We start from the raw sequence: 72,089 nt of genomic DNA, 5'->3' as shown, positions 1-72,089 counted from the left end.
CTTGTTTACCTCCCGAAGATCAATTACAAAACGATAAACAGGAGGCTGAGAAGGATCAGTGCGATTAAGAACCGGAAGAACAGGACTGTTACATGCATTTCCTCTCGTTTCCTCAACCACACCCTTCTGAATCAAATCATGGACAATTTCCAGAAGTGCTTTCTCACCTTCAGTAGAGATTCTGTATTGCGGAATACGTGGCATTTCAGCATTGGGTTTAAGAGTAACAACATAAGGTGGGATCTCAAGACAACCAACGTCATTCGGACCCGTAGCCCAAAGCGTTTCGGGAAGAGAAAGCAATTCAGGTGGGAATTGATCTTTTGATAAGTACATTGGACTAGTCATTTTCTGTCCTAGAGTGAGGTATACACCAGAAGGTGAACAATATATCGTAGCATGCATTCTTTTTAATAGATCTAAACTCAACAGATTTTCACCACAACCATTCGTCAGAAGAAGCGGAGCTTCTAAATCATAAGGGCCTATTGAAACAGGCAAAGGGCAAGAAACTGGATTACGAACAGGGGCGCCAGAAAATCCTACAGATACATTCGTTAAGCCAGACAAAGGTGCGCCAGGGAGTTTAGAATGAATGATAGAGCTTCTCATGGCACCAGTATCTAAAAGAAATGGCTCTGAAACACCCATTGTAGTGACATTAACATAAGGTCCATTCTGATCCACTGGAATTGACGTAACCCCCTTACTTTGTCCATGGCTGTCCTATTCAAAATGAAGACTTTCATTCCCTCCTTCAATATACTGATCCTCACTGTAATACTGTGTAGACCTAACATTTTGCTGGTCAAAGTAATTTCCGGAATTTGGAGGAACAAAAGAACGCTGCCCTTGGGTTAACACACCTCGACCTCTACCTCTATTTGCTGACTGAAGACCACCACGACCTCGTGAAGCAGATGTTGTTCCATTACGCTGCAACAATGCCAGACAACTGTTCTTAAAATGACCTTCCTCCCTACAATAAGCACATTGATTGGGACCTAGCAAAGGTCTTGGAATGAATGGTTCAGGCTTTTGATACAACCTCTGAAACTGCGGAGGCTGTTGAAACTGAGGCTGAACATAACGAGGAGGATAAGCCTGTTGCAAGAGAACTTTAGTTTTTAATTCTTTCGTCTTTTTCTCTTGTTTTTCCCTTTCTTCTTTGTCTCTATTTTCATAATATTGTGCAGTAGCCAATATCTGGGCGGAAGAAGAAACTGCCCATGAACTCTCGGAGTCTTTTAGCTTGTGTGATAGTTCAGGAAGCAAGTTATATACGAACTTATCCACAAATAATCGCTGTCCCCCTTCTGTAGCCATATCTTGACCACTGTGATCAATGAATGTCTCCTCAAATCGGGTAAAGAAATCGGAAACACTTTCATCTTTCTTTTGTTTACATGCTGCTAGCTTATCCCAATTAACTCTCAAAGCAGGCATCATTGTTTTCATTAATGTAATAATCCTACCAGGGAGTTCTGAGATCAAAGCGTCGGGCTTTGCACCACCTACTTGACCTCTATCTGCGGCAATAATAGCGTTCCAATCGCCGCCTAATTCTTGAGCGTGATCCTCTCTACGAATTTTAGCCCATATTGTCTGTGGAACTACATTTCCCATCAACATGTCAATATCTGCTAGATTCATAGTACATGCATCAACTGTTTGCGACAACTCTTTATAGTAACCAGCAGGATTTTTGCGTGAATCTGGTAGTGACTGTTTAAGTGCTAAAACTTCAGACCTTTTCCAGGGGACATGTATCCATATGCGCTGAAAATGCGCAGGAATAGCTGGATTAGCACCTGCTGCTACAACTTCTTCCTTCCATATTGGAGAAACCTCTCTCATGGGATAGTTTTTCAGTGCTGTCCTAACTGAAGGATCAGAATCAGGAAAAGTCTGTGAGAACAATAGGGATCTGAAAGAAATAAGTGTTCTGACAGCGTTTTCAACCTTAGGACCCACAATAAGTCCTTTGTCAAAGTCAGCCTGAACATCTAACAAATCCTGTGGGACCGAACCCAAATTCATATCCTCCCATTCTTTAGCGAGAGTATCGCACATAACTTTAAAAACATATCTCTGCGTAGGTGCATTCCATTGCAGAAAGGTGGACATAATATCAGACGTACTATATTGGGGACCCTTCTTGATCCATCTACAAGCAAGTGAGTCCAATTTTTCTCGCTCTTCGGAGTCTGGGAATTGACTACGAGACTGTCTTCGAGAAAAAGCTGGAGACACATTTAAAGCTTCAAAGAAAGGTGATAAGAGACCAGAGACAGTATCGGTAAATCGCTTACGCGTAGATGGAGAATTTGACATAAGGATAGGGGACAAGGTATTAGGTGAATTAACTAAAGGAGCATTAGGAATTGCCAAAGGAGCAGAAGGCAAAGGAGTTAAAGGCAAAGCTGGCATAGGCAATACTTGAGGAGGCAAATGTGGAAAAGCTGGAGCAGGCGGAAGCACAACTGGCGGCTGAACAGGCTGTAACATCGGGGGTGCATTAGCACCTTGTACATAGGGCGGAGGCAATTTCAATAAGTGGGACATTAAGGAATCTTCCTCAAAATCTTTTCTCTTATCAAGGGAAGAGATAGGCAACGTCGGATAGCATTTATCTATTGCCATTCGATGCTGTCTGTCTGAAATTTCCATTGCATTATCTATTTCATCATCTTTGAATTGCTGAGCAGCCTGTATAATCGTCATTCCCTGTGTTTTCCTATCTCGTTTCGCTTGTTTAATTTCTCTCTGTTTGGCTTCCTTACGCCAAAGGCGAAAAGAGTCAAACATTGCCGGCCGGGCTTTTCTTTTAAATAACGTTGCTTCTAAATTATCTAGCACATCAGTTTCGAAACTACCATTTTCTGGCCATTTTAAAACACCATCTTTCTTTGTATATCGGGTCCATGTCTTATTAAAGGCAATAGGACCAACACCATGTTTAGAATAGAGCTCATATGTGGGAGTTCCAACCGAAGGAATCGGACAGGAGTCCTCAAGCTGGGAGTCCCTATTACAACAAAAGCAACAAAGTTTTCCAAACTTAGTCAGACCAGACATCTCACGATTTTTACTGGCTGTTCACAAACATCAAGGGGGTAAAACTTTCAGTTTACACAGCACAAATGCACTTACCCCTCGGCTTTGGCCACTGCAATGGCCAAATCTAAGAACCTAAGGACAAAACAAAGACCAAAATTTGTGGGCGCGACCCACCAAATACTTAACTAAGGATGTCTTCTTACACCAACAGAGGCCCGTCTATCGTCTCGCTTTACCATACATCATCAAAGAAAGGGCCAAGGCAGGACGGCAGTCAGGGCAGCAGTCGTCAGTAGCCGTCAGGAAGGAGTAACCGCGCTGAAAAAGACCTTCGGACCACTTCGACATACAGGGGTCGCTTGACGTGGCTCGCGATTCCTCCAGAATTTTCTTGCGGGGTTCCTCACGACCTTCAGGCAGAACCGGTACCGCTGAAGCCGCCCCACGTTGGGCGCCAGTTGAAGAACCAGAACCTTTTGGGCCTGGCGGCGCAGGGTACGCCTTAAATCTCCTTGGATTCACCTGCCTCAACTAACAGAGACACGGGACACTCTGTCAGGCGTAAAAGATCAGATTTTATTAGCTGCAGCTAGTACAGTTGTCCAAGAAGTACACAAGGTATGTTCTCAGGAGACTGCCACTTTACTTTGTGGCGCACAATCTTATATACCGTATAAAAACATTTATTAACTACATACACTCCCAGAACACATAGAAAGGAGCCAGTAAGAATGACGTAAAGATAGAACAGAGTCAATAGAAATGTCGGAAAACAAGACAGAACAAAGTATCAAGTGACTTAAGGTTGCCTCCCCTCCAGCTGTGTTTGTCACCCCTCCCTTGAACTAATTCATTAACCGATCCACAACGAAGTTGCATGTGGTGTGATAAGTTTGTGTGCGTTTGGAGGACAGTTGTGAAATGAGAGAATACTAGCAAAGGACAGCGAAGGCCAGACGATAAGATAAGATCGGCGGAGAATAGTGTGAGCCTACAGATAGTTGAAACAAGGATTAGAAAACCAGACAGGGATTAGTGTACTCGGTCAGACCTTAATACCAGCCTTGTAAAGATAGAGGCAGAAGACTGTTTTGAACACCATGTTGCAGAATAAGCAGAAAAGGCAGAATGGACTTCGTTCGCTGTGCTGCCTGAGTGAAGGCAACATAAAATGGCGGCGGGCCACAAAATGGCGGGTCGATACGATCGTATTAAAAATCGAATTTCCTCAGGGCTCCGGAGATATAAACGTCTGAGTTTTGGGGTATCAAGCGCTGCGGAAGTATTCCAAAACGTTATCCAGGAGCTGTTGGTAGGATTGCCTGGAACCATAAATGTCAGTGACGATATTCTTGTCCATGCCCCTACCATTGCAGGACACAACGCCCGACTACAGAAGGTCCTACAACGCATTCAGGATTCCGGACACACATTGCATCGCCAAAAGTGTGAATTTCTAAGAGACAGAATAAAATTTTTCGGCTACACGTTCTCGGCGAGTGGGGTTGCCCCGGACCCAGCAAAGGTAAACGACATCAAGGAGGCTCCCCCGCCCACCACCGTCACGGAGGTCAGAAGTTTACGAGGAATGGTAAACTACTGTGGTCGATTTATCAAAGATTTATCCAACCTGACCCAGCCTCTAAGGAATCTCATCAAAGCCTCTGAGCCGTGGAAGTGGGGGTCTACTGAACAAACAGCGTTCGACAAGATCAAAGAAGCTTTGTCCAGCAAGACTGTGCTGAGATATTTCGATCCAAAGAAAAATACCAAGGTCGCTGTTGACGCTGGGCCAAAAGGTTTAGGTGCTGTGTTGCTGCAGGAACAGGGAGAAGGTATGTGGGCTCCTGTTGCCTACGCCAGCCGTTCACTCACTGACACAGAACAGCGTTATTCACAAATTGAAAAAGAAGCTATTGCTGTCCACTGGGGTTGCAAGCATTTCCATATTTACGTGTATGGCCGCCCGTTTATTGTGACCACCGACCATAAGCCGTTGCTTCCTCTGTTCAATGGAACCGCTTCCAAGCCACCGCAGAGAATTGAGAAATGGATGCTACAATTGCAAGATTATCGGTGCCAGTTAGAATATCGCCCGGGATCTGAAAACCCGGCTGACTATCTGTTGAGACATCCAAGAAGTGCCTCAGAGGTGGAGGTTGAAGAAGCGAAAGAGACTGAAGAGCGTGTTAGATATGTAACCGATCGATCCCGGCCTTTGCCCATGACTATGAGTGAGATCATACAAGCAACTAAGTCGGATGAGTGCCTGCAGAAAGTCATGACAGCCATCCAGAATAATCAGCGGCACCGTATCAAAGGTCAATTGCCTTTGTTGAACATTGAGTCTGAACGCGTCATTGGAAGTTTGTATAGCGTGAAGTAGGCGCTCACCACTGATTCTCAAGGGTGTCTGTTGAGGGGAAGTCGATTGGTTATTCCATCATCTCTCACTACCAAAGCCGTTGAATTGGCACACAATGGCCACCAAGGGATGGTCAAAACGAAGAGCCGCCTCCGGTCTAAGGTGTGGTTTCCCCTGAAGGACGAAAAGGTTGAGCGTTTGGTTAGGACGTGCCGTTGGTGTCAGGCTACTGGTGAGTCGAGCAGGCCTGTTCCCATCGAGACTGAGCCGACCCCAACAGGTCCCTGGGTCTCAGCGAGTCTGGATTTTGGCAGTTTACCCGATGGTCGCCATAACATGGTCATCATTGATGATTTCTCAAAGTATCCTGAGGTCGAAATTATTCCTGCCCTCACGGCGGAGGTGGTGATTTCTGGGTTAGAAAAAACGATGGCCACTCATGGTCTTATCCCTGAGATTAAGACGGACAATGGGCCACCTTTTCAAAGCAAGGAACTGTCGGAGTATCTGAAGATTACTGGCACCCGTCATCGCCAGATCACCCCGCGTTGGCCTCAAGACAACGGGGAGGTAGAGCGGTTCATGCGGACTCTGAATAAGGTCATTAGAATTGCAGTGGCCAGTGGCCAAGCTGTTGAATACGCCATTTTCTTGTTTCTACAGAACTATCGACAGACGCATCATTCCACCATTACCCGAGCACCGAGTCATGTCGCCTTTGGGAGGGCGTCTATTGATGCTATTCCTCATCATTCTTCCTGGGTGCCTCCTGAGATAGCCAGAGATTTGGTTCAGGAGAAACAGCGGATGTCTAATCTACGGGTCAGCCGTGCTCGACGAGCAACAGCATCTGACCTGAAAGTGGGTGATCAAGTATTGCTAAAGCAGACCCTGCCTGGTAGTAAGTTTCGTACGCCGTTTTCTCTGGTCCCGTGGAGAATTGTTCAACGGAATGGATCTGCTGTGGTTGCCCAGCGTGGTAGTGATACAATGACCCGCAACGTGTCGCTGTTTAAGAGGTTTCATGATTTGAGAGATACTCGAGAAGAAGGTGTTGGTGATGCTGACGATGTTGGTCTGGTGTTTTTAGGGCCTGAAGAGGGCGTTTCACCGGGTGGGTCTGAGAGTCGCACTGTTGGTGTTCCTTTGTCTACCCTGATTGAACAAGTGACTGGTGGTCCGGCCACTGAGGTGGCGTCTCAACGATCCGTATCCACCAGATATGGTTTGCGGAATAATCCCCGTCCCTCAATCCGTCTACGTGATCATTTGTGTGATTAATGACTATTATTCTGGGTGGTGTGTTTGTTGTTGTTTTTGCATTTTGTGGAGGAATGTAGTGTCGCTGGCCAGTGATGTAACTGGCCAGTCGACACTCTGTGTCAAGAAGGGGTGTTTCGTGTTGCGTAACACCCCAGGTGAAATCCCCGGATGTTTCCGACGGATTTCACCTCTCTGTTGAGAGTTACTGGTTTGCTCTGTGGCCTCCGGCCCGGAGCTATAAAAATAAAAAGAGGCGTGGCTCAGGGATTCGGAGCCGCGATGCCGAGACGGAGACCCGTGCTGCCGGGCTCCTCTTGCGGAAAGGCCGCACCCAGCCACGCCGACCCGAGCAAACAAACACGGAGTCATGTGAGTTATTGGTGCTGCATAGCGTAACGCTCATCACGTGTCTAAGCCCTTTTCAGGGCTTAGACACCACAGACTGCACGTATTTACCACCAGTGACCACATTTAAAGATAAGGCTGCTGTGACGCAGCTAGAATAAGGGCCGCTTGGCTGTTGCACGTGAACACATGGCACATGTGTGAGCTGCGCATAGGAGACTACTGTCGCACAGCCCAATAACTATACGCAGGTAGCCTGGCACACAGGGGACTATGTAGGATTAGATATTGACCTGGGGTAGGCCTGTGTGTTGTCGCAATAAGGATTCATTATTTTTTTCAAGGGAGGTGGTGTCCTTGGGACCCCGCCTCCCCATACTCTGTTAGCCCGTAGGCCACATCCCGTGGGCTGTATATACTGTAAAGGGGGCCAGGACACCATCCAAACCCTCAAAGCCGAGGAGACGGGGGCGCATTAGCGACCACTGCCAGAGATGTGCTCACCCCCGTCCCCTATGCTTGTGTCTGGGAGGAGCAGGGCAGCCACCAGGAGACGCCCTGCCTGCTTAACAGAGCTGCTGGCTGCAGCAACTGCAGGAGGATAGGCTGTCGCATGGTAGTTAGCCAGGGGTGGGGTCCCTGGACCGCACCTAACGTGGAAGCCATGTCTCGGGTGCCCCGGGTGGTACTGGGCACCCCGCTCCAATAAATGAAAAAAAACAAGTAAAAGCTTGCGGCATTCCCCAGCACAGTGGGGGGGGGCTGTTCATAAATATTCACTGCAGTAGGCTGGAGCGACCCATAATGCTAGTGGGGCTGACTAAGTTGCAATTTCCCTTGCCATGTGGCGGTCACAGAAGAACAGGGCACCAACTAGAGGAGAGTGGTAAAAGGGTCCTACACTCACACTGCGATTGAGCAACTGGCTGGCGTCCACATAGACTATTGTTAATATGCCAAGTGAAGGCAATAATTGTAATTCTGTAACTGAGTATGTAACAGGTTTCTGCACATATTAAGTCTGGTACTATGACCCACTAATAGTCATACACTGTACAGCCTGGGAGATTCAGCCTGGTAACATCTGTTTTCATGTGTGTACCACATTACTCAGTTGAGAGTTTATTGGATGGGGAAAGGGAAGGGTTGGGGGTATTTAAATGCTGTTCAGGATGGGAAATTCACATCGTGGGTGGAGGGGAGGATATTATTTTCTGCAGTGGAATACAAGGTATGGGCTCCCCCAGCGTTTGCGTACCACTGTAAGGTGGAATATTCTTGAAAAAGTGGAGCAGGTTGATGGCAGTTGACGACGAGGAAACCAGAGCAGCGGGCAAGGAGGGCACTGCGCTGCTTAGATGTGTAACATGTAATGTAAGAGAGTTGAATGATCGCAGAAAGTTGCGCAAGGTGGTGGTATATCTTCAAAGGCACATGGTTGATGTCGCCATGTTGCAGGAAACACATCAGGTGACAGATAGTGGCATGCTCATGGGTGGGAGAGTGAAAGGGATTTACTGCATAGCCAGTTTTACTTCCCATGCCCGCAGTGTACCAAGGATGATTCTGCGTTCCTGCTGGTAGGGGTGTATGGACCTAATCATGATGATTCACAGTTTTATAAAGCACTGTATGCAAGACTGGATCAATGGGGCGATCTGTTTGCGGTGACCTTTGGCAGTGGCATGCGCCATAGCAGAGTTAGTGGATTGCAGCAGACTGCTTGATCTCTGGTGAAACAGTGCTCCCACGACACCAGGGTATACTCTCTACTCATCGGCATATGATACACCTGAATGGAATTTTGTTTGATATCCCAGAGGCTAGTCTCCCAAGTTCAGAGATGCGAGCCACTACCTCGCATGTACGCAGACCATTCACCAGTCCTATTTGATCTGGGATTACATACCCCACAGCCACCTGCATTCACATGGCGCTTTCCTCTGTATTCCTTTCATGATGCAGCCTTTCGGATTGAGCTGGCGAGGTAATCAAATAATTTTTTTGCATAAATGTAGGCTCAGTGACAGTTAGTGACGGTATGTGAAACCTTTCAGTATACATACGAGGTGTCACGCAGTCCAAGCATGTCAGGGTTCTGAGGTCGCTGCAGAGGCGCTTAGTACAGTTAGAGAAGGAAAGAGTGGATCTGGAATGGCACCACAGGGAGATGAGAGTGGGGCCACCTGGGCACTAGCAGTACTAAATTGGATGAATGTCAGGAATTAGCACAAAGTGAGGTGAATCATTTGGGCAGTCGCACACACATATGGCGAAGGTGAGCACCCAGGAGTGACAAAGACAGCATTGACACATCCTTGTCATGATGACAATCCAAGTTTAGAAGCACTAGATGAACAGGGGCACTCCATGAATACAACCAATCAGATAATGGATCGCTTTTATAAGTGCTATACTACCATATACGAATCGTGACAAACTCATGACGAAATGCCCCATGGAACCCCTGCGTCCTCAGGAAATCTGTGCAGCCCTTAAGGGCATGCCATCCAGCAAAGCTCCAGATGCAGACGGCCTAACTGTCGCCTTTATCTGATAGAGACTTCCAGTTGCAGATTCCTTACCTTTGAATTTTCCACAAGTGTCAGCTTGATCCAGAGAATTTTCTGAGCAGTACTCCTGAGCACCATTAGGTGGCATCGATCGGCTCAGTGTTGACATCGCGGTCCTATATAGGCGCCACCCAGCACGCTGTCAGTTCTTTTCTTTCCATGTCAGCTAGCACCAATCCGAAAAGAGCTACCCTTTTTTTCAACTTTTGTCAGATTTCTTTTTAGCTTTCTACTCCTGGTGCATCGAGGATGTCAATGAGTAAGGCCAGATTTAAGCCCTGTGGGTGCAGTCATCATGCCGTGTTGGTGACGGATCCGCACCTCATGTGTCTTTGGTTCCTGGAGCGCAACCACAACCCAAAGTTGTGCTCCGAGTTTCAAGCCATGCATCTGAAGGCTTTGAGGGAGTGGTTCCTGAAGATGATGGTAGTCTGACGCTCAACTCTGTTCTAGTCCTGGTCCAGGGAGCTGTTGTGGAGTCCTCCATTGTCGTCGTCGGACTCCAAGTCTTTGGGACAATCAGGTGAGTTGCTTCGACCTCGATGCTGAGGGGCACCAATGGATCCGATTCCAGATCCAGACCGGCTTTGGTTATACCACCCTGACCTTCCCCGATGCCAATCCCAACGCCAATGCTCCCGGCACCGCCCATGGGCAGCACCACCCCATTCTCATTGCTGACATGGAGCTGAATGGGCATTGTATGATGATGACGCCAGGAGGAGCCTTGCCCCCTATGTCGGATCCTGAGCCCCTTTCTTATGGGCTATGTTATGGTGAGGAATGGGAGGGGGTCGCTGGACCCTCTAGAATATTAGTTCCAAGAAAACCTTTTGGTCTGGCATACAGACTTGAGTGAGGCCAGCAGATGGATACTTCCCCAGATACTGGCATGCTTTCTCCTCCTACTGTGGCTATGGAGGAGGGGGCCTCCTACTCAGTGGTGGTGAGAGCAGCTGAGGTCCTGGATCTTGAGTTGCCTTCGGTGGCAGTTAGGCCTAACCTCCTAACAGAGGTGCTTCAGCCTGGTGTTTCCTCCCTGAACCCATGCCCCCTTTCAATAAAGCCCTTGTGGATGTCCTATTGGATACCTAGTCCAAACCCAGCCCGGGCCTCCTGGACTATTGCCTACTGCCACTGCCTGCTCAGCTCCACTCCGGGGGACCCAAGCTTTCTGATGCAATACCCCACCACTAAGAGCTTGGTCATCCACGCCTCCACTTCCCAGGGTGCGTTCCCATCCACAACCCTGGATAAGGAATACAAAAGGTTGGATACACTTGGAAAGACGATTATTTCTTCCTCCAGCCTAGTATTGTGGTCTGTGAACACTGCATGCCTTTTGGGCTATTATTCTCACATGCTGTGGGATACAGTTGCACAAGTGCTGCCAAGGGTCCCTGAGGAGGCCCGCGCTGTAGTCTTTCAGGCAGTTGCCAGTAGGAGAGAACCAGCAAAGATCACTATCTGTTGTGGACTGGACCCGACCAACTTAGTGGGCAGAGTGGTTTCCTCGACAGTGGCCCTGAGGCACCACACCTGGTTGAGGACATCAGGCTTTTCAGGGGTTGTCCAGGCCACTTTGATGGACATGCCCTTTGATGGCACCCATCTCTTTAGAGACAAGGCATACTCAGCGCTTCAATGATTCTCGTGCTACAACCAGGTCCTTGTGCCTCATGCAGCCCCTTGTCCCCCACAGTCTGCCTTTTGCACCTTTCATGGCTACAGAAGGGACCTCCAACCATGTCCATTTCCGACCAGCTACTGTGCTGCGCGTGCTGCCCAGCCTCTGCATGGCCGAGGAAGTGGGATCCACCTACCTCATGGATCTGGCCAGTCCACTGCCCCCTCTACAGCAGCCTCTAGGCCTTCCTAGTCTGACTCTCCACTAAGGGTCAGTCGGAGGCAGGATTTGTCATCAACGGCTCCACTTGCAGTCCATATTGTCAGACAGGTTGGTTTTGCAGATAGTCAGAAGGAGCTACTCCCTCCTCCTTGAGACTACCCCTTCATCCATGCCACCATCATACGATTGGATGACGGAGGATCACCTGTCACTTCTCCACCAGGAAGTTACAGCTCTCTTGGCCAAGGGATTCATTAAGAGGGTTTCCATGCCAGAAGTAGGTCATGGTTGCTATTCACGCTACTTTATGGTGCCCAAAAAAGACAAGGGCCTCCGCCCTATCCTAGACCTTCGATCCCTCAATCTCTTTCTCAAGAAGAAGTTCAAAATGCTCACTCTGGCTCAGGTTTTATCTGCCCTAGACCCAGGAGACTGGATGGTAGAGCTGGACTTGCAGGCCGCTTATTTTCATATTCCCGTCCGGCCTGCCCACAAACGTTACTTGCGGTTCATGGTAGGCCACAAGCACTTTCAGTTCACTGTGCTCCCCTTTGGCCTTACTAGCACACCTCTGGTGTTTACCAAGGTGATGACGACTGGATGTTAAAGGTGGGCTCACCCCAGGCTGTCATGTCCCCCCTCCAGTCTACGGTGGACCTCCTGCATTCACGGGAGTTCACTATAAATGTGCTGAAGTCACACTTGACTCCCTCTCCGATGCTCCCTTTCATCTGACAGTTCTGGACACAGTGCAGTTTCGGACTTATCCTCCCAAGCTCTGAGTTGAGGTGTAGGAAAGCACCCTTTTTGGCATGGTTAGCCCACACTTTCTGCCTGATATCTGATGTGATTTCGACTGAGAGTACACTGTTTTCCTGCTAACCAGGTCCCTAGTGCCAGATTTATTTCCCTAAATTGAACAGTTGTTTCTCCCAATTGGCACAGCCTTTAGCGCTCTCTATAAGTCTCTAATAAATGGTCCCCTTGGTATCTAGGGCTTGGGATAATAAAGAAGGTCCCTAAGGGCTGCAGCATGAGTTGTGCCACACCCAATGACCTCTCACCAAACACGCACAGCACTGCCATTGCAGGCTGCGTGTCTTAGTGCAGACAAGAGTGAAAACACAACCTGTCACACATCCCTGTGTGTTGGGCCCCTACCATTGCATGGGATATTTGTAAGTAACCCCTTCAGAACGCCTACAGCCTTAAGGCAGGGTGTATTATATCACATATGTGGAGATATCGTCTTGAGCAGGTATGTCCCTGCTTTGTCTTTGTCAATTCTTAGACATAATAAGTGGACAGAAAAGCCATTTTAGCTACACGTGCTGGACACTAGTCAATACTAGTTCCCCAGCTACATGATGGCTCCTCTGAGCATAGGAATGTTTGGTATCAAACATCTCATATTAATAAACCCTCGCTGAATCCAGTGATGGGTTTATTCATACATGCACCCAGTGGGGAACCTTAGAGGTGCCCCCTGAAAACCTACCCAAGTGCTAGTGTGTTGACTGACTGGTCAAAACCAGCACATATTTAGACAGATTTCTGACCTCCTGAGGTGAGAGCCAGCGCTCTCAGAGTCCAGGAACAAAGCCTGCTCTCTGCACAGGTGTTATCACCTCTTCTAGGCAGGATGGACACTCCAGGGCGGGAAGCTTCAAAGGTCCACCCACCTTTGTTAATATGATTAGGAGGTGGACACCACTTTTCAAATTCCTCCATTTTGTTTTGGATGGAATTAGCATTCTAGGGTCAGGGTTATGCCCACTTCCCCGTGGAAGTGGTCATACAGGGGTTGTAGTCACCCTAAAGGTAGGCAACCGATTGTCTGCTACCTGGCATTCCCTTTAACACCCCTACATTGAGTATTTAGGTGGCAACATTGAACCCAAGAATTCAGATTCAATGGATCAAGAGAAGAAGGAAGAAGAAGGAAGAAGAAGAGTCACTGCCTGGCGGGAACAGCAGAAGAGCTGTGGACTTTTTGGCGCAGAACCCAGCCTGCCCGCACCTCTCTACCAAATCCTTGAGTAGCCTGCCAGAATCTTGCAAATTGCTACCACGCTTCCTTGAAGTAGAGGAGCTTCTTCCCTGCAGTCTGCAGGCACAGAAAAGCAGAGTCCAGTCCACCGCCTTACAGCTCCCCAGCCCCAGCTGATGCCGCAAACCACCATAAGGACGTACCAGTGCTCTGGAGGACCCAGACTGTTTCCTCAACATCAGGACCAACCGGAGCCATGCAATACCAGTCCCCAGGGTACCGGACGCCCTCCACCAAGAACCAGCAGTGAGAGTGCAGTCTGGATTTCCACTACACCAGGACCAAGCAGCCATTGAGGGACATCAGCACCACTAAGACCCACTTTGTGAGTGGCCCTGCAGTCTTGATTTTGCCACTGCCAGCTGTTGGCCCCTAACCGTGGGGAGTATCTTTGCGTACAGAGTCTAGCCGTCCTACCAACTCTGCATCCGAGCTGCCCCGATCCTGAAGAACTGTCTGTGCCCCCTTGCTCTAAGACCCCTTGAGACCTAAACCCCCATTTGGGGTATCTCGGACTTGTCACCCAGTCCCCTTTGGCAGCCTGTTTCCAGGTGGCTCCCCTTCACTGTAGCTCTCCCAGCTACAACTTCACCTGGTGGAATTTGGGGAGCTCCTGATGAACTGCTGGTAGTACTTTGGACCTTGGGCCCTTACATCTCTAAACCCAAAAGATAAATCCCTGAAACCGACTGTACTTACCTTTATGCATTATTGACTTTTCCTTCCATAGGATTGCATTATATGTAAAGGCACACAGCTTTGAACTCTTTACTTACCTGTAAGAAATAATAACAAAAGCAGTACTTACTCTTTTATGAAGTTCTTGGTTTCAAAACTACATAAAGAGAAGTGTTATTTTTTCAATTTGGTCTCTAATTTTTTCTTTGAGTGTGTGTCTCACTTCACTTATGGCCTCTGTGAGTACAACAAATGCTTTGCACTATCCTCTGATAAGCCTAACTTTTCGCCCACACTACCACAAAAGAGTGTGTTACTGTTATCCACTTTTGCTTCTGTCGACCAGTTGGGGATCCCCTGGACTCTCTCCATGGTGTTCTTCTTTTCAGTGCACTATATAGAGAGCCAGCATCCTACACCAGGATATTCAGGCTATGATACCTAATATTTTAGCCTCTATCCTGGATTTCAGTTAGAATGACTCTGAGGCTGCTGGGCCTCATGGCCTCCTGCATCCTGCTGATGACACATGCCAGGTGGCATATGTGGGCTCTGTAGTGGGATCTGAAGTTCCAGTGGGTGCAGCATCAGGGAAATCTCTCCAACTTGATCCAGATCTCAAAGGGAACTGAACGAGATCTGCAGTGGTGGCTAACAAACCAAGATTGGGTCAGAGGAAGATCCCTTTCCCTTCCCCAACCAGATCTGACAATAGTGACAGATGCGTCACTTCTGGGTTGGGACGGCCACCTCGGAGAGTCGGAGAACAGAGGCATCTGCTCTCCGACGGAGGTCAGGTTCCACAGCAACCTGTTGGCGCTTCGGGCGATCAGACTAGCATTGGAAGCATTTCTTTCCTCTCTCAAAGGGGGGAGGTAGTGCAGGTGCTCATGGACAACACCACCACAATGTGGTACTGCAACAAACAAGGCAGGTGGGGTTATGGACCCTTCAGCAGGAGGCTCTGCCCCTCTGGACGTGGCTGGAACAGCAGGGCATTTCCCTGGTGGTTCAACATCTGGTAGGTTCTCTGACCGTCAGAGTGGACAAAGTCAGGGGACAATGCTTAGTCAATCGCAAATGGTGTCTCCATCCAGAGGAGGCATAAGGTTTTTTTCAGCAGTGGGGAGAGCCTTGGTTAGATCTGTTTGACTCTGCAGAGTATGCGCAATATTAGCAGTTTTGCGCGTTAGAGTTACCAAGCAGGCAATCGTTTGGCAACGCTTTTTGTCTCAAGTGGAGCTCAGGCCTTCTGCACACCTTTCAATCCATACACTTCTGCCCAGAATTCTTAAGAACAAAAACTGACATCAGCGCAGTGGGGAAGCACCTTTATAGGACCTGTGATGTCATATCCGGTGTGGACGCCTCAGCCAACGTTTGTGGAGCTGATTGACCCTACCTTACGGCGCACAGGAATACTGCTTGAGAAAAAATTCTGGATTCAGACTGAATCCTGGGGGAAATTCTAAGGTAAGGAATCTGCAATAAGATATTGTCTCAAACAGATAAGGGGTTACCAAAGGTAAGTAACTAGTTCATTAGGGGAAGGCATACTTGAAGCCCCTGAGATGACAGCACTATCCTCCCTCTTACACAGTGCTTAATTTGTAAACAAAAGGGTGCCGGTGCCCAAAACCCTCCTCCTAAACTCACGGCTGCTGTAATTAAATGTGCGAACATGGAATACTGAGGCAGCGTAATCCTGAAGCCACCTCGGGCCTTTTCAATCCATAAAAAGCCACTCCCTGCCCCTTCAGCTCAATCTTGCAGATTTCTGCTTTCTCATTTTGTGATGCTTTTTCGTTTTTCTCTTCCTCCGTCCTTCCCATATTTGTCTTTTGCTCGCAGTAAATGCTTGAGGCAGAAGAATAAGCCCTGGCCTTCAGAAATAAGTGCTGGTGCTCAGCACGGGAAACAACAAGCACAAATTAAGCACTGCTCTTACAGACTAGAACACCCTGTCAGCTGGTGTCCAGTTTCTCTGCGTATGCGCATGAGGCACACAGGCTGGGAATCTTGCAGGTTAAACTTGACTGGCAGATGGAACTTGTGTTCAGAAATGGAAGTAGTGTTGCACTGCAGTTTAATTGAACAATAGGCATAGACTCTTACACTTTAAATACGTTGATAGGGTATTTTATACACAGGCGTAACTATTCTGCTACAACCTGCATGATATTGCCAACGCTGCAGGAAGCCTGGATTTGCCCCTTTTGCTTGGTTCTGTCCTAGAGAGGCAAGCTTCTGGCCAGCCTTGTTTAATTAACTTGAGGCTAATACTGGAGAGTCACTGGAATTTGAACCTCTGAGGGCCCTCCTGGGCTATGAATAAGGGGTGCATGCAGCTGTGTAACACCTGGTGGCTGTAGTCCTACTACTGGCTAGATGCTGAATATCGCTTTATTGGGCTCATGGTCCACTCCCCACTTTAAGTGAATGGCACAGAGTTATGGCATACTGTAACACACAGTCAGACACATACCATGAGCTACTGCCACTGTTTAGCACCCAAAAGATATCTGGATCCTGTACCAAGCATATATAGCTGCAGCGACTGTAATAGATGGCGAATCGGTATTGGATGAGTGAATGTGCCTTGGAGCTATATGGTCTAATTGAGGGAACTATCTGTAGGGGGACTCAAGCAAGCAAAGTGCCACCATAATATGCATGCTAAAGACTCTACAATTAATTTTAGCTATCATAGTAATATTGCAGATCAAACCTATACCCTTCAAGTATCACATTGTGTGTCTAAAGGTTGTAGACAGAACCCACTATGTCACCTCCTAGTGCTGAATCAACTGCCTGAAGAAACGATCAACATCATGTTAGCCCATAGTTGTGTATAGCCCTTTTGCATAGTGTGTATGTATACTTAGCTAAGTCAAAGAATAAGAAGTGTGGTTTGTTCGTTTGGCATAAAATTGAATTGAATAAAGATTATAAAAAAGAAAAAACATTGTAAGGTGCAGTTCAGTTGTTGGCTCTGGGTATCTCGGGTTCTTGGAGAATCAATAAACCCTACATATATTTCAACTAGAAGGGTCTAGCAGACATAATAGTATATTGCGTTTGTGTATCAGCCATTGTCACAAGAAGCTACAAATTAAAACATTGTCACAAATAGTTGTTTTTTTTCCTACTCATTTTCAATATTTTTTATTTCAACAGTTAGTTTATTTGGGAAAAGCTTGAGGGATCTACACAAATGACTCCTTGATGGATTCAGAATTGTATCTACTTTTTAGAAAGCTATAGCTTTCCAGGATCACCCATGGGTTTCACAGTTGTTTCCACCACAAACAGGAAGTAGGTTTTAAGCACAAAAATTAAGGAAAATGAGCTGCCTATTGACAAATCCTTAAACTGTGGTTTAAAATAGGTATTTTGATTCAGCTCTACATTTTCCAGACTGCTGGGAAGATGCTGACCTTATCACAGCTAATCTTTTGTTGATACCAATTTTATGAATAAACAGACATACTTTTATGGAGCCATTTGTCTTATTTTTTCTAAAAGAAAAACAAATTAGCTATATTTTGGCTACTTTCTCACTCCCCTCCAGGAGAATCCACAAACCCTGGGTACCTTTAGAATCTCCAGGATGCTGATAAAAAAAGGACGCAAAGTTGGTGTGGATACCTTATGTGGGAAAAAAGTTAAGGAGGCCTAAACACGAACTACCCCAAATAGCTTAGCCTTCTAACAGGGAAAGGCCTAGCAGCTAAAGGGTTAAAATATTTTATTGACACAATAATGTTTTATTGACACAATAATGTTGACAGTGATCATTGATCAAGGTGTATATGCATCATTAACATTAATACGTGCATTTACACATGGTTATTATTGAAAATTGTGTTTTTAATATGTGGATTGTTGATCTTGAATCTTTGACCAAGCCAATAGACTTACCTGACATGTTTGTATAACCCTTTCGGAAGTCAAAGGTGATTACGCAATCTCATCTATTTTCCATCTGCGTAACCAATATATTTGTATATTAATGAGCAGTATTTAGTAGTGTGTGTAATAAATCTACTTTTCCTTTTGTTAAAGATAAGCACTGACTGGACAATTGACGGGATGCTGTGAGCTGTTTGTTGGGGCCCAGGAAGGACTGCATAGCCCAGCCTGCTCTGCCCTAAAGGAGGATGGCTTGCCACTGGCCGCTTCCTGCGTTTTCGCTTCAAAAGTGCTTGGAGGTCTCCTTTAGTGCTGGACGTGGGCTGGCCAAATGGGTTGGCTCTCCAGTCGGGGTTCATAGCAGCCAGTCTCCTGTACCTGTGTTTCCCTGAGGACTCTAGATAATATTGCTTTTCCCGTTTTGACTTTGGTTCAGTGTGCTTGCAGACTCCATTTGAACATTTACAGCTTCTAGAAGGGCCGGATATCGTGATTGGTCATATTAACTGTACTCTCTGATGCCTGAAGGAGAGAACTTTTCCAGTGGAACCTGAGGGGTAGCGTGCTATGGATTTTGACTCTTGCTTTTGTCTATTGCTCAACTGCTACTGGCCTCATTATAGAATACTTGGAGTAGGCTTTTGGCCTCCGAGCTTCCATGTTCCCTTTGGTTTTGCGGCACTCCAGCATAAGCTGTCTTTTACTTGTTTTGTGTATTTGTGCTGCTTTTAGGGTAAGGGTAGCCAGTGACTCATCGTTGGATCAGGGTTCTTGAGCCTTTGTGCCTGCAAGCCAACTCATGGGCAAAAGAAAATCCCTGTGCTCCATAGAGGTAGTGTCCTTACGGGTGGTCCAGGACTGCCCATTGATTGTTATCTCTTATCTGACCTCGGCAGTGGGAGCTCTTAATGATAAGATTTTATCTGCTGAGAGAGAGTTAGGTTTGAGTGGTACTATTGCCACACCTTTGGCACCCTGTCTTGTTAATGATGCGCACAGTTGCAAGAGTGGGCTCATTCAGGAGGTTTCCCCCACCACTGACAGCAACAAGAAGGTCACTACAATTGACATCCATCTTTACCCTAGTTTGTGTCCCCCTGACCCTATCCAGTTGGTGAAGAAAAAGAAAAGGGACCTGGGCACAAACAAAGACCATTGTGGAGGGAAGAGGATTATGTCGGAAAAGGTTGTGCCCTCCAATAGTAGTCAGTCTGAGACTATTATACAGTATTTATCTACCCTGTCAGATGGCATCAGTTTCCAAAGTGGATGTATTTTTATCTAATGTTTGGGTAAAATGGAATCTCTGGTGGAGGACGCTGTAGTTTCCCTAACCAAGAAAATGTTCCTGATTGAGCTCAAACTGGCGAAGATCACTCCTGAGAGTCATATTGATCTACCTACCAGGGTAAGTTTGGAGTTGGGTAGAGAGACATAAATCCCTGTCCCCCCACTAGGGTCATTGACCCCCCCTTGTCCGAGTAAGGCGAGTACTACACTGCCATCATTGGAGACAAACCTTATCACTCAGGGCCCATTATTCATTGGAGGCACCAGTGTCAGTACAAACAGCAGGCAGGGCAGTGTTAATCACTTGAGACCTGCAGATGCCTCCAGTAGGTTGTTGTCCTTTAGATGCAGGCCACATTTGCCACCTGAATCAACACCACTAGCTGCAATTCTGACCCTTAAAGGAGGGTGTTAGTGAATCTGTATTTGATCCGAAAAATAAAGTAACTCTGTACTTGCTGCACCTACTAAGATGAAAAACTACAGTTTACTTTATGGATAAAAACGAAGTTTGGCTGCATTTACCATGATGCATTGGGGCTGACTGCATGCTGGAGTGTGAGGCAGGATGCTCTCTTTCTGGTTTTCCTGTTTGAGAAGGCTCCCTTGAGCCAACGAGCTGACGAGCTCTGGTTGAGCACCTGCGTGCCAGTGAGTGGTACATAAACCTTAGAGGACTTTTGGCAGCATTTCCAGCAACCCCACAGACAAAGTTGCTTTCTGCTGATAAAGGGCTGAACCCAGAAACACGTGTCCAGAGATTTACAGTACTTGCTGCACCTACTAAGGTGAAAAACTACAGTTTACTTTATGGATAAAAAACGAACTTTGCATTTACCATGATGCATTGGGGCGGACTGCATGCTGGAGTGTGAGGCAGGGTGCTCCCTTTCTGGTTTTCCTGTCATTTCCTAAGACAATCTATGGGTAAGCTAGGTGACACCACCACCTGCTTATTGCCAGTAACTCCACCCCAACTAAGTTGCACTACAGCTATGGGGAGAGACTGAGTGGAGTTGTTGACATCAGTAACTTGGTACTTCTGTCCAAGGAGGTGTTGTGCAGGTGACACCAAGTTTTCAGTCACTAAAGTGATACTGGTACCTGTGTCCCTGTAGGCTTGGACCTCAACACCATTTATTTGAATTGAATGCTTGTACTTATCCATGTTAAGTGGTCAAGAAGCCAAGGTGGCAAGGCCAATGCCACCAGGTTAGACAGAAACTGTCTTGGGGGTTTCTACACCTACTCCACTTTCTATGATGGACCCAAAAGTGAACCCAACCACACCTTTTCTTTGACTATTGCCAGTAGTCCCACCACTCTTACTACTACTATTAGGGGCACTAGAAGTGGAAGTTGATGTCGTAGTGGTGGTAGGCTCAGGGGCTTTACCTGGACATGATTTGTCCCCTGGCCTGTGTCCTTTACCTCTGCACACATAGCACCAAGACTTTTTATGGTGTGCAGAAGAAGAAGAGGAAGAGGTTTTATCCCCACCCCCAGAAGAGTATTGTGGACCTGATGAGGAGTCTTTACTTTTATGTTTGTCCCCACCCTTGTCCTGAGACTTTTCACTTTCTTTCTTCTTTTCTTTGTCACCCCCTGTATGAGCTTCCTTGCTCACCCTTGTTCTGACCCATTTGTCTGCCTTTTTTCCCAATTCTTGGGGAGAGGTCAGATCTGAGTCTACCAAGTATTGGTGTAACAAATCAGACACACAGTTATTCAAAATATGCTCTCTCAATAGAAGATTATATAGGTCCTCATAGTCATCACCTGGAGTGAAACCATGGGATCCCCCAGAAACTGAGGCAATATGGGAATGGGCAGAGGTAGATCTTTCCCTAACTTTCTTAACTCTAGTAACCTGACCTATAGGTGTGAAGGGGGCCCTCCCAGAGTGACTACCCCTCCCACTGCCAGCTACACTAGAAGGTTTGCTAGGGGAAAGATCTTTGGAAGAGCCCTCCCCTGAATATACAGGATGATTCCCTGACTCTAATGGTATAGAATCTTCCTCTTCATCCTTGCTACCAGTATGTTCCTAATCATCCCGAATAAGGAGGCTCAGAAGAAAAGTTTTGTTAGGGTTCTTCCCAACATCTAGGCTTCTCTCTGAGCAAAGCCCCTTCATTTCTTTGAAGGTCATGCCCTCATAGGGAGTACCCATGACCTTAGAGCTAGTTTCAGCAGTAGACATGATTTAGTGTGAGTGTTCGTGTAGTGTAAGGGAAAAAAATCTACCCCACCTAACTTCTAGTCTCTTAGAAAGGAAAGTTAGAGACTAGATTCCTGTAACTAGATATATATGTATAGCTATAGATACAGAGTATTCTTTCCTGTGGAAAGCACCAGTGACAGAGTGATAAGGCAATTGCAAGTACTTATCCCATTGCTCCTACCAATATAGGAGGCTGGCCTGGTTTGTAATGGGTACCAAAGGTACTTACACCTTATACCAGGTCCAGTTATCCCTTATTAGTGGAATGTAGTCAGTGTATAGAAGCCAGGCTTCTAGGGGTAGTGTGGATGAGCAGCCAACGCCTAACTAGGAGACAAGCAAAGGTCATGCAATACCACTGTAGTCACACAGTACTCACACACATGATAGAAAATACTCAGGCCCATATTTATACTTTTTTAGCACCACACTTGCCTCATTTTTTTACGCAAAAGCGGCGCAAACTTGCAAAATGCAATTGTATTTTGCATGTTTGCGCCGTTTTCGCGTCAAAAAGTGGCGCAAATGCGGCGCCAAAAAAGTATAAATATGGGCCTCAGTGTTACAAAAATAAAGGTACTTTATTTTGGTGACACAAATGCCAAAAATACCATATAGACCATACTCCCTTAGGTGGTAAGTAATATATGAATTATATACACTAGTATGCAGACATAGCTGTAAAACAGTTAGAAAACAGTTCAAATAGTGAAAATCACAATAGTTGGAAATGGGCCTAGGGGGATCACAAACCATATACTACGAAAGTGGAATGGGAAAGTCAGTTTCCCACCTAGGCAAGTGTAGTGTAGAGGGGGCGTTGGGAGTATTAGAAAGCACCAAAGGTAAGTAATAGAATCCACCCCAGAGCCCAGGAAAGCAGGAGTAAATCAGAGTAACTTTCCTAGAACACACAAGAACACAAGAAAGAAGATATTGCAAGAACCAAAAGAGACTGCAAGACACCAACAATGGATTCCTGGACCTGAAGACCTGTGAAAGAAGGTGACCAAGTCCAAGAAGCACTGAAGAGTCCATGGAGAACAGGAGCCCCTGCTAACCCGATGAAGGTGCAAAAGAAGAACCACCGGTGAAGAACAACAGTCAGTACTGCACCCAAGAAGACGGATGTGGGTTCCTGGTTGGTGCAGATGATAACCCACCTCAGATGGATGATTGCAGTCTGGTTTGCATTGCTGGATTCCGCCAACAAGCCTTGGCACACGCAAAGCTCACAGTTAGCGGAAAATGTCGCTACCCGGGACCAAGAGGGACCTGGTGCACTCTACCCAGGAGGGGGAGTCAGAGGAGGCTCTCAGAAACTCAGAGAGCCCTCAGAAGACCAGGCAGCATGCACAGGAGTCCCACAGCACGGGGACAAAGAAGGTGCAAAAGGAGGCCCATGCAGTACTACACAAATCGCAGGAAGGAGTGCTGTGGGCTGGAGCTGCACGGTGCACGAAGATGTTTGTGGGAAGATGCCAACAAACCTTGGCAACTGCAAAACGCGCAGTGCACGGGGATACTGTCTTGCGCGAGGAGGCAAGCTCTTACCACCACCAAAGTTCGACAGTTGGACGTCAGGACTGTCGAGACCACATCAGTCCACCACCCGTGATGCTGAATCCACTCACTTCGTAAGGAGAGGGGACCCAAGCCACCGGTCGTCACTGCAGAGGGAAGCAGGCTGAAGACTGGCTGTCCTTTGAGGATGCACGACCAGGAAACAGTTGCAGTTGCTGGCAGGAGCTGAAGATACAATGTTGCAGAAGTCATCTTTGCTTCTTTGTTGCAGTTGTAGAGTGTCTGGAGGGTCCAGATGCCGTTTCTTCAGTAAGAAGGTGAAGTAAAGGATGCAGAGGATTCCTTCTGGAGTCTTGCAATCTGAATCTGAAGAACCACCCAAGAGAGAGACCATAACTAACCCTGAAAGGGGGATTGGTCAGCTACACAGGTAAGCACCTATCAGGGGAGGGCTCTGACGTCACCTGCTGGCACTGGCCACTCAGATGCTCCTAGAGTTCCCTGCCACCTTGGAATCCAAGATGGCAAAACCCAGGGACCTTCTGGAGGAGCTCTGAGCACCACCCCTGGGGTGGTGATGGACAGGGGAGTGGTCACTCCCCTTTGCTTTGTCCAGTTTCACGCCAGAGCAGGGACTGGGGGTCCCTGAATCGGTGTAGACTGGATTATGCCAGGAGGGCAGCATCTGTGCCCTTCAAAGCATTTCCAGAGTCTCTAGGAGGCTACCCCTCCTATGCCTGTAACACCTATATCCAAGGGTCGAGGGTGTAACATCCCTCTCCCAAAGGAAATCCTTTGTTCTGCCTTCCTGGGTTTTAGGTTCTCAAGCAACAGGAGGGCAGAAACCTGTCTGTGAGGTGGCAGGAGCTGGGGCTGCCTGGAAATCTTGAGAAGACTGTAATGGCAATACTGGGGGGTCCTCTAAGGGGCCCCCCAGAGTGCATGGAATCATACAACCAATGCTTGCAGAAGCCTTGGGGTATGATTCCAACATGCTTGTTACTAAACCTGGCCATATTCGGAGTTATCATTGTGAAGCTGGATATAGGTGGTGACTTATGTCCAGTGCACATGTAAAATGGCATTCCTGCACTCATGAGGTCTGTGAAAATGGTCCTGGAGGTCGTGAGGGCACCTCTGCTAGTGCAGGGGTGCCCTCACACAAGATACTCTGCACCCTGCCTTCAGGGCTGGAAGGCCTGCAATAGGGGGGTGACCTATAAGTGACCTGGTGCAGTGTAAATGGCAGTGAAAGGGTGCATGCACCTTTTCACACACACTGCAATGGCAGTCCTGTAGAAGCATTTGCAAGGGCTCCCTATGAATGGCAAAAGAAATGCTGCAGCCCATAGGGATCCCCTGGAACCCCAATTCCCTGGGTACCTAAGTACCATATACTAGGAACTTATAAGTGGGCACCAGTATGCCAATTGTGGGTGAAATACTTCAGGATCCCAGTAGACACAGTTAAACACACTGACAAACAGGCCAAAAATGTGGGTAACCCTCCTAGAAAGAGTCTACTTTCCTACATTGACTGCATGGCAACAAAATCCTGAGTGACTTGCACTAGAGCAGGTAGAAGCACCCTGGATCGATGTTCAAACTTACAGCTGGTCACTGATAAATTCACCATTGCCAAACAGGGTTGCTTGTATCTGGCTTTCATGGTCCTATCATTGGCCTTTGACATGTTCATTAGAAGCAAACTGTGGTCAATCGTGTTAAATATGGGCCTAGATAAAGAGTATGTGAATTTATTGCACGATCTTCACTATGACCTGGAGGCAGTGATAAGATCTAACCAAGATGGAAAAACCACAGCTCCTTTTAAAGTCCATCGTGGAGTCAGGCAGGGTTGTATACTGGCTCCGGTAACATTTAGGGGCACATTTATACTCCGTCTGCGCCGAATGTGCATCAAAAGGTTTGACGCACATTCAGCGCAAACCTTGCCCCGTATTTAAACTTTGACGCCCGAGCCCGCAGACGACAAAATTCCACTGTGTGCGTCATTTTTTGGATGCGGCAACCTGCCTTGCGTTAATCATATGCAAGGTTGGCGTTCCCGTCCAAAAGATGACTTAAACGGCTGTGCGTCGTATTTATGCTTTCGGACAAAAATTACGCACGGCTGGGAGGCGGAGCCAGAAAATGACGCACAGCCCGATTTGCGTAAAAAGTTAACGCCTTGGTCAGGGCAGGCGTTAAAATGGGGCGAACACACCTGTATTTAATCAGAACACACAGAAACAACAGCTGAGCAGCAGAGGAGCAAAAGGGAGACATGGAGGTGCTTCTCATCCAGCGTACACGCAGATGCAGAGCCCCGCACCAACAACAGCAGCTACCACAACACCAGCAGGGACCCTAAAGGCAGCGCAGAAGGCAGGAGAGGATATTCCACCCCAGAACAACCCTTCATGGCCTCAGGGAACATGACATCATCCAGAGGTACAGGTTGAACTGGCAGGCCATTCAGCAGCTGCTGCGAAACATAGAGCCACAGTTGGCACCCACCTTGCTGACACCCCACGCCATCCCAACAGAAACCAAGCTGCTTGCCGTACTTCACATGCTGACAAGTGGCTCTTTCCAAACAACTGGTGCCCGGAATATCACAGCCGTCATTCTCTGCCTTTTTGCCCAAAGTACTGGATGCCATCATTGGACTCACACCCTGCCACATCTGCTTCCCTAACACACTGCAGAAGCAGCAGGAAACAAAACAGGGGTTCTACATCATTAGTGGCTTCCCACACGTCCTTGGTGCAATCGGCTGCACACATGTACGCCTTGTGCCACCTGCTGCAACTGAACACCTCTACCGCAACAGGAAGCACACACATTCCATCAGTTTGCAGGCCATTGTCGATCACCAAGGATTGATCACCAACATTGTGGCAAAATATCCTGGGAGTGTCCATGACACATTCATCTTCCGTCACAGCACCATCAATCAACACTTCCAGGATGGACGGTATGGCAATGGACTACTTGTTGGTAAGTACAAAAACATACTTATATACACACTGCACAGCAACCCTCTAGGACACACAACACATACACCACAACAGCAACATTTCGACAGGATCACACTGAGGTTGTGACATCGCTAGCCATGTTTCTTAGGTCACCATTGAACCTGTCACACATCTGAAATTACTGTACAGCCTAATGTTAAGAAGTCAATGATCACAACATTTGGAGTGTGTTGCCTAAATGTCACCTTGCAAATTGTAAGCGTCACAATTATGTTTACATCAATCCATTGGATAAGTCTAAAGGTATGTGATGTCCAGGGTACATTAATATGAAGGTATTAACAACACTGTCAATTTTAACTTGTGTGTGGAACTATCATCTCATCCCCAGTGAAGACACAGGAACACCTGTATCACAAGTCACAATGCTAGGGAGGGCACACTGTACTGCAAATCCCAAAACATACTGCTGACAACCGGTCAGCAGCCAAATACTCGTCCAGCCAAGGAAACAACCCAATGTAGATGGTACATCGTACAAGCCTAGGAGGCGACACAATAACACAAAAGAGTCACAGACAACACAAGACAACTACTGCCATGCAAGGTGATTTCAATGGGGCTAGCTACATCAACATGATCCCATTCATTTTCTCTTGCAGCTGATCAGGGGTATGGCATCCAGCCATGGATAATGACACCTATTGGCAACCCGAGTACTGCAGCAGAGTGTGCCTACAATGACGCACATAGGAGGACACGCACCATAGTCAAGAGGACCTTTGTCATCCTCAAGTCGAGATTCCGGTGCCTCGACATCACTGGTGGTAGCCTCCTCTATTCCCCAGAAATGGTCTGTAAGATCATTCTAACATGTGCCATTCTGCACAACATTTGCATAAGAAGGAACATTCCCCTCCTGGAACCAGAGCCACACATGCCTGAAGAGGAGGAAGAGGAGGATGGTGGCCTGCAACATGAGGGGGAACAACAAAACACGGCCGCTGGTTTGCGTAGGTGGCAACATATTGTGAACAATTTATTTTAAATATAATCACCATCACCACTTTATGAACTAATTTAAATAAACACCTATAATGATCACCATATCATGGCTTGGCTATTAATTTTTGCACACCTTTATCTCTAACTATCAGAATAAGAGTGTTGCCTCATGGAGCATTGCTGATATACCGATTAGGACTCTGAAAATCCAAGAGAAAATGTTATGCGTACCATACAACGGTCACATACACACACACTGTAAATGACATACATCCTGTACATTTCACCTATGAAGGACAATAGCAGAGGACCACACCTATTTCACACATACATGTTGGAAACATGGTTCATCGCAGCATATGGCACACAACTAAGACACCATCACTCAATAAGGGGAAAACACACCTCATACATGAGGCAGTTGATGTGCTTTTGCATCAGTAACAGGAATGTATGACCAGACCCTTGACAGCAGTAAGTCCAACTGCATCCAATCTTTGCAAGGACTATCTGTGACTAGAGTTCCCTAGAAACAGAACATACACAGCACAAGTGCCACACATATGAGCGGCATTGGGCACGCACATGTCATTCCATGTACATGTCAGCCCATTTCCTAACTCCTTACACACCCATGCACCTGGTCGCAACCCACCTGTCTGAAGAGGTCCCTGGAATAGTAAGGTGTGTACCCCGATATTCCCTCCTCTACACACACAGACTAACAATAGCAATCCAGTGTGCTACACCCTTTCCTATGGTATACCATTGTCATAGTACATCTGACTGCATGGACGTCAGGTCAATTAATACACTGGATTCTAGTTTCTAAGCCCAGTTAGCACCTGTAGGGTGCTTCCCGTGTGAAAACGTCTGTTGGCCATTAGAATGCAAATCTCACCTACAGGACTTGTGAGAAACTGATGCAGCCCACACCTGTGATCACCTCCATGCACACCACCCATTTCAACGTGCACTGCCCCTGCTGATGCCTGGAACAGCATAGGAGTCGCCATTTGGTCAAATACACCGGTAAAGCATTGCTACTAATTAAGGCGTGTAACACAGCCCTTGGGTTCATGTGTCATCTTCAAAAACACAGGACATACACAGTTTTACAGGTCAACTGTCTAGTTCGTCCTCCAAACAGTCTTAGTCAGACCACTGATTATGTAACTTGTGAAATTGCTGGATCCTGATTCACCCTGCATCCTGTCAGCCTGACTGGCATCTGTCTGTGAGTAACCCCAAAGTTTCCCTTTGGCTACATATGTACCACACTTGCTTTACCAAACCTCTCATTCCTCAGAGGTTATTTGGTCATGTGCTTCATCAATGCATACCCAACTACATTGTATAGCATCATCTGCCTTTAATTGTACCATATGAGTCAAATCCTCTGTGAATACCAAAATTCATGGCCCATCCCTTGTCTGGGTCTCATTTATGCATGAACGACAAAGTGTGACAGTGTCCCAGGGCCGTATGCAGTGATTGGGTACGGGGCCTTCAGCAGAACCAGCAACCTCTGATAATGTCCATGAAAAGTCCACACATGTCAGGACCCTGAAAGTTCACACACAGAATTACATTGCTCACAACATATTGATGGGCCGTGTGTGGTGATTAGCTGCGAGAATAATCAGCACAGAGGCTATGATGTTCCCAGATGCAGTGGGAATTGCAGAGGCCAACCTGTGTGCAAATGTTGTAATGACACCTGCCGGAACATGACACCTGAGATATTATCTCACTCAGCACACCAAGGTTGCCCTGTTGACAGTCTCATTACACGTCTTCAGTGACAGGGTGGGACCATCCCCATGTAGGTTCTCATGTCATCCACTTTACTCACATTGATCAACAAAGGTTACTCAGTAGATACAGGAATAGCTGCCACTGACTCATGATGAGACCTGGACCTAACTGTGACAGCATACACCCCTAAAATATACATGATCAACATTGGACCCCACACATGAACAAGACACCTCTGTGCAATTGATCACTGGAAATATGTGGACACGTGCTGCCTCGTCTGCTAGTCCACCACAGCCACTGGAGAGTTGTGGCTCGGTTACGTGACCTCAACTGTGGCGTCATCATACATTTGTGGTTCACCTTTGGCTGTCTGAGCCAATTACATGGTACCCACTTCCTCAATGCATGTGTCTGACTCACTGTGGGATTCACCAACAAGTGCCTAGGAAGCTGTTCCCAAACATCTAGGACATAGGATGGTGAAATTGTGGACCATTGACATGAACAAGCGTCTGCCATCTATCTGGCGCATGCTTTGTCATTTGTGGTGTCTACGTTACCAAAAATCTTGGAAGTGCACATAACGGATGTTGCTACATGTATGAATAACACATGTCCTCTCTCATTTCCACAATGACTTGCATCTAAGGTATGGACACATTGACTTCACATTCATACAAGCATATGTTCAATAATGCATCTTGTGATGCACACACACTCAGTCAACAACTACATTAGTTGCCACTGCACACATATTGAGCCATAGGCATTGAGGTATTGTACTTATGTGCGTCACCTTGCTATCCTCTCCTGATTCCAAACATGCATGCCACACATATGGCCATCTAGTGCATCAGCCTACTGTCAAAATCCTGTTAAGGAAGTAGCGGGTCATGGTCCGCTGCAGTATGATGTCTCACATGTGAACATTCACCATCAACACCATAGAGGGTGCAATCAGCCTATCTCTGATGTGTCCCAAATGTAACATAACATAAAAACTGAAAAAATGCCCAAAACCAGTTCATGCACTGAAATGTTGCCGCTGCTAGCGTTATGCATCATTTTTTTCCACCAATACAGATTGTGCGTCATATTTTTCGACGCACAGGAGTGAAAATTAGGCCACATCCAAATAATTGTACAGACTATTTACTATTATTTGGATGCAGCCTAATTTTCACTCCTGTGCGTCGAAAAATATGACGCACAAACTGTATGCGTGAAAAAATATGACGCATAATGCGAACAATGGCGGCAATTTTATGCAGGAAGTGATGTAATAGGATATCCTGTTTATAGATTATGTACAGTGGGTGTACTTTCACTTTCACTTTGCAGTCTGTGAATCTTCTAGACTGTGTGGCTGTGTTCAGAGTGGTGTCCAGTGATTTTGTGCTTTTGTGTCCTGTGTGCTATCTTAATTGTCATTTTGTGAAATACATTTTGTTGTTGTATAGTGTCCTAGTGTGTTTTGTTTACATTTGTCCAGTATTCTAGTGTTTTTGTTGTTTGTGGGAGTCTGTTGTGGGTAGTGCTAGTTTGGGGATAGTTGGGCTCTTTTAGTGGTTAAGGTTACTTTTCTTCTTTTTTTTGTACCCCTACTTTCCCCCTTTTCCCCTTTCTACTTCTTTATCCCCTATTCCCCTTTTCATTGCCGAGATGTCTGGTAGGCTACGTCTTGGCAGGATGGGTGAGGAGGAGTTGGGGGGCTTTATATGGCTTGCGTGCCATTTCCTACCACTCATGGTCGATGCAGGGTGATACAGGGGTATCACACTGAGGCACGCAGAATCCGGTGGGGAAAGGTGCTGCATCACCTGCAGCGCGTGTATGCCAGCGAGAGGAGTGACCACCAGCTGAAGCACCGGTGGGCTGACATCATCACCAGGGAGCAAGATCTGCTGGACCACCTGGGAATAGTGATTGGTGGCCCTGTTGGTGAGTACTAATCATGTAAATGTGCACGATTAAATGCTCTGTAGTGATATCAGATGATTTGTACAATATCTGCCAGCTAAGTTGCTGACTGAGTGTAATGCTGCGGAAACATACAGGGTAATTGATGCACTAGGTGAAGGATCACAATTGCTAGCTGTCAGGAAGCACGTGCTCTGCAAACTTACAGGATACTTTTCCTAGTTAAGTAAATTGGTGCCGCCTTTGTGTCAGACAACCAAACAAAATAGGAGCCAATCATGTCTATATAGGTCACATTTGCCAGAGAAGTAAAGATTTACTAAAATATTGGCTAACTTTGTTGACGCAATAGCTAGACTGACTTTAGAAACACTACATGATGCAGAAAATGAGTGCTGGCGTAACGTCAATTGATGATAGCAAAGTGGCCCAGACATATGTCTCATGTGAGTCTGGTGAGAGTGTAACGAAAGCGTTCACTGAAGTTCTATGAATGTTAGGGATTATTGTGGTCCTTCATCTTTTTGGATACATGTCAGATATGGATTTGAAAACATCGTGAAAAGGTGTAAGGTGCCCTCAGCTAACATCTTAGACTGGTATTTGGAGTTAGTTGTGCCACATTCCAATTAGGGATGACAGTCCAAAGGTATGCACATGGGTTCACATCTCCATAGTTGGTGCAAATCACCATTGCTGGCCCACATCAAATGAAGAAACTGTAACAGCAGGAGGGCTTACAAAAGTCCCTGCCCCTCTGTACATTGTATCTATGTGTAATAAATGTGTCATGGCCACATGGGCTGTTTGACTGGTAATGCAGTCCTCACGTAACCTGGCTTTGGATGTCTCTCTTGGATGCACATGATGAGACGATTACACTCCATTATTATTTCTGATCACTAATGACGGAGCATGTTTGCCACCACATGATAGTTAGGGCCACTGCATGTGTGCAGATATGTGTGTAACTGTCACAGGAGACCCATGCTATGTACATGTTGGCCGTGATATATCAGATGCAGTATCATCATGTCTGAATGGCTGTCATTTCCTTATTCAGCTTACACATTGTAAATGTCTTTGAAATTGTTGGTCAGTGCACAGATTCTGAGCACATTTCTTCCTTCCATGCCTTACAGGTGGACCAGCACCCTACACTGTGGGAGAGGTGGCTACATTTGAGGACCCGACCACTCCAGTAAGTGTTGATATGTCTGGTATGTGTTGTGTTTGCTGGTGATGTGTGATGGACTCCTGTGTGTTGAACACATAGCGAGGCGTGATGCGCTGGCCAATCATTTGTCTTGTTCCATGAATGGGATTTCAGTTTCTCATAAGTTCTGAGTTGGCCAATGCTTATCCGATTGTATTATCTAGGGATTGTAGGTCATTCCTGTAGGCCCCACAATGAGTACTGGGGTGAGTCATGTGGATAACACTTGTATCAACAAGAGTCGCACTGGAACACAGCTCAGATTTAGTCAGCCTGTCAGACCCACATTCTCCCAGATTGGTACTGCAAATCGCTTTCCAACAGACTTCTGCTTCCCTATTCACCAAAGTACTTATGAAACTGTAGGTAGAACTTCCTAGCAGCATGTACTTCCACATGTAGTGCTACAGGTATGTGGAACTTGAGTGCAATGGCCTAGGTGTGCATGCTAATCATGATCATGGGTGTTCTTGCAAATCTGTGTCTGGTGTAAGTCATGCTTTACTGGAAGTATATGTTGTGTACCAAGCTCTGCATTTCCTGACATGTGTGGCGCTATGATTGGTCAAGGGTTTGCAGACTCCTAATTGTTGATAGACCTTACCTGTGGTGGGTGTGTAGAGCCAAACACGTGTGGAGTTTTCTATACATTCCTGGGTGTCCATGTTGTTTGGAATTGTTTGTTGTTTCTCCACCCCCCTCTCCCCTCCAAACACAGGCATGGGTTTGTGAATAGGGTACCTAGGACTGATGCTACCAGTATGTTACACATACATGTGAATAAGTGACTGTTTGGTCGGAACCTAGTATACACACTCAGGTATGGCACATAGGTACTATACTGGCAAGTCCAGTTACAACTTGCAGACCATGTGGCTTTAGTTTTGCATTCCGTACACTGACATCTGTAGCCCAGGTATTGGCGGAGGATATGCAGCATGATTGTTAGCTGATAACTGGCAGAACTCAGATGGCAAGTCAATGCCAGTTGTTACCCATCTCGTAGGTTTTGGATGTGCTATGTGTGATGTGACCTTTGTAGGCTGGCCTGCCATGTACTTCCTCAGGGACATTCAATGATCTGTATGGTGATATGAGCTGTTACAAGCACAGTAGATGTATTGTCAGATTTACTTGTTGTACCATTTCAGACAATGCAGTTCCTAATGTAAATTATTTGCCTTTGTCTTCACAGCTGCAAACATGACACCCATCCAGGTCCGTGAGTTCCAGCGGCGGGCCATGAGATACCAACACATCCTGCTGGTAGAGTCGGGGTTCAGAAGGATGACCCGTCGATACCGCCATGAAGGGGCCTCCGGAGCATGGAGGGCTTTCCCACAGGGTGGCCCTACTTTGCCCACCACATCCACCACCAGCACAACCACCAGTTCCACCCAGGTGGCACCACCCACAGCTGGGACTGTTGTCCCAACGTCTGCTGTAGTTTCAGGCCCCAGCATTGCAACAGCTTCAGGACAGCCCACAGGCCTTGACTCTACACGCCCACAAACCTCCTCCGCAGGTACCCAGACTGCCCCAGCTCCAACAGTTGACCCTGCAGCATTCCACGAAATGGAACGTAAGATGGACCGTGTGTTGAGGAAGATCAGTAATCTGAGCCGGGATGTTCGCCATATTAACAGGCGTGTGCAGTCCATAAAGCGGACCCTCCGGAGGGACAACCTCTAGACTTTGATGACAATGGACATGATTCCCTCCCCTCCCTCCTCTTTCCTTGTTCTCATACTTAGTGGGCTTGGGGGGCTTAGTGTTAGGTTAGTATAGTCTGTTAGTTTAGTTAGTGTTAGTGGGTGGGGGGTCCTGATTCTTTCTATTTTTACTTATTAAGTGTGTGGGTGGGTGGGGGGCTATGTTGGGGTTCTTGTGTGTTTAATTAAAAAGAAATATATATATATATATATTTGTTTAGGATAGTATAGTATGTGTTTAGGTTAGTATGTTTTGTCCTCCGTGTGTCCCGTCTCATAAAGGGGGTGGAGGGTTGTTGTTTAGAATGTTTCGTTACATGTGATAAGTAAGTTTAGGTTAGGTTAGTTAGGGACAGTTGTGGGAAATGAGTAGTCAGGGTAGATTAGGGTAGGTAAGACTTTTCCCTCAGTTTCCTCTTCTGTGATTACCATTTAATAAATATATAGTTAAACCTTTACAGTATGTGTTAAATGCTACTTGATCATGGCCTTGGCATTAGTGTACATGAATTTTGTTCTATTACATTTGTATCCTATGCTATGAACAAATCCCAACTGAGCTGTAAGATTGGCAGCTACCCCAGAGCTACCTTGCAAAGATTCCTCCATTCGTTGCAACCACCAATCACAGTTAATATGGATCCCAACGTGTTTTTGTCAATAAGTATGTTTTCTAAGTCACAAACGGTGCTTCCAGACTTGGTATTGGGGGAACAGTTTTAGGTCTGACTGCAGTGTGATGTTCAAGGACACCCTTATAAGGTGAGTTGTCGTAAGCATTCTTGTAGTATTGTCTTCATGACTCACATAGATCATTTGTGACACTGTTCAGCATGATTACATATTTGGATGTAAACTCAGACACCTTCATTCATGCAGTTTTTGTAGTGTTTGCTTAGATTTGTGTGCACTGTTATATGTGTCAGTATTGCATGGTGACAACATTTTGCTGCCACTATTTGATGACTTAGATATCCCTTGAGGAAGCATTATTCTGTCCAACACAGCATGATGGTGTATGGTTTCTCACTTCATCAGATATTACCCTCAGGAAGGGCAGAGTATGATGCAATCCTGGCCACTGTGCAGATTTATCTGACTACATAATTTCAGGACAGTTGTATTGACAAGCTAAGTTATTTGACAGTAGGCACATTTCAGTTATCTACTGCACAGTTGATGTGTCACATTACCCAGAGACAGATTTGTTGTGTAAGTGCTATTTATTGAAAAGTGCTGTAGTGCTATATGTACATTGTCCATGATTGTGAGTCCATTATAGTGACATCTTACATTGTGATCCTACACAAGGGGTTAAGGAAATGCTTTTGGCATGCTGGGGTGATGTTTCAGTCAGTTTAGAGGGACAGGATTTGCCAATGAGTAAGAGAGAGACAATCACTGGGCAGGATGACAAGATTAACAGTGGTTTGCAGAACAGTCATTGAGTACAGTTGTTGTAAGACTGGCATGTTACAAAGCGCTGGACCTTGGTAATACTTGGCCATGTGGCAGGGACTAGTGCTTCCAGGTACTTTTCCGTGTGAAGGTGATCTGTTCCATGTCTTCTTCTTCTGATGTGTGTGTTGCCTCCTCTGTCCTTGGTGGTGGTGGTTGTGAAGGGGCAACACTCACCTCAGTGTTAGAAGACGTGGAGTCAGACATCCCGGTCACTGTTACCTGTGAAGGTCTTAAGGGCAGTACTGCTGCAAGGAGGATCTGCTGATTCTTAAGAATAGCAGCCACATCACGATGGTAGGCAGCCAGGTCGGCCCTGAGGGGGTCATGATTGCATTCGTGCATGCAGTGGAAGGTTTGGGGTGCAAGGTGTTGTGGCAACTCCCTTACTGCAGTGGTGAATTCCTTGACAGTTTCTTGTAGTCCTTGCAGGATGGATGTTAGCGCCTGCATGGCTGCTGCCTGATCTGCAGATGACATCATGCACTAACGCACCCCCTCTAGGCTGGCTGCTATAGTTTGCATCCCTACCCGCACCTCCTTGGCCAGCTCCCGCTGTACCCCAACTACAGTTCTCTCAAAGTTGGTGCCTGTGTCGTCTGAGTCCTCAGCTGTATTGGAGCTTGCAGATCTTTCAATTGGGGTGGTGGTGGCTCCTCTGTGATGGCTGCTTGTTCTATGCTCCTCCTTGTGACTGAACGTGGGGTCTGGAGGGTTCCAAGGACCTCTTGGATGGTCTGCTGGGGAATGTTTGTCAGCTCATCATCCATGTCATCAGGGTATTCTGGGACAGGCATATCCGCAGGAAATCCATCTTCCTCTGCAATGAAATGGGGTACAATTAGTGTGTGTGTGTTGTGGCACTAGTGATGTGACATGCCTGCCTTGTGATGAATTCACATTGTGATCTTGTTTCGTGTTCATTGCTCCAGTCTTTCAGATGGGCATTCTCCCAGGCCTATGGCCCACTTGCATGTCACATGTATTGTGGTAAGTTATTAGAGTTGTCGGCATCACATCCTGTAGGTGTTTGTTCTGGCCAAATAGTGAATTGCCACCTTCTTGTCTTGCTTAACCCTCCGTCTACATCCATTCTCATGGTGAGACCTTTCACTGGCTGTGGGTGCTCTGATGGCACTAGCACCACACTTAACAATCTGGACCTGCCCCAGTCTCTGATCTTTCACATCCACTTAAATGTAGTTAACATGTAGCATATCCTATACATAGCATTGTTATGGCACAATAGGGATGTTGGCATTGGTAATGTGTACAGCTGATGTTGGGGAATGTGTGGTACATTGGATTGCCCTGATAATCGTGTCAGTGTCCTATTTCCTCCTCTGACTGTGCAGGTGTATTTCAGTGACCAGTTACATGTGTCCTCCCCCTCAATGCTGTTGTCTGAGCAGTATGACATTTGGGATGTTACATTGTGACCCAGGCACAGGATGGACCCTGATATATGCAGCATGGGTATGTCCTTAGTGCTGTGTAGCTCCTACTGTTGATGACATTGGCTGATGTTTGCGACAACTATGGGCATTGACATTTGACAGGACTGGGGCCTTTGTCTTGTTTCGGGGGATTACTGGAGTTGTCATCATCAAACCCACTAATTTAGGTGTGTATGATCCATGGGGAAGTTACTGCCATTGGCTACTTGAGCTGCACACAGAGCGGAGGTGGTAGTGACAACTGTTGTCACAGTTACATTCCAGTTGTCGGTATGGCTAGAGGTTGTTAATTGGGGCATAGTTAATGTAGGGGGTACGGTGGCTGACGTGTGCCAGGATGTCAGTTTGACGTTGTGCCCTTCCCTCCTGGCGTCGCTTTACCTTTGCTCCATCGTTGGCATGGCAGCATGCCCCCATGGGACTGTTGTTGGTGTAGTGTAATGGTGTGCCCCAGCTTCTGTCTGTGCAGGCCCTGCCCCCATGCCATCCCCCTTTACCAATGCCACTCCATGTATATGATGACTTCCATGCATTTTGTGGTCGGTATCCCCCCTGCTTACGGTTAACATTAGTGCATTATAATTCCCCATGCGACTTACCCTGCATGTGCGTTGTCTCCTGGTAGTCTGTGCCGTCCTGTCCTTGAATCCCTGTGACGATCTCCTCAGGGATGATGGCTGCGACCATCTCCTCCATGTGGTCCAGGGCCTCCTGGTGTGCTGGACTCCCACCTCCAGTCTGCAGTGCTGCCTTCCTGTTCCTGGCCATCTTTTCTTTGCTCCTGCGCTTGCAGTCATGCCAGCGTTTCTTGTACTCGATGACTGTTCTGCGTACTTCTGCCACACTGTTAATCTTGTCAACAATTTGTTGCCATATAGCCTCTCTCCTACTGATTGGCAACTTTGAGGTGACACACAGTTGGTGCTGGTGTTCCGTCACCTCTTTAACCAGAATTTCCTGTTCCTCTGCACTAAAGCAACACTTTCTTTTCTTCTTAAATGTGTCCTGGTTCTTGTGTGGGTCCTCCTGGCTGGTTCCTGGTCTGTTGTCATCTTCCTGGGGTCTTTAGAGGCATCTGGGATCCATTTTGGCTCTCCTCTGCTGAAATGGCTGTGTTCGCTGGGAATTTCGATGCTATTGCGTCAAAGAACGCCGCATATCCGGTTTGCAGGGTCGTAAATCAACCCACAGTCATTTCCGCCACGTTAACGTCGTTTTACTTTACGACTTGACGCTGTGGTGTGCGTCAAAAATAATGACTCACACGTGTGGTTTGCGCCGCCCTGCGTCAAAGTATAAATTTGACGCCCGCACGGCGCACAAAATGGCGTTAGCCGGCGGTATTATTTTATTTTGTATACCCCACCTGCTGATACTTGTTATCTTCCAGCTGTTCTGAATGCCAGCAATGCAGTCCTTTTGTCCTGTACCGCAACTGGCCTACACAAAATGTTAAATGCCTTTGACAGCTTTATGGATTGGCTGTATCTACGCACAAATTTCAATAAATCATACATAATGGTGATGGGGAGGGGCTGCAAGGGGCGGAGAGCCTATAGCTTGGAGGGGGCCAAGATTTCCACGGTCAATGCTTTCCCATATCAGGGGATGCTTGTGATGAGAAGGGTTCCTGGGTGCCCTTTTTAAAAGCCACAAGGAACGTATTGGCCAGGTCAGTGGCCTCTGTGTTTGACTTTGCCAGTCCATTAGGGGCAAAACGTATTAAGGAGCTTATTCAAATATATCTTTCAAAATGCATTTCTTTGCCTCATATGGAAGTGACATCTGGGGCTATAAAAAAGGCCACTGATCTCCAAACCATTGAGAATACCTTTTTGATACACCTCCTGGCAATGCCCCAATCCACAGCTTCTTTTGTGGTCCATGAAGAGTTAGGGGTGAGCTATATTTCTGATGTCTTGTCAGTCCGCCCCTTGTTAAAATGGATTTTAGTCTGGATTAACCCTGAATTGGAGTTCTTCTGAGGGACTGCATGCTCTTGGAAAAGGCCAAACTCATATCATGGTTGAATTACACCAGACTCACATGTAGGGATGTGGGTCGCCCAGAATTATATGACTATCCTGAAAATATAAGCAAAGGTGATTTAACCTAGGTAAAAAAACATCCAATAAAGATTTCTATCTGCAGATTCCTTACTTTTGATTTTCCCAGGCGTCAGGCTGGATCAGGAAACCTTTGCTGCGCAATCCCCCTTTCGAGCGCCTTTGGGTGGCTCAATTTGGCTCACATGGCGTTGTTGGCATCGTTTGGCGCTGGATGTGACATTGCGGCCACCTACATAGGTGTCACCCAGGGCCGTGGACATCAGTTCTTTTCTTTCTGTGCCAGTTAATGCAGATTTGGAGAGCGCTACCCTTTTGTCAGAGGTCTCTGGTCTCCAGTGGAATACTGGCTCCACATCAAGATGTTGGAGCTTAGGGCAATCCGATTAGCGTTCAAGGCATTTCTTCCCTCTGTGAAGGGGAAGTTAGTGCAGGTGTTCACGGACAACACCACCACCATGTGGTACTACAACAAGCAGGGTGGAGTCGGACGTGGACCCTTTGTCAAGAGGCCCTGTGTCTCTAGACATTGCTGGAACAGCAGGGCATAACCCTGGTTGTTCAGCCCTAGTAGGTTCTCTGAATGTCACGTCAGAGAAACTCAGCCATCGATGGCTAGCAGATCACAAGAGGTATCTCCATTCGGAGGTGGTACAAGATCTCTATCAGCAGGTGTTATAGCCTTGGTTAGATCTATTCGCCTCTTAAGAGAATGTGCAATGTCAGCAGTATTACGCATTGGAGTTTCCAAAACGGCACTTGCTCAGCTACGCTTTTCATCCCTAGTGGAGCTCAGGCCTCCTGTATGTATTTCCACCCATACCACTTCTGCCCAGAGTTCTCAAGAAGATCAAGAAGGACCAGGCCCAAGTAATCCTTGTTGCTCCAGCTGGGAAGGAGAGTCTGGTATCCCGAGCTTCTGAAAATGAGCATCGATCCTCCGATCTGGCTGCCCCTTCGGGAGGATCTTCTGTCGTAGCAGCTGGGGAGGTTCCTCCTCCTGAACTTGTCAAATCTGCGCCTTTATGTGTGGAGATTCAGTGGCGACAGTTGACAGGCTTCAACCTTCCGCCCGAAGTCTGTAACATTATCTTGGCAGCCAGGTGTTCCTCCACAAAAACGGTATACGCCTGCTGTTGGCAAAGATTTGTAAGATATGTACAGTGAAGTCTATAGATCCTCTCTATGCTTCTCTACCTGATATTCTTCTTTTCATTCTTTCTCTTGCCTAGCAGGTTTCCTCTCTGGGGACACTGAAGGGCTATCGCTCTGCTCTATCAGCCTTTCTGCCACTACCTGATCAACCCTCTCTTTCCAAGTCCCCTATTGTAAATAGGTTTCTTAAAGGGCTTGTAAATATGTTTCCCCGTGCGCCATTTGTCATGCCTCAGTGGTATCTCAATTTAGGTCTCACATATCTCATGTGCGCTCCTTTCAAGCCATTACACAACTGTCCCCTACAGCTGCTCACCATCAAGGCAGACTTCTTAGTGGCAATAACATCTGCCCAGATGGTGAGTGAGATACAGGCCTTATCATCTAAGCCGCCATATCTCACAGTATTTCCAGAGAAGTTAGTGCTTTGCACCCGTGCCTCTTTCCTCTCCAAGGTGGTGACCCCATTCCATATGGGTCAAACTGTCACCTTGCCCACCTTCTTTGCAGCCCCAAATCCCTCTAAGGAAAAGCAGAGACTCCACCGTCTGGATCCAGAAAGAACATTGTTGTTTTACCTTGGCCACGCAAAAGAGTTCCAAGTAGACAACCAACTCTTTGTGGGGTTTAGGGGAGCAAAGAAAGGACGGGCAGTACAGAAACTGACCATATCACGCTGAGTCTTTCTCTGTATTTGTCAGACTTGTACCTTTCCATAATAGTGAAATGGACACAAAGTATTTCGCAACTTCCCTATGAATCAAACTGACTCCAAAAGAAGTCACGCCTGACCCACTGGGATGAAGTGATGAACTAGGACCAGACTTCCACCCTGCGATGTCAGGTGGTTTTTCAGTTTTCTAATGTCCCTTCTCCCTTTTGTTTAGGTGCTGGTTCCTGTAGGCTGAATTGGCTATGCAATACTTCTACGTATATATACCTTACATAACTAGATAGTCAAACATCAGTCCTTTACAATGAATCAAGATTCAAATAATTATTCCTAGGTGTAAGAGTCTTTTATCTCCTTAATGAGAGCCCTTTTTATATATATATATATATGTATATATATATATATATATAATAATATAAAACAACACTACTAAAAAACAATACTAATTGTATGTTCTTTCCTCTACACAACAACAAAAAATAATGGTTGACTTCACCAGTCTTTTTTCAACAGGATTCCTTCAGATAAGTATTTCCTTCCTTATTGTAGTCCAAATCATAAGTGCTACTAATATGTATAGGTTGCCACTTGACTGATGTCTTTTGCTTGTCTTTTTAAGGTTTGACAGCGGGAAGTGAGCACGGAAGCAGGGAAACCGGTGACTCGATGGAGAGCAGAGAAACCACCATGCAAGAACGCTGAGCACTCAGTAAGGATGTGACGGAAGGAGGACTGTGCCTCCAAACAGGTGAATATGGGGGAGGGAAGCTGACGACAAGCAGTCGTCATGGTGCAGTGCGTAGCCTTAAAGGCTAGGCTCTCCCCAGTAAAGGGGGCACCACTTTATATGTGTCACACCCAACAGTATTAAGATTTGCTGCAACCTGGCTAACAAGTAGCCTCCCAAGGGCTTAAGGGCCCCTTCCACCAGAAGACAAGCTGTGACCAAGTTGTTAGCACATGGAGTCCCAGTCCTGAACATCTGTCAGGCAACAATATGGGCATCTCTGCACACGTTTGCTAAGCACTACTGCCTCGACAATGAGGTCCGCAGGGACGGGCATTTCGCCTGGTCGGTCCTGCAGGACTTTCTAGTCTGAAAAATTGTCCGCAGCCCACCGCCAGAAGGCTATGGCTTGGGTATCTAATCAAAGGTAAGGAATCTTCAGCTAGAAGTCTCTATCAGATGAAGAAGTTACCTTTGGTAATGCATTATCTTGTAGAGACCATCTAGCTGCAGATTCCTTACACCCACCCATGCCTCCCCGCTCTGCCTACTTGTTACTAGGGTTAGGGTGATCCCTTTTTCAGGGCCCTAGTTGTGACACACATTGAGCCAGTTCTTATCATGGCTTTGCACTTCTGGTGTGGAAAGTTATGGTAAAAGTAACTGATGCCTTGAATTGTTCTACTTTAAACTAAGAGGTAACAATGCCAAAGAATGCAGCACTCTTAGTTTGAGTAATACATTTATTAAGGCACTTCCCAGATATCAAATTTAAGATCACAAATATATGAACATAAACATTTAATTTGAATGCAGCAAAACACGTGTAGATGCCAAAATTCTCAAAGCAATTAAGCAATGGAAGAAAATGTGCAATACATCAACAGTGAATATATGCAGTGAAAATATATATAGTCAAGCTAAATAATTAAGAATTAAAATGCATCACCACGGGGGTTGAATTCTTCATCCTTGCCAGCATCAAGCCAAGGAACCCTGAACGGCTGAGGCAGGAGGTCTTCCCAACATGGGATTTTTTCCTTGAACAGTGCGTCCACTTTCAGGTGAGCTCCTTCCTCAGTGACAAGTTTCCTCACGTTATACACTTTAAATCAGCTCAAGAGGAACATTCTAGTAATCTCCCCCACCCTTCGGTTATGAAATTCAAGCACTGGCTGTACTCGGTCTATGTCGAAAACACACAAAGGAACGGGCCCTGCCCCAATGCGCAATCCAGAGCCAGAGCTGTACTTTTCCCTGATGAAAACATTCCCAGGCAAAGGCTCTCTTATTATGGCTACCTTCCACATCCCCCATGTTGTGTTCCAGCACGGTGTAACCCTGTGCTGGTGGGAAATGCGCAAACACGTCCTGTGTGAAAAATAAGCTCAGTGTGGAAAAACCCTGCGTCGCCACTGTTGACGGCACCTGAAGCTAAGCACAAAATGGAGTCAGTGGTCCATATGGAGTCGGTGGTCAATTACATATAGCATTACACTCCACCCTTTGACCAATGACTCTACCAGCATACAGGTCTAAACGTAATCCTTTTTTGTCTAGACATAGTAATTAGGTTAGGTATGCATTGTATACAGCAACATAACATTATTGCAAAACAAATTACTACAGGTATTCCACCTAAAATGGACCTAAGTTGACCTAAATCAGGAAGCCAGCTAAATAAACAGTCCCACCACCCTTTGTCTACATCTTGTTTCACTTCCTTCACTAATTCATGCAAGGCTTCATTGTGGGATTGGATGGATTTAGAGTGATCTGACAGGTTAAAGCAACACATACTGTCAAATTCTGAGCAGCCATGATCATGCTTTAAAAGTAAATAGTCAATGCTGCCCTCGCTTGTCTAATAATAGCTCTGCTAAAGCAATAGATGTGTGGTTTATATTTTTAACCATCAAGCATGCTAGTTTGTTAATAACTCAAGTACTATAAACAGCTAATCCTGGAACTCCTACTATGGAAAGAGTTAAGGTAACATATTCTGATTTAGATAATAACTGAATTTCAGTGTCACAGTCTCTGCTAGATTGAACTGCTTCCCTTGTGTGTCATGTATGTAATACGGAGTGAAATGGAAACATCATAAGTCCTAACCACGTAAATGCAGACGGTCCTCCGGTTGTATTGACAGGAATGTTCATGTAGGTGGTGTTTCCACAAGAAAACAACCACCCCACTGATAATTTGACATACTTGATGTGACTAGCGGCAGTCACGATGTGTTTACAAGACATGCTGTTGTTCCTATTTCTTTACACATTTTATCATTTCTTTGCTGACATAGCACTCGTTCCTACGGGATCTCTTGAGGAGGCTCCGTTGTTGCTTCAAGGTGCATTTGAGCACATTTTCCGATTTTGTAAGTGTTGCAAGTTAAGTTGTAGCAGACATCACCAGTAGTAATATTGTAAGTAATCATTTGTGTTAAATTATCCCATTTTTCATCTGTTGTCTCTTGGCAAAACCAGCAGTATTCGTAGAGTGTAAACTTGTGTCAACATGTCACTTTCTTTTACTGCTCCATCCTTATTGGTGGCATTATAGATTTCCAGCAAGATGCTGGCAGGAGTCGGTATGGCAACTAAACAAGTTTAAATTATGTCAACGGTGCTTTTCATATTCGTCATGCAGAAATTCAATTGGTGAAGTACAGTCAGTTTTTGCCAGAGAAGTCCAACCATTACAAGATTGGTGCAGCAGAGATGTCGATCGGCACTGTCAGTCAACCACATCAGGGCTGGGGGCTTTTGGTCCCTCCTGACCCCACTTGCTCGAAGGAAGGCCACGCAAAATAGCTAGCACACAGACACCTCGTAGTATGATCTGTAAAAGAGACAAGTATGATAATTCTCACAAATAATATTTATCAGCTGGTACATACTCCCATCTCTCATGGTCTGGTTTCATGACTATCAACACATTGTCCTTGCTTCTTACTATGATTTCTGCTGGTTCAGGAGGACAATTTGGGGATTCTGCCCTTACCTTAGCACTAGGACTTTTGTTAGTTGAGACAAAACCTCTCTAAGAAGGGCTTTGGCAGTCACCTTTTTAACTATTCCTCCATAAACTGGAATGATGACAATCTGAGCAATTCTGTCTCTAGGTTGTATTATCTGCATCGATCACTCCCCCCAAGACCTGAATACCTTTCGGTTCCAACCAATATCGAGGAGCAATCAATTCCAAATGCTCTGGTGGAATTTGTATTCCAACACCTGTTTCAAGAAGCGTTGTGTCTCTTGTTTTCAATCTGTACGTGTTCAAAGCATGCAAATCAAGACCTGCAGATCATGGTGTGGTTTGGTAGACAGTATTTGTTGTGACATGAGGTTGTATCTGTAATGATGGGGATAACATTCACATTAATGGTGTTTCTGCATTTGTCAATGGTCTATTATTAAGTATCAACAAGGCCTCATTCAAATGATCTCTCCAATTTGTTCAGGGTACGGTCTGCTAGTTTTCGTAATTGGGCTTTTAATAAGCTGTTCATTCTCTCAATCAAATCTGCAGCTTGTCAGTGATATGGAATATGATACATCTACTCAATATTGGGTTGTGAAAAAGAGTCTTGCACCAATTTACCCTTAAAATGTGATCCATTGTCACTCTGGGCTTGCAGTGGGACTTCGTAATAGAACATTACCAAGTCCAGCATTTTGGTGATGTTGAATTGAGTAGTACGTTTACATGGGAACGCAATCAAATATCCAGAATAAGTATCCACCACTGGCCACTGTGCAGGCATATTGACAACTGCAACTATTTGATAGTGGCCCAATGTAATCAATTTGCCGTATCTGCCCTGGTCACTTCCCTCTCCCCATCTGACCTCTGACAGTTTGCGGAACATATCTCTGTTGTGTGCGTTGGCAAATAGGATACTGCATCATGATGGTTTGGATCATCTCTAGTGGAATGTGGATGCCTCTAATCTCTGCCCACCTGTTAGTGGCCTTCTCTCCCAGATGTTCACATTTTTGGTGCACCCTTTTAGCCATCCCAATCAAGTCAGAATCCTGCATTAACACTTCTGCCTCTGAGATTTTGGCTTTGTCGTTTGTAAAGGAACTGAACGATTATTCTAGTGAATAGGCGGACAGTGGACATCTACATGATATACAGTAACTGCACTTTGGTCTAGCATTTCGCAAATTTCCTGGCACATTTCTTTGTCCCACACCTCCTTGAAATGTATTTGCCACTTATGTGCATGCCACGTGGGAAGCCAAGTAACTGGCCCAATGGCGGCGGACCAAGAATCAGTATAAATGTGACATGTCCCAGGAAGTTCCTGTTTTAAGGCTTGATATACAGTATACAGTTCTGTGTATTGACTACTCTTCCCTTCTCCTGTAGTGGAAAGCAGCTTCTTGGTTACATGATTATACAACACTGCCTTCCAATGTCTCTTACGCCCCACATACTTGGCTGAACCACCAGTGAACCATACAAGCTTCCTTTCCTCAGGGGACAAGGATTCAAATGGCTTACCCCACCTTATGGTAACTCTTTTACCTCTGGAACCACCATCTCATCATCCTGCACAGGGCCATTGCCACCTGTTCACACAGGGCTGCTGTTCCTGTTGGTCCTGCTCAGGCCCTGTCCTATACGTACCATTTCCACCTAATGACACTGGTTTCCTATGCATGTCCTATTCAGTGAGTTGTAGGTGAACTCATCACCCACTGCATTATCGGGATCTTGGGTGTCAGGATCACATTATGCCCTATGGCCTATTGCTCAGTATCCAATAGAGCCCACTAGCAATCTAGTAACTGCTTCTCAAAGGGAGTATATAACTGTCCAGTATCTGGTAGCTTGTTGGTCCAGAAACCCAGGGGCATTCTCTTTCTTCCCTTTTTTTTGCCATATACTCCAATTTGCATATTGCCCTTGAACGGTTATATGTAACTCGATGTCTCCTTCCTGTGCTGGCCATAAGTCTAACGCCTGTTGAATCGCCTCCTTTGCCAATTCAAATGCACACTGCTACTGCTCTGCCCATTCAAACTTATGTTTCTTTTGAGTCATTTTGTTCAAAAGGGCCAAAATCTGACTCAAGGGAGGGATATGCTGTCTCCAAAAACCAAACAATCCAATGAATTGCTGAGTCTCCTGCTTATTACAGGATGTGGCAAATTCTATTATCTTTTGTCTTGCTTGTTGCAACACCTCCCTATGTCCCTGATTCCATTGAATTCCTAGAAACTTCACAATTTGAGAGGGTCCTTGTGTCTTAACTGGATTTATCTCCCACCCTTTGCTTTGCAAATGTTCCACAACCCTGTCCAACTAAGTCTGCACCTGTTCTTGTGTTTCTCCCTGAATCATCACATCATCGATATAATGAGACAACTGCACCACTGGAATGACAGGTACTGCATCCAGGTGTTCTGCCACCAGCAGGTGACAGATGGTGGGGGTGTGTACATACCCCATAGGCAAAGATAACATCATGAATTGTCTTCCGTTCCACAAGAAAGTGAACTGTTCCTGACTCTCAGGGGCCAATGGTATGGAGAAGAAAGCACTGGCAATATCAATGGTTGCATACCAGGTCCCTTTATGTTTTTGTATCTTTTCAACCAAAATGATAGTGTCGGGGACTGCAGCAATCAAAGTGGGTGCATATTTGTTAAATTCTTGATAATCAATCGTCATTCTATAGCGCCCATCCGATTAGCGTAAGGGCCACAGAGGATTGTTCCACTCAGTGGTGACTGGGGCCACCACACCTGCTTCTATCAAATCTTGTATAGTCTTACATATCTCCTCATGCCCTCCCAGGATTCAGTACTGTTTCAAATGAACCACCTTCGTGGCTGGAGGCACCTTCACTGGGGGTATCCTTAGACGACCCACTCTCACTGCTGCTGCTGCAATGTATCTCTTTGATCCAAATTGATAACAACCATCATCTAAGTATTAAGTCATCCCCTTTCAAATGTTAGTTCCCAGTATGTACCCTAGGAAGGGCACAATCAAAACAGTGTTTTCTCTTTTTGGAGTTCTCCCTATTTTCATTTGAACATTAGTCTGCACTGTGGAGGTTTGTTTTCCATCCAACCCTGTGATGCTGTGGTGCTGACCTGTGAATGTTTTCGGATTTCTGTATATTAAAGAGGCCCCGCTCTGATGTCTACTAAAGCCCGAACCTTTTGATAATTTGTATTCTTCCAGTGAATTTCGAAATCAACATGTAGTCTATTATCTTTGCGAGCTTATCACCGTACCGGAGTTTGGCCTATTTCCTAATCTGATTTAAACCTGTCGATTTTGCCAAAGTCAAGTCCGGATATGTGCTCTCATATCTGCAAGGAGATGTCTCCCCTCCTCTCTTTTCCTCAGTCAACCAGTCAGTATTCAAATCTTCCTCCTCTTTCCCTCTCAGAATTTTTTTTTTCTTCCTCTCTGTTCCTTCCTCCTGCATCTGTGACTTGCCCTGATTCACTCACTTGTTATCCTGTTTATTCACCCTTCTGCTCTCCTCCTTTCTTTCCAGCCCTCGCTTGCGATACATCTCTCACAGATTCTTGGTATCTATCCCATCTATCTGTTCTTTGTTGACATCATCCTTTAGCAATGCAATAAACATATCTCTCCTAGATACTCTGTTATTATCTGGCCTTCAGACCTTAAAGCTCTTCCAGGTTTCATCCAGTCTCCAAGCTCTCCTATCGCACAAACTGCCTCAAGCACATCTTTTAAGTCATTACCTGTCTGATGGATTAATAGGGTCATTATCACATGTTAGTTGGCTGGAGGAGCGAATCAATTTTTTTTGTTTCGCATCGATACAGAGAGCGGTCCGTCCAACAGAGAGTGAGCCACACCCCAAAATGGCAGTTTGCATTCCCTCCTCCTTAATTCTCTGAATTGCATCTCCTAATGTATACCAGGGCTTATCATTTTGTGGCCAATCTGACTCTGTAAGATACTTTTGATTACACCCCATAGGTGCTACCTACAGTAGGGTGATCTGCTGGTTATCCTGATAGCCCCTAAACTGCTCCTGTACAGTGGGTTCAGTGGTAAGTATGCAAAACTTTGGAGCATCTCCTACATCTAGCATTACTCCAGATGCTCCTGTGTCAAATAATCACATCATCCATGTAAGTAATGTTTCCCCAGATCTCTGCCTAAATCTGTCTATAATATAATTAACTTCCTGTCCATGGTTGCCCCCCCAGGGAGTTGGGGTCCATGTGTAACTTTCGTCTGTATATGGGCTGTGCATTAATTTTGCTGTTCCTGTGCCTTGCTCAGACCACCACTATTTTGACAAGGCTCTTCGCCAGAATCAGAAACGTTTGTGAAATCCCAAATATTTGCATCCCAAATGCCCAGATTCCAGTCTAACTCTGCTTCAGCAATGGCTAAATGAACTTTCTTTTTATTACCTTTTCACTTGTGCTTTTTGTATTTGTACTGAACAATGCACACTGCAGCCTACTCTGCCATAGACTGGTGAGTATCAGCTTTATCTTGCAGTAATTTATTGTGACATTACAGCATGGTTGAGATATTCTTTTCTTCAATTGGCTGCTTTTCCAATTGCTAATTTTCTTTTTCTAACTGAACACATTTCTCATGCATTTTTCTATAAGCAGATAACGGGATCCAGCCCCGAGTTCTTATCAAAAGAGATAATTCCTGCCCCTTTCTGTGCTGAAAACACACAAAGGAACGGGCCCTGTCCCAATGTGCATTCCAGAGCCAGACCTGTACTTTTCCTTGACGAAAACATTCCCAGGCTGAGACTCTCTTATCATGTCTGCCTTCCACATCCCCCATGTTGTGCTCCAGCACGGTGTAACCCTGTGCTGGTGTGAAAAGCGCAAACACATTCTGTGTGGAAAACAAGCTTGGTGCAAAAAAAAAATCCTGCACCACTGCTGTGACGGCACCTGAAGCAAAGCAGAAAATGGAAGTGGTCAAGATGGAGTTGGTGGTCAAATACATATAGCATTACACGCCTGCACACCTGGGTGGGTCTTCTATAGGTGGCCATGGCATCACATCCAGAGCCAACGATGCCACGCATAGCCAAATGGAGCCACCCGACGGTGCGCACAAGAGGGGTATTGCTCAGCAAAAGTTTACAGATTCAGCCTGACACCTGGGAAAATCAAAGGTAAGGAATCTGCAGCTAGATTTAGTCTACCAGATAATGTGTTACCAAAGGTACATAACTTGTTTTTAGGTGCCAGGACTCCAGACTCCAGAGAACGCAGGGAATTAGTTGAGCCCTCAGTCTGCGACCATGTGACTTAAGGCCCTATCGAACCCTACCTCACTCTTGTCATCAATCCCCTACATCGTTTTATGCTGACCTGTTTTAGGTTGAATCAATTGCACTGGTTCTTAGCAGTCCCCATAGGCTGGAACAAAGTTGATAATTTAGCCCCATGTAGTTGCAATAATGTTTCAGACCAGGACACTCTACATTTTGTTCTATTCTGTGATCTTTTTTGCAATTCATTCTTCCACTTCTGTGAGGCAGCACTTATTTTTCTACAAATGTTATCCAATGATTGGAGGTGATTGTCATATGTCTTTTTGTGCTGTGCCACTGTCTTGCTTTTATATATATTTTCTTAATGCTTTCTTACTTACTGTTGCATTTTATACAGTACTGGGATTTTTTATCATTAATATGAACACTGTCTGTGATGTTCTGTATGCCCCTTGGCTGCCATTTTGGTTTTTAACCTTTGCCTTGATCTATTATTATTGTTCTGTTTGTAACTTTTATGGTTTTAATTAACTGATTAAAGATTATTTTGACTGACTGACTGGACAATCATTTATTGAGTGTTATTATTCTGTGTTAGCGAATGGTGATTACTAGCCCGCACCACCACCTCTGAGTAGGTCATGAACTGCTCTGCTTCGCTACCCTGAGAGCATCAAGCGCTACAAGTGCTTGGTTCCCAGTAAGGGGCATGTGTGAACCTATTACTTGCGCAGGGGTCCCATCCTGCACAACTAACAGCCCAAATTCCTACACAGACCAAGTGGTCAGTTGCAAAAACAGAACATAAATCTTATTTCCGTTTAGTTTTTTTTTTCTTTTTTCTTCAAGGAAATGTCAACATTTTGGTCACAGCATTAGGCTTCTGTTTTAGGAGGGTTTGTTTTTTACACAGAGTATATTTATAAAGAGATGGTCATTTTGTCACCTGCTTAACAACAACTGAGCGTAGTAAAAGATATGCAATATCAAGGGCAGCCAGGAACGTGAATGTCATCAGTTTGCTTAAAGAGAGTGTCAAGGGATATTGGTGGTTTTCCACTAAATAACCAAGCATGAGGATCAGAGGGTTGAAATGAAAGGCAAGGCCAAGTATCCCCAACATTTCACACAACACTTTTGACCAATCTTGTAGGTTTTAGAGCACTACCACCACATGAGACATAGAGGCCCTTTCGCCTCATCGCTTCCTGAACTTGACAGTGATCTCAAACATTGCCTTAAAGTACATCCAATCAAAATATATATATATAATTTTATTTCGGTCGATGACCATAACAGTACATCTTACAGATACAATACACTTAATTGACATAAAATGAAATAAAACCATACAATTCAACCCACATTATTGGTTGATCAGCACTTCCTACAGAGTAGACACAAATATGTGGTAACAGCAAAAACCTCTACAAAGACCTGCAAATAGACTACGAAGGATCCATCATGCTGTCTAAGAATTCTCTTCCTCCAAGGAGTGCCGAATCCCAAAGTCTTAAAATTGTAAAGGAAATCTTTCAAAACTCAATAAAAACAGCTGCTAGCTCGGAAGGAACTTACTCTGCAAAAACAAATAAGTTAAAATGTATGCAAACTTCCATTATAATTGATTTATGCACATCCAGAACTAACCCATTGCCAATACTGAAATAAATTATAAATTCCCTGAGGGCAACCCCTTCTGTCTGATCTTCCAAGCTTGCTCTAAGTATTTTGCTAGTGCACAAACTATTGTTGCCTTTGGATCACTTTTCAAGATTCTTAGGGCCTCCCGGTGGTGCCTTACACCCACCAGCTTACAAACGGAAAGCATCCATTTCTTCATGGCTGTAAATACTGGGAGCAGAAGAATATAAAAAGTTATTCTGCTTCTTTTACCAGTGGGCAGTAGGGACAATACTTTGGGGATCCACCTTATTTGTCCCAATTGGCTGTTAATGATCTTAGGGGCAATGGTCCAAGTCTGACTTGGACATACAATCGTTTTGCTATAGGCAGGTAAATACTGTCCATATAGGCTTCAAAGTTTGGTGAACATTTGACACTTAAAACTGCCCTGTGTGATTTTTCAGATTAAATCCGTTGAAGAACATTTTCCCAATATACTTTTATCAATTGCTGTCTGGCTTCCTTAGCAGCTACTGCTCGCGAATTCCAGATCTCTGCCATTTTCAGTTTCTCACATTGCATCTTCTCATTTTTCAGCCAGGGGGTGAGCACCTGTGAGTCACAGGAGATTAAGGCCCTCATTACAACATTGGCGGGCGGAAGAGGCTGCCCGCCAATATTGTACCGCCAGCAGGCCGCCAATGCTGCCTGAAATCCGCTGGCCTAGATTTGACATCCCCGCTGGGCCGGTGGGCGGAAACTTTGGCCCAGCGGGGAGTACGGCCATAACATTGCAGCCGGCTCCTAATGGAGCCAGCGGCAATGTGGCTGTGCGGCGGGTGCAGCGCAATCCACTGCCTGCCATGGAACTGCCGGCGGATGGGGACTCGTAATCCCCAGGGCAGCGCAGCCGGTTCCGGCGGTATGACCGTGGCGAGACCGCCACGGTCATAATGCGGGATGTAGTACCGCCATCCTGTTGGCGGTACTACCGCCACTTTTGTCCTGGCGGTCAAAGACTGCTAGGGTTGTAATGAGGCTCTAAATCCATTAAGGAGTCCCTATAGGGTAAGAGTTGTCCATATCCTCACCCAATACAATAAAGGTTTTAACAACAACACCAGATTTGAAGGGTTTAATGCTAGGCCTAACCTCAGTGGAACCAGGGGCATACTCATAGGCTGATTGAGCAGTCCCCTTATAAAGTTGTTCTCTATTACTGCAAGGGCAGAAGCGTCAGCATACCCCCAAATCAATGCCCCATAACAGGCTGCTGATAATGTTGTGGCTCTATATATATTGAGAGCCGGGGACACTGCACCACCTGCAATTGTCTTGCATTTCTTATTGATTTGGAATGCTCTCTGCTTAAGGACTAGTTTTCTCTTCTTCAACTGATGAGCCCAAGTCGTTGTATCTGACAGCCGAAACCCTGGATAATCAAAATGTTTAGCCTGTTCTATTGGGGAGCCATCAATTTTCATTCTACCGTTAAAGAAACCTATGTGTGTGTATCCCCATAAATGTTTTCAATTGATTAATTTCAAGACCCCTCATTTTACAAAAGGCCGAAAAAGAATCTAATTCCGTCTGGAGGCCCCTGGGAGTCCTAGAAATAAGCAGAGCATCATCAGCAAACATTAATATTGGGAGTGGTACTCTGATTATCTTCGGTGCATCATGCGTACAACCAGATAACCACTTGACGGTCCCATTAATATAAAGACTAAAGATTGTGAGAGACAGAACACATCCTTGCTTTACCCCCCGCCTGATGGGAATTATATCAGTTAAGTCACCACACATGTTCCACCTCACCTTTGCATAGTTGTTTGTATGAAGAACTCTTAGGATCCACAAAAGATCTCCAGACATCCCATAGGCTCCCAGTACCCTCCACAAACTATCCCTCAGAACCAGTTGAAAGGCTGACCTAAGATCTATGAAGGCTATACTTCCAGCACAGGATCATAAATCAAAAGACCTGGTCGAGGGCACTGACTTTGTTCCTAAATCCTGCCGTTGCATCCCCAAGAATGTGATTGTCCATGATCTAGGTTTGTAACTTACCGACAAAAGATTTATTGAGAGTTATCCAGTAAGCTTATTTGTCTATACGTTTATGTCCCTTCTTCCCTTTTAGAAAATTGGAATAATAACGGTTCCAAGCCAAGTAGGTGGAATGTTCTTACCCCTCATAATTGCATTGCTCAACATATTAGGGTAAGGAACCCACACATCAGGTTGTGACAAAAAGAGGTCACTGGGCATACCATTCAGAACAGAAGCCTTTTCCTTCTTTAGTAGCTTTATGGCATCTGCCGTTTTAGTCAGGGTAAAATAAGAAGACCCTGACTTTGCAGTAACTGCCCACCTGTAGTGAGGGAGTGAGCTGACCCTGCAAAGCCTTAAAGGCAGGCCTTTCCCTTAAACTCCTCTGGTACAATTCCATCAATTTCTTCTCCCCTCTCACTATACAAGGCCCTAAAGTTAGCAACCTAGTTGCTAGGCTGCACTACCTCTTCTAGATGATTGTCAATTACCTTTGTGCCAACCACTTTCCAGATGGCCTTTAAATTCTTACTCTTAAGTGCATCAGTGAGCTCAGCCCATTGATCAATCTCCCATCTTTTTTGAGCCTTGATCAAAATTGTCTTACAATTTTCCCTAGCAGAAATTACATCAGTCTTGCTACCCTTCTTCAAGCCATCTAGAAGACAAATCTTAGCAGACCAACATTCCTTGCTAAACCACTTGGGGGCAATTTTGTGGGAACTCACCCTTTTCTTTACTTTTTCAAACAGAGCGCTCAATTGTTCCATTAATTGGAATGCACGGAGCCCATGTCAGACTTGAGCCCCCCACCCCAGGATAGTTATTAGGGCTATATTTTCCACAAATAACTTATAAATCTATGTTTGTACAGTAGCATTATCCACAACCTCCGCCCATTTAACACTCCTCCTATTATTAGCTGTCTCAATCGAATTCTTAATTTTTGCAGATGGCAGTTTAGAACTCGTGAGCATAGCAGGTGCAGATTTGGCACTTAGAGCTTGCTGATCGTTGTCTGCTCTTGTGACAACAGCCATATCGACCATGAAGGGACACTTAGGTGGTCATTCTGACCCTGGCGGTCTTTGACCGCCAGGGCGGAGGACCGCGGGAGCACCGCCGACAGGCCGGCGGTGCTCCAATGTGGATTCCGACCGCGGCGGTAAAGCCGCGGTCGGACCGGCACCACTGGCGGGGTCCCGCCAGTGTACCGCGGCCCCATTGAATCCTCCGCGGCGGCGCAGCTTGGTGCACCGCCGCGGGGATTCCGACCCCCCCTACCGCCATCCAGATCCCGGCGGTCGGACCGCCGAGATCCGGATGGCGGTAGGGGGGGTCGCGGGGCCCCTGGGGGCCCCTGCAGTGCCCATGCCACTGGCATGGGCATTGCAGGGGCCCCCGTAAGAGGGCCCCTAAATGTATTTCACTGTCTGCTGTGCAGACAGTGAAATACGCGACGGGTGCAACTGCACCCGTCGCACAGCTTCCACTCCGCCGGCTCGATTCCGAGCCGGCTTCATCGTGGAAGCCTCTTTCCCGCTGGGCTGGCTGGCGGTCTGAAGGCGACCGCCCGCCAGCCCAGCGGGAAAGTCAGAATTACCGCCGCGGTCTTTCGACCGCGGAACGGTAACCTGACGGCGGGACTTTGGCGGTCGGCCTCCGCCGCCCGCCAAGGTCAGAATGAGGGCCTTAGTCTGGTCCAACAGTAAGTAATCTATAAGACCTCTTTTAATAGTTGGACAGGGGGTGTCTGAGCAGCTATTACCATTGTTAGAAATGTGGTCTCTAGTTGGCAGAGGTATACACCCTTGCCCATTAGGGACCACAATCCTAGTCAGGGTAAGTCACACACAAGCCAAGTTATCCTGTTCCCACCGTCTGATAGCTTGGCACTGAGCAGTCATGCTTAACCTAGAAGGCAATGTGTAAAGTAGTTGTGCAATAAATCATACAGTAACACAGTGAAAACATCACAAAAAGTTACTCCACCGACTTAGAAAAATAGAGAATGTTTATCTGAATAAAAAACTGTTGAAACGATGACACTCCAATGTACACAAGCAAAGTTATGACTTTTTAAAGATTAAATCCAACTAAAGTGCCCAGAAAACACAATAGCTCCAACTGGGGCTACCACGGCATCGTTGACAAGTTTTTCCCAAAAATCCAACACCACTGTTGCCGGTCACAGATTCACACGGACCCCCAGGTACAGTACCTTTTGAAAACGAAGAACAAGGATGTTGCACGGAGTCCGAAAGAGGTGTCGGTGGAGTCGATGCAGTGTCAGTCCCTTACTGTGTCCAAGGAGAGAGGTGTTGGTTCCGTGCTGCGAGGCAGGTGGAGGTATACGTCGATTCCATCCAGATGCAGGGAGAGATGAAGCGTCGTCGTCCGCGATGCGTTGATTCCCTGTGACCCAGCAAGGTTGCTGGTCCAGTCCATCAGGACATGATGTGTCGACTTCGCAGTGTTGCGATGATCCTGACTGACATCAGCGGAGTTGCGGCGATGTCGGATTTGCGCTGCAGGCTGAAGACTTTGCATGCAGCGAGGTCCATGGAGCAGAAGCAGGCTGTGGCGTCGCTGGCGTCGCTGAAGTCGTTTCGAAGTCGTTCCGAAGTCGTTGAAGTCAGTGTACTACCAAAAAGCTAGCAGTGGAGGTGTTTGTAGTCCCCGAGACTCCAGAACAGGAGGCATGCTCAATCCAAGAGCACTTTGGGGGGAAGGCAGAGTCCTTCCAGCACAGTCAGAGGCCAGCAGGGCAACAGCAGGGCAGCAGTCCCTTGCTGCAAAGCAGCCCAGAGAGTCCTTTGTGCAGCCAGGCAGGTCTTCAGACAGAGTTCAGGTGCAGGTCCAGAAGTGTCTGAGTTGGTGTGGTCAGACACCCAGTTAATATATCAAAAAATGCCTTTGAAGTGGGGGAGACTTCAAAGAGTGGTTTTGAAGTGCACAAGTTCCCCTTTCAGTGCAGTCATGTCTGCCAGGGTCCCAGTAGGGGGTTTGGCAGTCCATTGTGTGTGGGCAGGCCACTAGCCTTTGAAATGTAAGTGTCAGGCTCTCCACCCTTCCAGCCCAGGAAGACCCATTTAATATGCAGATGTGTGCAGGTGTGACTGAGTGGTTTGTGGTTGTCTGGGTGAAATGCCCAAGGGAGCTATCAACCACCCCAGCCCAGACATTGATTCGAGACAGGTTGTAAGGCACAGATGTTTTTTAAGTGCAGAGAAATGCTCACTTTCTAAAAGTGGCATTTCTAAAATAGTAACATAAAATCCAACCTCTGGCTATGCTAAATATGACCTGGTTACCCCTTTCAGATCTGAATATACCACTCAAACAGTATATAAGTGCAGACCTAATGCTAGTCTATGAAAGGAGCTGGCCTCACAGTAGCGAAAACGAATTTAAGAGTTTTTCACTGCCAGGACATATAAAACACATGTGTACACGTCCTGCCTTTTAGCACCTACATAGCAACCTGCTCTATGGGTTACCTAGGGCCTCCCTTAGGGGTGACATATGTAGAAAAAAGGGGAGTTTAAGACATGGCAAGTCATTTTAAATGCCAGTCGAAGCGGCAGTGAAACTGCACACACAGGCCTTGCAATGGCAGGCCTGAGACATGGTTAAGGAGCTACGTAGGTGGGTGGCACCATCAGTGCTGAAGGCCCACTAGTAGCATTTCATTTTCAGTCCCTGGGCAAATGTAGTGCACTTTACTAGGGACTTATAAGTAAATCAAATATGCCAATTGGGGATGAACCAATGTTACCATGTTTTAAGGGAGAGAGCATATGCACTTTAGCACTGGTTAGCAGTGGTAAAGTGTGCAGTCCTAAAACCAGCAAAGACAGTGTCAGAAAAGTAGATGGAGGCAGCAAAACGTTGGGGGATGACCACCCTAAGGCTATCAGGTCTAACATGTGTCCCCCCCAGCTGAAAGTTAGGAGAGCTACCCAACCCCCTGGGAGCTTTCATCACTGAGAAGAATCTGGAGAGACCGTCAGTATTGGCGTGGTCAGTCCCCAGGCGATGCTCCACCGTAAAGACCACCCCCTGTAAGGAGATGGACCACCTCAAAAGTTTAGGATTTTCACCCCTCATCTGCATGAGCCATTTGAGGGGTCTGTTGTCTGTATGAACCCGGAAGTGAGTACCAAACAGGTATGGTCTCACCTTCTTCAGCGCCCAGACCACCACAACAAATGCTTCTCTTTCAATGGCACTCCACCTTTGTTCCCATGGTAATAGCCTTCTGCCAAATAAATGCTACTGGTTGGCCTAGGCTCTCCTCATTCTGCTGTGCTAGAACTGCCCCTGTGCCATGCTTTGAAGTATCTTTCTGCACAATGAACTCCTTGGAGTAGTCAAGGGCCCTGAGTACCGGTGCTGTACACATGGCTTCCTTTAGGAAGTCAAAGGCTTACTGACAAGCCTCTGTCCCATTCACCAACCTAGGTTGCTTTTTGGAAGTTAGTTCTGTTAAGGGGGCCACTATGGTGCCACAACCCTTAACAAACCTACGGTAGCATCCATTGAGGCCTAGAAAGGCTCTCACTTCTGTTTGGGTTCTAGGTGATTGCCAGGCTGTGATTGTCTCAATCTTGGCCTGGAGGGGCTGCACCTTGCCACCACCTACTAGGTGTCCCAAGAACACCACGGAACTGTGCCCAATCTGGCACTTACTGGACTTGATTGTAAGGCCGTGTGTGTTGCAGGGGCCTGGAGCCACCTCTTGGAGGTTCCTCCCAGCTGGAACTGTAGACGGCAATGTCATCTAGGTAGGGGACACAGAACGCATCCTTACCAGCTATGATCTCGTTAACTAACCATTGGAAGGTAGACTGAGCATTTTACAATCCAGAGGACATCACTTTGAACTGGGAATGTCCCTTAGGAGTGGAAAAAGCAGATCTCTCTTTGGCCCCCTCAGTCAAGGTCGTCTGCCAGTACCTTGGTGTGAGATCAAAAGTACTGAGGAATTTGGCAGTGCCTAGCCTGTCTATGAGCTCATCAACTCGGGGGGTGGGGTGAAGGTCAGTTTTAGTGACGAAATTGAGACCCCGGTAGTCCACGCAGAACTTAAGTTCTGGCTTGGCACTAGGTGTGGAAGCCTTTGGTACCAGCACCACAGGCCTGGACCAGGGACTGCTGGATTTCCAAATTACCCCAAAAGCCAGCATCTTGGCAACTTCCTCCTTGATGCTGGCCTTCATCCTGTCTGACAACCTGTAAATTGTATTCTTTACAGGCGGACTGTCTCACGTGTCAATGTCATGAACACACAAGTGTGTAAGTCCAGGGGTGAGGGAAGGCAGGGAGGAGTACTGCTGCAGTAGCTGGTAGCAGTCCCCTTGCTGGTCCATGGTCAAGAAGTCAGAGAGATTGATACCCTCCACCAACCCATCACTTTCTTTGGCAGAGATGAGGTGAGGTAGAGGTTCACTCTCCTCCTCCACACCCTCATCTGTCACCAGAAGTATGTTGACTTCAGTCCTCTCAAAATGAGGCTTCAGTCTATTCACATGGGGCACCCTTAGGGGATTCCTAGGGGACTGGATGTCCACTAAGTAAGTGGCCTACCCTTTTTGCTCCTTTATCTCAAATGGGCCAGTCCAGCAGTCTGGGAGAGCTCCCTCACTCACACTTTGCCTGCAGGCTGAAACTCCACCAGCATGGTCTTCTGGTCATACCAGCATTTCATAACCTTGTGACTGGCCTCAAGGTTGCTCTTGGCCTTCTTCTAGAAGCGGTGCATCTGGTTGTGGGGGGCCAACATGTAGCTGACCACATCCTGGGGGTGTTCTTGGGAGCTTTCTCCCATCCCTCTTTTACAATGCTTAGGGGTCCCCTGACAGGGTACCAGCAGGGAGGCTCAAAGGGACTGAACCCTATCCCCTTCTGGGGTACCTCTCTGTAAGCAAAGCGAAAGCATGGCAAGAGGACGTCTCACTTATGCCTCATGGCCTCAGGGAGGCTTGTGATAATGCCTTTCAAGGTCTTGTTGAATCTCTCCACAAGACCATTGGGTTGAGGATGATAGGGTGTAGTGAACTTGTAGGTCACCCCACACACATCCCACATTGACTTCATGTATGCAGACATGAAGTTTGTGCCTCTGTCAGACACTATCCCCTTTGGAAATCCCACAGGGGTAAGGAACCCCATCAGAGTTCTGGTCACCACCGGTGCAGTCACTGTCCTCAGAGGGATTGCCTTGGGGTAGCAGGTGGCATGGTCCACCAAAATCAGGATAAACCTGTTGCCTAGAGCAGTTTTGGGGTCCAATGGACCAATTACGTCGGTACCCACCAGTTAAAAGGGGGGGTCAACTACAGGGAGTGGGATCATGGGGGCCGTGAGGCTTTTCCCTGTCTTCCCACTGGCCTGGCAGGTAGGACAGGACATACAGAATGCATCTGAGGCTGTCCACATTCAGGGGCCAATAAAAGTAGGTGACAAGCCTGGCAAAGGTCTTGTCTTGCTCTAAATTTCCTGCCAGGGGTATGTCGGGAGCCAGGCCCAGTAGGAAGGCCCAGTAACAGTGGGGGACCACCAGCACACAGACTGCCCCAGCCTCCTGTACTGCTCACTATAAAGGAGATCATTCTCCCAATAGATAAGGTGATCACCAGAGGCTCCACCTGCTGCTCGGGCTGAGGCCTGTTGCCTCAAGCCCTCAAGAGTGGGACATTCTTTCTGCGCCTTGCAGAATTCTTCCCTGGTTGGCCCACCCTCAAGCTGCTAGCCAACAAGCTCAGGTAGGTCACCTAGGACAGTAATGTCTTCCCCAGTTAGCTCAGGGGCCTCCTTCTGAGGGACCCTATCAACCACTGCCAGAACTTCTGGGACTGGTTTCCTGCACCCCTGCCCCTCTACTTGGCAGCTGTCTGGCCTTTCTTCCAGGCTTCAGATGCCCTTGACTCCCCTCCCTTGCAGCCACGGACCTTGTGGTCATGCAGACCCACTCAGGCAATCCTAACATCTCCAAGTGAGACCTTAGCTCTACCTTCCTCCAGGTAGTGTGCTCAAGGTCATTGCCTAACAGACAATCTACAGGCATGGCAGGACTCAGAAACATTCAGAGTACCAGAGACCTCCCCCCAACACTCAAAGGGAACCAGAGCTACCGGTAGGTGGCTTTCACCATTGTAAGCGACTATGACTTAGTGGAATGTGTTCGGTTGGACCTGCTCTGCTGACACCAGCTGACCCTGAAAGTTGTCATGCTGGCTCCTGTGTCGCACAGAGCCTCCACCCGTTGCCCATTAATGGTGACCCACTGCCAATGCTTGGAAGTATTAGCAGGCATGTGGGCTTTTGGCACCATTTCTGCATTCCCCATGGACCCTAGGGTTACCTGTATCTGTTCCCCAAGACTAACTGGGACTACCTCCTCCCCGAGCGCTACACTAGCCAAACCAGGTGCCTGCCCTCCAGTAGGGGACTGTGCCCTCTTTGAACATTTGGAGTCACCCTCAGAGTGACCATACTTAGGGGGTCATTACGACCCCTGTGGTTGGCATAAATGTGGCGGTAAGTACCGCCAACAGGCTGGCGGTACTTACCACCATATTATGACATTGGCCGGTTGGCTGAAGCCAATGTACCGCTCTGACCGCCATGGCGGTAACAGCCGCTGGGCTGGAGATATCCATTCCAGCCCGGTGGCTGCCATTGTTCCGCCTGCAGGATTATGACCCCGCCTACTGCCATGGTTTTTGTGGCATTCATAATGCCACGAAAACCATGGTGGTAGGCCATATCAATGACAGGGAATTCATTCCCTGTCATTGATAGGGGTCTCCCCCCTTCCTCTCCAGTTGCCCCCGACCCCCTACCGCTCCAGAAACCCCTCACCCCCTACATTCACGCCCCCACATCACACACACACACACACACACATGCATACACACACCCATTCCCACATGCTTCCATGCATGCATACATCCATTCACACTCACATCCGCACACACTTTCAAACATACACGCAGACAAGCATTCACATAACACAACATACATGCACTCACATCTCCATACATGCACTCACGCACTCAACACGCAACACACACCCGCATCCATGCACAAACAAACATTCACACACCCCCACACACTCAACACCCACACTCCCAACCCCTCGCCTCCCGAGGAGAAAGCCGACTTACCTGGATCCAGGGGGTCCTCCGGCAGGGAACGGGACGAGGGGCTGCTACCGCCAGCAGCGCCCGCCAGCAGAACACCGCCATGCTGTATTATTGGTCATAATACGGCTGGCGGCGGTCTACTGGCGTGGTGCTGCTGGTGGCAGCAGCTCCACCTTACCGCCATCCGCCGGCATGGCCACAGTCAGAGTTCTGCCATTTTTGTGGTGGAAATCTTGCTGTGGTCATAATATGGCAGATGGCTGGTAGCCGCGGCGACGGTCTTTTGGCAGCCGTCGCCGCGGCGTGAGGCGGTTTTTACCACTGTTGTCAAAATGAGGGCCTTACTGCACTCTATGCAGTGGGGTACAAACCTCCCTGTCTTCCTGTCAAAGAACCCTTTCTTTTTAGACTCAGACTGGGACCTTTACCACTATTCCCTTGAGAATTATTTTGGGGGCCTTTTGACAACTCCTTATTTTGAAGTTTTATCCCCCCTCTTTCTTCTGTTGAGGACCCTGACCATCTTTGTGGGTGCCCCCTCCGGATACCTTTTTGGACACTCTGGTGTTTGCCCAGAGGTCCGCCTCCTCAGCAAGCTTACTGTCAATTAGGTGCTGCTACAACTTTGTAAAGCAAATACTGAGCATATGCTCTCTCAGGGCCAAATTGTACAAACCCATGTAATCATTAACTTTACTGCCCACACCCAACCATTCAGAGCCTTACTAGAAAGGTCAAAAAAATCTACCCTGGTTTGGTTGGGGTGCTTGGTACTGTCCCTAAATTTGGCGATATTTTTCAGGGGTCAGTCTAAATTTAGCAGTCAAAATGGCTTTCATAGGGGCATACTTGTTCAGATCCCCAACCTCTAGTGTAAGAAGTGTGTCCCTCCCAAGTATTGGCAAGTGTTTCCACAAGCCCGCCCCATTGCTCTTCAGGAACCCCGTGAGCCCTTAGTGCAACTTCATATGCAGTAAACCACTTATCATCATCATAATCATCACTTTATTTCTGTAAAAACATACCATAAAAGTACAGTACAAAACAATCCAGGAAGTAAAATAGGAATAAAAATAAGTAAAATTGGAGTCAAACTCTAAAATCAGGGAAGTTTAAGACAGGATAAAACAGTAGCTAAAAAATGTTTTCCCCATGAAAAAAATATAGGTAGGAAATATACAACCGCAGCTAGATAATAAATGCAATAAGCTGGTGTCCATGCACTTATGTATTACAGCTATGCTCTGCTGTGCTCGCTTCTAGTGTCTACTACTGAGTTTTGTTCTTTAAAATCCCATGTCTAAAATGCCAAATAGATTCAAAGAATTTTGCCAAAGGGCACACAATTTGTGCAGATGAGTCAGACTTTAGTACTCTCAAAGCCGGTAAACAGTTCCTAAAGCCCAATTGTTTGCATAAAGGGATACTCCAGAGTGCCCTCTGTTTGTGATATGCAGGACATTGAAAAATAACATGGGTAGCAGTCTCTTCATTCTCACAGCCCATCGGACATAGCTTGGACCCGTTGTTTATATTGGACCATTTATAAGTTACGGTGCGCAGAGGAAAAGACCCTATTCTAAATCTAGTGTAAAGGGCATGCACGAATGGAGAGAGTACTACATCCATGTAGAACTCAAACTCATAATGGCATTTGATTTGAAGGAAACTATCAGTCATAGAGAAGGGCAAGACTTCAGCCAATTGCACACTCTGGACATTAAGCCAGAATGCGTCCTTCAAAATCTGAGCGGCGTTTTTGGGAATAGAGGAAAGATCCTTCCAATAAGACCCTAAACCAAGTTGAGATAAAGACCGTTCAACATAAGCACACCACTTAATTCTAGTAGTAAAGTTAGAGCCCACCAAATTAGTCAGCCCACATCTTAATGGAATAAGAGCGTCTAGTGACCATAAGCGGATCAAAAACAACAGAGGCCTGAGGACGGCAATCTGGTTAATTGGGAGAAGATTTAAGTCCATTCCAATGGGCAAGGAAGGGGTACTTGAAGGAACTCTTAACAACATCTTTAAAAACAAGTTTTCCATCCTTACCAAATCCTCCAGATTACTATGGCCCATAACTCAGCCCCATATAAAGCGCCCCCCCCCCCCCCCCCAGGCTTGAGATTTGTATATTTCAAGAGCAGGAGTCAAAGCAAATCTGGGGGATCTAGCTGCAAATCTCACAATACCACCTGCCCTTTGTTTCAGACATGTTGTTGATTTCTGAAGGTGGGCTTGCCATTTGTGTGAATCTTCAGGTTTGAGGCCTAGATAATCAAAGGTGCCCACTCTTTCCAATGTGACACCCTCCAAACAAACGGGTCTTCTCATCTTATGCTTTTTGTCTCCAAACACCATGTATTTTGTGTTTAATTAATTGATTTCCAGAACGTGATCTTTGCAGAAGTCCATGAACCTCGCAAGCAGGTTTGAGAGGCCTATGGCTGTTTGGGATATTAGCAGAGTGTCGTCAGCAAATAAAAGACATGGAATCTTCTGCCCTCCAATTTTTGGGGCATCACTAGAGCAATCCAAAAGGTAAGGAATACATGTGTTAATAAATAAGAGAAACAATGTGGGTGCAAGTACTCAGCCCTGTCTTACGCCACAATCTGTGGGAAACTCTGCAGTCAGTTCACCTTCTGGTCCCCAACAAATTCTGGCACGATTGCCAGTATAGAGATCTATGATTATCTTTAACATGGAACAGGGAACCCCTGCTTTACTCATAACTTCCCACAATTTGTGGCGTGGGACAAGGTCAAAAGCGGATTTCAGGTCTACAAATGCCACAAAAAGATGGCCTTAGTCCACATCTAGAGTCTTCCACTTTATAGTGGTAAAAGGGAAAACCTGGTCAATAGTGCTGACCTTATCTCTGAACCCTGCCTGGAGGTGGCTTAGTGTCTGATTGTTCGCTATCCATTTCTTCAGCCTACTTAATAGCTGATAACAAAATATTTTTTGTAAGTTATCTAATAGGTTGATAGGTCTATAGTTCCCTGGTAGTCCTCTCTCCCCTTTCTTGAATATTGGCACAATAATTGCCTCCTTCCAAGAGTCAGGGTAGGACCTGTTAGTCAAAACAGCATTAAAGATCCTATTTACATACAAGGTCCAATTATTCAAGTCTGCTTTATACAAATCAGAGGGGATTCCGTCAGGACCAGGAGCCTTCCCTGTTTTTTGAGCGATGATTGCCAACTCAGTTTCTTTTAATGTGAGGGGAGGCAGAGGAATCGCTGCTGAATGGAGTAACAATGTCTCTCTAAAGCTGATGGCATTAAGGTCAAGTTTTGAGCCATACAGCTCCTTAAAGTGAGAGAGCCAGATGTCAGGGGCTATGTGGCACTCTGGCTTAAATGTTTGGTTTCGGTCACTGCGGGCAACCAGAAACTAAAAATGTTTAGAATCATGGGCCCTTGCAGCCCCTACCAGTTCACCCCATAGTCTCTCCTCATGCTTGAGTTCACACATCTTACATATGGAGACATAATTTCTTCTTGCCTTAGCGATGTCTTCCCTATCTTTAGATCTTAACACTTTGATAAGAGTACTTTTAGCCTCTCTGCACCTCTTGTCAAACCACTTACTGCTAGATTGAAGAAAAGAGTTGCTTGGATTCCTAACAGATTTAAAAAACAGCTCCTTGAGCGTGACAAAAAGGTCTGAATGGGAGGACATGACTTCCAATGGAGTTAGTAGAAGGTGGTCGTCAAAGAGCTGGTGTCTACAGACTAATACACAGAGTTTGTTCCGTAACTTATCAATGTCATCTCCCACCGCATAACTTGGCACCACATTCTTAGGTATACAAACCTTTTTGTTTCCAGCAGGTCTAGTATGTAGGCTGCCACCATCACTGCTGGACTCAGACTGCCTAGACTTTAGCTCCAGCTCTTTCAGACTCAGTTTGTGAGCCAAGATCAGTTTCTTTTCAGCCAAGGCCCTTTCCCCCTCAGCTTGACTTTCACTTCTCCTCTCCTCTGCCTCTATTTTTTTAACCTTGCCAACTGTAGTTGAAATTCTCTTTCCTCCCTCCTTTCCTCTACGGTTGGGCCATGATGGGACACACTGCTTTCAGGTCTCACCGGAGGAACAAAATCAGGGGTGTCACTCCCCACTACTGCTGGTAACTCCTCTGGAGAGCCATCCTCTTGCTCTTCCAACTCAACATGCTTTTGTGAGCAGGCTTCTGCCCAGGCCCTCAGCACCTTTTTGTATTCCTCCTTCCTGGAGGCTGCACGGGTATGTACTCCCATCCTTTTGCAGAAACCCTTCAGCTTGTTGACAGTATATGTCTCCAGCTTGGCTAGGTCAAACTCTCCAGCTCCACTTGCAGACCCAGCCAGAGACATGTTGTGTATGATTTAGATTAGAAAAATGTCAAGCAGGAAAGTTTGTGACAAAAAGAGACAAATTAAAAAATATATATCTTTGACTGCGGGTGGGTAGTGTACACGTAGCTATTGTATGGCACCACACAAACACTAGTCCTATCCCCACCGCTTATCACCAATGTTGGAAATGGGGTCTCTAGTTAGCAGAGCTATACACCCTTGTCCAAGTAGGGACCACATTTCTAGTCAGGGCAAGTCACACAAAATCCATATTATCATGTGCCCACACTCTGGTAGCTTGGCACTGAGCAGTCAGGCTTAACTTAGAAGGCAATGTGTAAAGTATTTGTGCAATAAATCATACAGCAACACAGTGAAAACACCACAAACAGACACCACACAGGTTTAGAAAAATAGAGAATATGTATCTGAATAAAATACTGTTGAACCTATGAAAATCCAATGTACACAAGCAAAGTTATGATTTTTTAAAGATGAAATCCAACTAAAGCGCCTAGAAAACACAATAGCTCCAACTGGGGCTATCTCGGTGTCGATGACAAGTCGTTCCTAACAATCTGACACCACCATTGCCGGTTACAGAGTCACACGGACCCCCAGGTACAGTACATTTTGAAAACAACAAAAAAAGACGTTGCACAGAGTCAGAAAGAGGTGTCGGTGGAGTCGATGCGGTGTCAGTCCCTTATGGTGTCCAATGAGAGAAGTGTTGGTTCCATACTGTGAGGCAGGTGGAGGTGCAGCGTCAGTTTCGTCCAGATGTAGGGGGAGATTAAGGGTTGTCATCCGCAATGCGTTGATTCCTTGTGACCCAGCGGGGTCAGTGGTTCTGGTCCGTCATGTCTCGATTTCGCAGTGTAGCGATGACTCTGAGTGACGTCAGCAGAGTCGTGGCAACATCAGACTTGCGTTGCAGGCTGAAGTCATTGCATGCAGCGAGGTCCATGGAGCGGAGGCAGGCTGTGCCATCGCTAAAGTCATTCCAAAGTCTCTGAAGTTGGTGTAGTAGCAAAAAGCTGGCAATGGAAGCCTTTGTAGTCCCTGAAACCCCAGAACAGGAGGCACACTCAATCCAAGCCCTTGGAGAGCACTTTGGGGGGAAGGCAGAGTCCTTCCAGCACAGTCAGAGGCCAGCAGGGCAGCAGGGCAGCAGTCCATTGCAGCAAAGCAGTTCAGGGAGTCCGTTGGGCAGCCAGGCAGGTCTTCTGACAGAGTTCAGGTGCAGGTCCAGAAGTGTCTGAGTTGGTGGGGTCAGAAACCCAGTTTATATACACAACAATGCCTTTGGAGTGGGGAGACTTCAAAGAGTGGTTTTGAAGTGCACAAGTTCCCCTTTCAGTGCAGACCGGTGTGTCAAGGTCCCAGTAGGGGGTTTGGCAGTCCATTGGGTGAGGGCAGGTCACTATCCTTTGAAATGTAAGTGTCAGGCTCTCCACCCTTCCAACCCAGAAAGACCCATTCAATATGCAGATGTGTGCAGGTGTGACTGAGTGTCCTGTGTTTGTTGTTGTCTGGGTGAAATACACAAGGGAGCTGTCAACCAGCCAGACCAGACGTTGATTGGCTGTAAGGCACAGATGTTTTTTTTAAGTGCAGAGAAATGCTCACTTTCTAAAATAGTAATATAAAATCCACCCTCACCAATAAGCAGGATTTTCCAATACCATTCTGGCCATACTAAATATGACCTGGTTACCCCTTTCAGATCAGAATCTACCCCTCAAACAGTATATAAGGGCAGACCTAATGCTAGTCTATGAAAGGAGCAGGCCTCACAGTAGTGGAAAACAAATTTAGGAGTTTTTCACTACCAGAACATATAAAACACGTGTACATGTCTTGCCTTTTACCTACATAGCAATCTGCCCTATGGGTTACTTAGGGCCTACCTTAAGGGTAACTTATATGTAGAAAAAGGGGAGTGTAAGGCTTGGCAGGTACTTTTGAATGCCAAGTCGAAGTGGCAGTGAAACTGCACACACAGGCCTTGCAATGGCAGGCCTGAGACATGGTTAAGGGGCTACTTAGGTGGGTGGCACCATCAGTGCTGCAGGCCCACTAGTAGCATTTAATTTACAGGCCCTGAGCACATGTAGTGCACTTTACTAGGGACGTATAAGTAAATCAAATATGCCAATTGAGAATGAACCAATGTTACCATGTTTTAGGGGAAAGAGCATATGCACTTTAGCACTGGTTAGCAGTGGTAAAATGTGCAAAATCCTAAAACCAGCAAAGACAGTGTCAGAAAAGTCGAAGGAGGCAGGCAAAAAGTTGTGGGATGACCACCCCATGGCTGTGAGGTCTAACAACAATTTACAATTCTTAGGCCATATTCTACAATTTTTTCCTCCAACTTGCCTGTGACTACACTTGGACTTGCTGCAGCTTGGACAGACGCTCTCAATCTAGTTAAAAAGCCAAAGGTTTGCGACAACTGTGCTAACATCATCTGACTCCTACCAAGTCTCGTATTGCATTATCCGGTAATATGTTTTAGAGTGCCGCCATTTAAACACTGCAGCATATCTTCAAGATGGACCCCTAAAAGAGAGCAAACACTTGGGGAAACTGATCTAATATCAATGTTAAAAATAGAGATGTGTCTCACCCCTGGGGGAGTTTTTACTTTTATTTCCACCCCTAGCAGATCTCTACTTCCAGATGTAACTTCCTTTGCTGTAGTAAAACCCCTGATGCTTTTCCTGAGGTTGAGGGTACCTCATTCACCCTAAATGTGATACAACCACTTCTTAACACCTGTGCTACTGCCCAAGTCTTCTGTAAAAGGATAATGTGATGTTGAGCAATAAACTCTCCCCATTCCGGGTCTGAAAGCTTTGCTCTCTTTCCCACCACATTCCAGGAAAGTATTCTAACAACAATTCCACCTAATGGTCCCCTTTCAGTCCTCTGTCCCCATGCGCTGCAGCCCTGAGCTACTGATGCATGCAAATTCTTCCCAGTCTTCCAAAGGTTACCCGTCATTCTATCTCTCTCATCACTGGCAGCTAGGACCTATGACAAAACTGATCCATACAAGCCATCTGTAAGGAAATGCCTCCTTGGCATGGTTGCCCCCTGACTTTTTGCCTTTGCTGATGCTATGTTTACAATTGAAAGTGTGCTGAGGCCTGCTAACCAGGCCCCAGCACCAGTGTTCTTTCCCTAACCTGTACTTTTGTATCCACAATTGGCAGACCCTGGCATCCAGATAAGTCCCTTGTAACTGGTACTTCTAGTACCAAGGGCCCTGATGCCAAGGAAGGTCTCTAAGGGCTGCAGCATGTCTTATGCCACCCTGGAGACCCCTCACTCAGCACAGACACACTGCTTGCCAGCTTGTGTGTGCTAGTGAGGACAAAACGAGTAAGTCGACATGGCACTCCCCTCAGGGTGCCATGCCAGCCTCTCACTGCCTATGCAGTATAGGTAAGACACCCCTCTAGCAGGCCTTACAGCCCTAAGGCAGGGTGCACTATACCATAGGTGAGGGTACCAGTGCATGAGCATGGTACCCCTACAGTGTCTAAACAAAACCTTAGACATTGTAAGTGCAGGGTAGCCATAAGAGTATATGGTCTGGGAGTTTGTCAAACACGAACTCCACAGCACCATAATGGCTACACTGAAAACTGGGAAGTTTGGTATCAAACTTCTCAGCACAATAAATGCACACTGATGCCAGTGTACATTTTATTGTAAAATACACCCCAGAGGGCACCTTAGAGGTGCCCCCTGAAACTTAACCGACTATCTGTGTAGGCTGACTAGTTTTAGCAGCCTGCCACAAACCGAGACATGTTGCTGGCCCCATGGGGAGAGTGCCTTTGTCACTCTGAGGCCAGTAACAAAGCCTGCACTGGGTGGAGATGCTAACACCTCCCCCAGGCAGGAATTGTCACACCTGGCGGTGAGCCTCAAAGGCTCACCTCCTTTGTGCCAACCCAGCAGGACACTCCAGCTAGTGGAGTTGCCCGCCCCCTCCGGCCAGGCCCCACTTTTGGCGGCAAGGCCGGAGAAAATAATGAGAAAAACAAGGAGGAGTCACTGGCCAGTCAGGACAGCCCCTAAGGTGTCCTGAGCTGAGGTGACTCTGACTTTTAGAAATCCTCCATCTTGCAGATGGAGGATTCCCCCAATAGGGTTAGGATTGTGACCCCCTCCCCTTGGGAGGAGGCACAAAGAGGGTGTACCCACCCTCAGGGCTAGTAGCCATTGGCTACTAACCCCCCAGACCTAAACACGCCCTTAAATTTAGTATTTAAGGGCTACCCTGAACCCTAGAAAATTAGATTCCTGCAACTACAAGAAGAAGGACTGCCCAGCTGAAAACCCCTGCAGCGGAAGACCAGAAGACGACAACTGCCTTGGCTCCAGAAACTCACCGGCCTGTCTCCTGCCTTCCAAAGATCCTGCTCCAGCGACGCCTTCCAAAGGGACCAGCGACCTCGACATCCTCTGAGGACTGCCCCTGCTTCGAAAAGACAAGAAACTCCCGAGGACAGCGGACCTGCTCCAAGAAAAGCTGCAACTTTGTTTCCAGCAGCTTTAAAGAACCCTGCAAGCCCCCCGCAAGAAGCGTGAGACTTGCCACACTGCACCCGGCGACCCCGACTCGGCTGGTGGCGATCCAACACCTCAGGAGGGACCCCAGGACTACTCTGATACTGTGAGTACCAAAACCTGTCCCCCCTGAGCCCCCACAGCGCCGCCTGCAGAGGGAATCCCGAGGCTTCCCCTGACCGCGACTCTTTGAACCTAAAGTCCCGACGCCTGGGAGAGACCCTGCACCCGCAGCCCCCAGGACCTGAAGGACCGGACTTTCACTGGAGGAGTGACCCCCAGGAGTCCCTCTCCCTCGCCCAAGTGGAGGTTTCCCCGAGGAATCCCCCCCTTGCCTGCCTGCAGCGCTGAAGAGATCCCGAGATCTCTCATAGACTAACATTGCGAACCCGACGCTTGTCTCTACACTGCACCCGGCCGCCCCCGCGCCGCTGAGGGTGAAATCTCTGTGTGGGCTTGTGTCCCCCCGGTGCCCTACAAAACCCCCCTGGTCTGCCCTCCGAAGACGCGGGTACTTACCTGCAAGCAGACCGGAACCGGGGCACCCCCTTCTCTCCATTCTAGCCTATGTGTTTTGGGCACCACTTTGAACTCTGCACCTGACCGGCCCTGAGCTGCTGGTGTGGTGACTTTGGGGTTGCTCTGAACCCCCAACGGTGGGCTACCTTGGACCAAGAACTGAACCCTGTAAGTGTCCTACTTACCTGGTAAAACTAACAAAAACTTACCTCCCCCAGGAACTGTGAAAATTGCACTGTGTCCACTTTTAAAACAGCTATTTGTCAATAACTTGAAAAGTATACATGCAATTTTGATGATTTGAAGTTCCTAAAGTACTTACCTGCAATACCTTTCGAATGAGATATTACATGTAGAATTTGAACCTGTGGTTCTTAAAATAAACTAAGAAAAGATATTTTTCTATATAAAAACCTATTGGCTGGATTTGTCTCTGAGTGTGTGTACCTCATTTATTGTCTTGTGTATGTGCAACAAATGCTTAACACTACTCCTTGGATAAGCCTACTGCTCGACCACACTACCACAAAATAGAGCATTAGTATTATCTCTTTTTACCACTATTTTACCTCTAAGGGGAACCCTTGGACTCTGTGCATGCTATTCCTTACTTTGAAATAGCACATACAGAGCCAACTTCCTACATTGGTGGATCAGCGGTGGGGTACAAGACTTTGCATTTGCTGGACTACTCAGCCAATACCTGATCACACGACAAATTCCAAAATTGTCATTAGAAATAGATTTTTGCAATTTGAAAAGTTTTCTAAATTCTTAAAAGACCTGCTAGGGCCTTGTGTTAGATCCTGTTTAGCATTTCTTTTAGAGTTTAAAAGTTTGTAAAAGTTTGAATTAGATTCTAGAACCAGTTGTAGATTCTTAAAAAGTATTCCAACTTTTAGAAGCAAAATGTCTAGCACAGATGTGACTGTGGTGGAACTCGACACCACACCTTACCTCCATCTTAAGATGAGGGAGCTAAGGTCACTCTGTAAAATAAAGAAAATAACAATGGGCCCCAAACCTACCAAAATACAGCTCCAGGAGCTTTTGGCAGAGTTTGAAAAGGCCAACCCCTCTGAGGGTGGCAACTCAGAGGAAGAGGATAGTGACTTGGAGGAAAATTCCCCCCTACCAGTCCTATCTAGGGAGAACAGGGTCCCTCAAACCCTGACTCCAAAAATAATAGTCAGAGATGCTGGTTCCCTCACAGGAGAGACCAACACCTCTGAAATCACTGAGGATAGCCCCAGTGAAGAGGACATCCAGTTAGCCA

The sequence above is a fragment of the Pleurodeles waltl genome, chromosome 9 (genome assembly GCF_031143425.1).
Source record: "Pleurodeles waltl isolate 20211129_DDA chromosome 9, aPleWal1.hap1.20221129, whole genome shotgun sequence".
NCBI classification, from domain to species: Eukaryota; Metazoa; Chordata; class Amphibia; order Caudata; family Salamandridae; genus Pleurodeles; species Pleurodeles waltl.
Note: the sequence above shows the minus strand (reverse complement) of the source record.